Raw genomic sequence first — 68,655 nt, 5'->3', positions numbered from 1 at the left:
GTCCTGGGTGGCAGGTGGTCAGACCCCCTGGCACGGGCAAGGTGCTTGCTCAGCGGGACTGCTGGAGGCATGGCGCCCCCGTGGAGGAGAAGCAAGCCAGAGAGTGGAGGGAGGACGGGGACGGAAGGAGAGAGGGAGGAGGAGAGGGGAGGAGGGAGGGAGGGGGAGAGACGGGGGAGGAGGGCAGGTCACCACGGCAGCAGGGGGGACTGAGCCCCTCTCCTCAGCAGCTGGACCCTGCCCTGGGCAGTTCCCGCTGCTGGAACAGAGGTGAGGTGGTGCGGGCGGGCAAGGTGCGGGCGGGCTGGGGCCGTCCCCAGAGAGCACGGAGAGCGGGGCGTCCAGCGACCTGTGAGAGCAGCGGCTAGCCACGGTGGCTGCCTCTGCCGCGTGAACTCACCCCGGCAACCTCCTGACCCCCCACCCATAAGTACCCGCTTTAGAGACGAGGTAGCAGGTGAGTGAGGCCAGAAAACATGCCCAGGGTCACCCGTGTCTGCAAGGGGGCGCCCTGGGCCCCTGCTCTGGTCTCCAGACCCCTCAGCGCCCAGAGCTCCTGCAGCAGGGACAGAGGTGGGGCAGGTATGCTCAGGCGGGGGTGGGAGAGGTGAGGGGGGTTGGCCTCCACAGGTGGGCCTGGCCAGGGGGGTAGGTGGATGTGGATTGGGGTTTGAGGGTGAGGGGGACTAGCTGACACCCCAAGACTGGAAGCCACCGCAGTCTGCAGCTCGAGAGCGAGAGCTGCCACCAGCAGTGCCAGGGGCTGATGTGAGGGGGCAGCTGTCACTAGTGTCCCGGGGGTGGGCAGACAGGAGCCCACCAATAGAAGGTGGTTGAACATGGGCCAGATGCTCGGGCCAGGGGAGGGAGCAGAGGCAGAAGACCATCCGACCCTTGGCCACCCCTCTCGTGGCAAGAGCATTCGCTCAGCTACAAGGACAGATCAAGCCACCCGCTGGCCTTGGGCAAACAGCCGCCTGGATTCACCAGAATCCAGGGCTGGGTCCCTGCCGGCCACTCCAGAGGGTCACCTGCTCAGCCAGCATCTCAGGGCCCTGGGCTGCTCCCCAGCTCACAGGCAGCAGCTGCCCAGGCCCCGTCCTGAGAAGGGAAGCCGCCGGCCCAGGGTCCGGGTCCCCAGCCTTCCAGGGGGGACGCGGCAGGGGAGACGGTGCTGGCGGAGTGCTGCCCCCCACCCCACCAGAGGCACAAGCACGGTCCCCGCGTCCTGGAACCCGGGAGCCGGCAGCTGCCCCGCCCGGCCTGTCCCCCATCTGTGGCGTTCCTCGCCCTGGGCTTGTGGGGACCTGCCTGGCTCCGCGGGCGCCTGCCTCCTCCTGGACCCTGGCCAGCTCCAGCTGTTTTCGGTTGTTTTGGAGCCTGTGTGACCAGGCTGGACACAGAGCCGTGGCCCCCAGCTGCAGAGGGGCGCGGGGCCCTCATACCCAGAATACGGGCAAGAAAGGGAGTCTGGTAAAAATAAAATATGTTAGAAATTTTAAAAGGCAGCTGCTTCTGATAATGGTTATTTTGCTTAGTTCCAGACTCTCCCTGGACCAGCTCCCCGGATGCGACCCCGACCCGGCCGGGGGCCTCCGTGCAAGCTTCTCGCGGCGCCTGCTCCCCAGCGCATGGACAGAGCGCGGCTCGCCTCCCCGCCCTTATGCGTCCTCTCCCACTACATAAAATACCTTTTGTTTTATTCTCTGGGGTCCCCCGAAAGAACGAAAAGGCCTAAGAGTGACTGGCTACCGGGGGCCTTGGGGACCAGAACCAGGCCTGGGGCCTCAAGTGCCAGCCCGGGGAGGGGGGCAAGACGCCCCGCTATGTCTCAGCTTGGCGGGTTCCTGCCAGTACCAAGGACCCTGCCCCTCTGTGCCTCGGTTTCCCCATCTGACCGGTGGGGCTGCCATGCGGGAGATAGTTTGCAGATATAACCGCCGTCTCCCTTCTGCCTCAGTTTCCTCGTCTGTCAAGCTGAGACAGTACCAACCCCACCCCCCACCAGCAGAGGCCAGACGGTGTTTAAAGATATGCCAGCAGGTGGGGAAAGGGCCAGAGCAGCCCCCTGGGCCTGAGTCTCTTCCTCACCTTTCACCCCCACCCGCTGAGCGGGAGTAGGGACCCCAGCCCAGTTCCGGGACCTGACCTCCCCGTGGGAGGCTGCCCTGGCTTCCCCAGGTCAAACAACTCCCAGGCCCCCAGGGCTGCAACCACCAGGACGAACAAAACAGGCCAAGCGAGTTCCTGGGGTGCTGCCCTCCTAGGAGCCCCAAGGGCCCAAGGGGGAGAAAGAGGCGCAGAGAGGAGGGAGCCCCAGCTGCCCAGGACAGCCAGGAGGCCGGTGGGGTGGAGGGTCCCGCCCTGGCCCTCTCCCACGTCACCTGCCCACCTGCACCCTGCCCAGAAGGGTCCGGGGAGTCAGGCCCCTCCCAGCATCCGGCCGGCGTCCACTCTCCAAGCCCTGCCGGCACCCACGACCCACATGGACACCCTGGGCGGCAAAGGCCCTTCCTTCTGGCCTGGCTGCTTGTATCTATGGTGGCGGCTCCAGCCTGTGCCTGTGCCCGGCCCCTTCCCCGTCCCAGGGCAGCTGGAGAACTCTCTGGAACACGGGAAGCCCCCGCAGACTGGATCAGAACCACCAGCATCATCGTCATGCCCACACGCTCTGCCCCCCAACCCCCGCAACCCCGGAGCCTGTGCAAACCCCAACGCCTGCTCCTGGGGGGCGTCCGGGCTTGGCCCTGGCCACTTCCTACCACCCCGTGTGGTGTCTGCAGCTGACCCCGTGCGGAGCCCCGACTGCACCCCCGCTCTCTGGAGACGAGGCCTCCCGAACCTGCACCCACCTCAGGCCAGCAGGGCCCCGGGGTCGGCGGCTGCGCCAGGCTGCAAGGGAAATGGCCTGGCCCGACCGCCTGGGCCCAGGCTGCAGCCTCACCCGCGAGCTGGGGCAAGTTCCCGTGCCCCTGCCAGGCTCTGATTCCTTATCTGCAAAATGGGTCTCCCCTCTGACTCAGAGATTAAGGGGAGCAGGACGGGCACACCCAGGAGATGAGAACCAGAATCTGCTTCCCAGAGCGAGAAAAACAAAGGCTGGCTGCCCATCCGTGCCCGCACGTTGCCCTCGCCCCGGCTGCCGGGAGGGAGGGGCCCACGGGCAGGTGCGGGGGTGTGCACCCCCAGACAGCTCACGGGCCCCACCAACCAGGGCTCCCCCCATCTGCTCGGGAACATTCCTTTCTGCCTGCTCCAGTCTCCCAGCAGCCTGGAACAGCCTTTGGCTGTGCCACCCCCGCGGGTCTGCACCCCGCCCCTGCGTGACCCGCCAGGACGAGCAGCCTTCTGAGCTCTGACCTCTTCTGAGGCGACGTCAGCCTCTCTCCTTCCCGTTGGGCTGGGCTGGGGTGGGAGGAGCCCTGTCCCCTCCTCCCTGGTGGTGCTCAGGCCTCTGATAGCTGTCAGGGGACAGAGGAGACCCCAGGGCCATGGAGACTGGAGAAAACCCGAAACTCCACACCACACACACCTGTCACAGGTGCCAGCCCATGCCCACCAGAGGGCTGTGGCCGTGCTTCGGGCTCCAGGACTATCCTGGGGCAGAGAACACACAGCCCGAAGACACGCACCTAACACACATGCGTGCCTGCGGGCACACACAGCACACACATGCATGCCACACATGTGCACACATACATATCACATGTGCATGTCACACACATGCACACATACATATCGCACACGTGCGTGCCGCACAGTGCACACATACATGTCGCACGCCTGCATGCCATACGTGCAAACACGCACACGTATGTATGTATCAGCGTGTGTGCACACACAAACACACATTCCTCAGCATATACACACAAGCCCGGAGAGGGGAAGACGGCCCCCCAGGCAGGAAGAGGTGAAGGGGGAGGGATGGGAGGAGGGAGGGAGGAGGGATGGGAGGAGGGCAGGAGGAGGGATGGGAGGAGGGTGGGAGGAGGGATGGGGGAGGGATGGGAGGAGGGATGGGAGGAGGGATAGGAGGAGGAATGGGAGGAGGGCAGGAGGAGGGATGGGGGAGGGATGGGAGGAGGGATGGGAGGAGGGATGGGAGGAGGGCAGGAGGAGGGATGGGGAGGGATGGGAGGAGGGATGGGAGGGGGGTGGGAGAGGCTGGGTGGGAGCCAGTGGGGAGGGGCTGGGAGGAGCCAGGCGAGACGGGGTGGGACAGGGAAAGTCGAAACGGCAGCCGGGCCACCCTGGGGGCTGCGGCGTGAGGGTGCTCGCTCCCCAGCAGACGTCACTCGTCCTGGATGCGCCAGAGGCCGGATGTGCCGAAGGAGCCTCAGGGGCCTTAGTCGCAGGCGGGAGGCTCCTCCTGCCTCTTCCAGCGCCGGGGGGTGCAGCACTCCTTGAGGGGTGGCCGCTCCCACCCCCGCCCGTCCCCTGCTCCAGAGCCCCTCCTGGGCTGTGGTCCGCCCCCTCCCTCTGAGGAGCCTCTGGGGACGGCATTCAGGCCCCCGACAGCCCAGTCTCGGGGCCCAGGACCTTCCACTTGCTCGCACCAGCAGAACCGCTGTGCTCCGCCTGAGGTCACGCTCACAGCTCCCGGGGGCTGTGCCCTCGGCTGGCCCAGGGACGGGGCCCGCGTCTGGGGGCGGACGGCTGTCAGCGCCCCGACTGCCCAATGGCCTCATCAAGCGGCCTGCTCAGTGGGCCACGCTTCCCGCGAAACCCCGTCGTGCATGTGGCCCTGCCAGGAGCCCTCGGGAAGCCCCGCCGCTCCGGGGCCAGACCCCTGCGTTGCTCCCTGCCAGGCCTCTCCAGCCATCGGGGTCAGGCCCGTCCTATCCTTCTTCCTCCCCAGGGTGCCTCCCACACGGCAACTCCTTTTGCCCCCTCATTGCCCCCACCAGCTGGCCCTGCCTCCTGCCTTGTTCAACTGCCAGGATGCCCCCACACCTCCTCCCCGGGACCCCAACTTGCCAGCAGCAGGGCATGCGCTGGCCCCTACAACTGGGCCCCCTCTGCCCCCACACACCTGCATCCGGCTGGGACTCAGGGTCGCCCACACAGGGTCTCGGCTGAGCCGGCCTTGGGACCAGGAGGGCAAGCTGCCCAGGCGGCAGAGGCGTAGCTGGGGGACGGCAGGCCGGGGCCCAGCACTTGTGGGCAGGGGGGAGGGGGCAGCTGTGTGATCGTCCTCGGTCATGGCCGTCGGGCAGCAGCTGGGCGCTGTGGAAGGCCTGTGCCCGGGCAAGGGTGCCGGGTTAGCCGTCCAGCTCCTTGTCTCTGCAATTTGCAGCTGCAGCTCATGGCAGAGAGACCTGCTCCTGCGCTCACGGACGGGTGGATTTGAGGAAACGAGCTGGTCCCGTCAGGCTTACAGCTGTGTGTCAGGAGAGCAGAGCTGGGTTTCTCTCTCTCTCTCTCTCTCTCTCTCTCTCTCTCTCACACACACACACACACACACACACACACACACACACACACACACACACACACACCCCACACTTAGGGTCAGAGGGGCTCAGAATCTGTGGGCTCAGAAGTGACAGCTCCTGGACGGCCTCCACGCCCCAGGGCCCCGGCCAGCACCGTGGGGAGGCGGCACGCTGCGGCGCAGGGCCGAGAAATGGCGTCAGTCACGTACAGTCACAGAGCCGCTGCCGTCCAAGGCCAGGCAGGCCCGCCGTGCCCTCCAGCGGGTCCGGGAAGCTTCGCTGCCCATGGGGGATGCCAGACGAAGGACAGAGGTTTTCATCTCTTCTGTGTTTGTGCACCAGCGGCAGAGGGACCCCGCGTGGATGGGCCGGCGCCCGAGGCAAAGGTCCAGGCCGTGACGTCCAGTCCAGCGAGTGGGGCCTCAGCCACAGAGCCCTGCAGCGGACGGCCAGAAAGGAAATGTGTCTTTAATTTCTTACTAGATCTTCCCCTCACCCCAGCCCAGCCCAGGCGCCCGGCAGCCCCCTCCCTTTCCCCCGAGGCCTCGCTCCAGGCATCGGCACTCCTGGCCATGACGCTGGCTGGCCAGGGGGGCCCGGACTGCCCCCTGTACCTCCAAAAAGAACCTCACTCCCACACCTTGGCTGTTGCCCCTTCACGACTCCCCCGAGACTTCTGACCCTCCAGGGGACAAGAGAAGTTTCCAGGCACCGTGTCCGTGACACCCAGGACAGCCACAGCGGCAAGCGCCGAACGCTGGGCTTTAATGGGGCGCCCGGGCCCAGGACGAGTGTGGGATCCTCTCCATCAGATGGAAACTCCCGTCCCCTGCTGACGAGGAAGCCCCAGACCAGGAAAGGGAGACGTCTCCCCTGGGGACCCTCACCTGCGTGGGTGTCAGCAGCACCTGCTGGCGTTTGGCAAGATCCTGTGTCCGTGCAGCAGAGACAGCACTGGGGGTGCTCGCAGGCCTCTCCAAAAGGGGGTGTTGCTCAAAGCAGGAGGGTGCAAGAGGGAGGTGAAGTCCATGTGAGCCCCCAAAGCCCAGCAGCAGCTGGGCGCCCCCCATCCCTTGGGTTTGGCGGCGCTGCCCTCACACCTCCAGGGAGCCAGGGACCCTGCCTGGCCTCAGGCTAGATTCCCACGCCCTGGTTTTCCATCGCCTCACACCCACCAGCTGGACGGGCTGCGCTCAGCCCTCCCGGGGGGCAGACGTGGTCCCCGTCCGCCAGGCCATTGTCCTCCTGGGCGAGGCTGCAAACCTCCCCAGAATCCGTCCTGGGCGCCCCCAGCCACGCTCCAGCAAGGGACATCGAGACCCTCCAGCCCCTTATCGCATCCTCTGCTGCAGCCAGCCAGCCCGCGCCGGGCAGGTAGCGGTTGATCTCCTGGCCCCGTGCGCCCACTGCGCCTTTGCCGGGACTGGAGGTGCCATTCCCAGACCCTGCCCTAGCCCAGAGCACTGCCTGGCCAGGGAGCACCGGGATGAGGGGCCGCCCCCCGCCCCGGATGGTGAGTAATGCCTGCTGCTCTGCCCAGACCCCCAAGGCCGAGTTGCCCCCATTCCCTTCCAGAAAGACACTCCCGAGGCCGGCACTTGCCCTGTCGTGTCGGCAACCTGGGAAACACCTGGCACAGGTAATGTGCTTGGCTCAGCTGGTCTTTGCATCCAGCTGGGAGCTCAGAGCCCACTTGAGAGAGCTCCCCACGCTCACTGCCACGTGCTCCTCTCGGCTGCCGCCCGTCCTGTCCCCGCGCCCTCGGGCACGACACCCTCCCCAGGACAGCCCATCTGCCCGCGGACCCTCTAACGCGCCAGCTGGGCGCACAGGAGGAGCAGGGCCGTCCTACGTGTCCCCACTGTCAAGAGCCCGGCAGGCTTGAAGCACCTGCTACCCCATTGCGGGACTAAATGAAAACCCCAAGTGAAGCCAAACGCTCACTCAGCTGGCCCCAGCAGGGGCTCGGCCCGGGGCAGGGGTCGTTGGAGACGCGGGAGGCAGAGGCCTGGGACGGCGCTCCTGGGGGGCGGCTGCGTGCGAGCCGGGGCTCACATCCTGTGTGCTGCTAGGGGCGAGCCCTTGGCTTTTCTGAACGAGGGCGCAAGGCGCTGGTGGGCCGCGTCCTGACACGCTGTGGATGGCTGCAGAGGCCGCGGGCGGGTGGTCACACGGTGACCGTTCCCTCCCCCGTCTCAGGCGCGGGTAGGGAGGTCTGCAAATTAAACTGACGAGCATGGTTCACGGGACAAGGTTTACTTCCTGCGCCCGTGGGACCAGCGGGAGCAGCCGCTGGCTCTCAGCACAGGACAGGCTGACCGGCCACCTTGACGGAAAACGTGCGCGGCCACGGGGGTCAGTCCCTGCCCTGCTCTCCCGCTTCTCGCTGTGCAAACACATCCCGTTGTGGTTCCACCACGTGCCTGTCCCGAGGCGTGTCCCGCGGCTGGGAGTGCGTGGGGGGGACCCAGCAGCCGGTCGCCCCCTGTCCCTGCCCTCGTTCGTGCGGCGTGACGGTCCCCCTGGGGTACCTGGAGGAGGGAGGGCTGGGGCGGCCCACCTCCTCCCGCAGACCAGCCCCGGCCAGCGTGTTGCGCCCTTGCCCTCGCTGCTGCCCCAGCACGCCCGGGCTCACAGGGCATCGAGCACCCCTCGTCCTCCCTGAATGGTTCAACGTGGTGGGTGTTGATCCACCACACTTCGCTCTTCCCCTCCCAGCCACCCCTTCTCCTCCGGGCTTGGCCCCCGGCCTGGGGGGAGCATCACGTGTCCCCTGGGCCTTCAGTCACTCCAGGTGAGCCTGTGCCCCAAGCTACAAAGAACGCGGCCAACCTGCTCCAGGGCGGCCGAGGGGCCTGGGGCTCCTGTCCAAGGCGGGTCCCCTGAGCCAGGCTTGGCCACAACCCAGGGGGTTGTCCCCGGGTGCAGCAGGTCCCACTGGGTGCTTCCAGCAGAGCGGTTCGTCCACTGCCTGCGCCCCAGGCAGCCCGGGCAGGGCCCTGCCAGAAGTGCCGGGGAATCCTCCACCCTCCGCATGCAGCGCCCGGGCCCAGGCCCAAAGCAAAGGAGGAATCTCCTGCATCTGACTTCCCGGGACAAGAGGACGAGGGCTTCAGGCAGCAGATCTGGGGCCCTCCCCGCCTCTGACCGCCTCTGTGCACGTGGGGGCGGGGGGAGGGGAGGGAATGGGCTGCAGCCCCTGCAGGGCCCTCTGGGCGCCAGGCCTGCGCTCATGGGTGCTTCCTTCTCAGCATGCCGTGTCTTTCCTTCCTCTCGCAGTTCCCAGCCTGCGCTGATTTGTCGTGTCCTCCCCGAAATATATAGCAGAGATACATTTTTTCAGCACTGGCAGGGGAGGCAGCCCCTGGGGCACAGGAGTCCTCCCCGCCGGTCCTCCCACCTCTGCTCGGCGCTCGCTCCCTGGGCCTGCCCTCCCAGGGGCCCTGCACGTGAAGGGTCCTCATCTGCAGGGAAATGTCAGCACTTCCAGTTTCCTTGCCTGGCAGGCGGCTGGCGGGAGGTTTGGAGGCACCGCGCCTGCACCCCTGCACGTGCCATGCTGCCTACGTGAGCAGCTGCCCTTGACACTTGGGGGGAGCCGGGCCCTGCTCCTCCTTTTCAGACTCAGCCCCAGACCTCGCCACCTCCCGAGCGAGGCTGGTGGGCACCCAGGGTGGGTTCACGCCCAACGCTTTCCATGGCCCCAGAGCATCACCCGCCTCTTTGGCTCTGGGACAGCCAGGAGGGACCCCGCGCCCCCTCCTCCACCCCAGAGCCAGGGCTGCTCTGTTAGGCTGCCTTAGCGGACCGCCTGCTAATAATCGCTCTTGAACTCCAGGCATGTGGCTCAGCTTGCATTTCCTGTTAAGGGAAACACTTGTTCCATGACATCTGTTGACTGAGCCGACAACAAAGTCCCACATACTTGCTCCTCCACCCACCTCCTGCCCCTCCACCCACCCTGCCCCCAGCCCTGCCGCCTTTGTTCTGGGAGCCTGGCTGCCGAGGACCACAAAGAGCTGGGGCTGGGGAAAAGCCCAGGTCAGCACTTTTCTGAGGTTGAGTCAGCCCGTGGCTGAGATGAAAGGCCGCAAGGACTCAGCTGTTGGGCTGGCCAGAGCGCAGCCGGGCGGGGCGGGGCGGGCCCCCTCCAGCGGGGGGCGCGTCTGGCACAGGCCAGCATCTGCCGTCACGTTTCCGGCTGCAGATAACGAGCACAAGCATGTGTCTCCGGGGCGCTAGGCAGCCCCAGCTCCTTCTCGCTCCTTCCAGGTCTGTCCTCAGGATGCTGGTGCCAGTCGGTCCAGGGATCGAGTCCCGTCCACGCCATGCAGTAACCTGGGGGTCCCCTGGGGGCTCACATGGGGTCACCCCACACATGGCGAGTTGCTAGTTGGTCAGCTTGGTGCAGGCGGACAGCTGCCCAGGGTGGCTTCACGCCCAAATTCATCATGGCAAACAGGACTTGCCATTTCACCGCCTCTGGCCGCTCCTGGGCGATGCTCAAGGTGGGGACCAGTCTGGCAGGTCCCAACGCTGACTGTGCTGGCCTTGGGCTGCGGGCTGGTCCGCAAGCTGCCAGCACCACGCCTGGTGCGTCAGCCTGCGCAGGCTCGCTGCCCCTTGTGTGCTTCCTGCTGCTCTACCTGCCGCCAGGCAGAGCAGGTGCCCCTGAGAGCCTGCCTGTAGAAAGCCCCCCGTGGCCCGGATCTCATGCCACCTGGGCACGGGCTGAGCACTCACTTGTCCCAGGTATTGTCATGCCCTGACTCATTTTGCTCTCACATAACCTGCAGGGTCAGAATTCACTCTGCAAGCATTGCTGTGACGGTCAGCGCGCTGCAGCCACTGGGGGCACGTCAGCCAGCCAAGCACAGCAGACGCCCTCCAGGCTTACAAGCTCGCTGGGAGACAGACGCAAGAAAGCAGGAGACACTCTACGTATAGAGCGTTCTAGAAGGAACTAAGGTGACTGTGGAGAACAGAGACTCGACAGAGGTCAGACAACAAGCCCCATTTCGCAGATGAGGAAAATGAGGCAGAGAAGGACAGAGTGACTTGTTCAAGGTCATGCGGTCCCCCGCCCAGCAAAGGCACCCTTGAATCAAGCACCCCGACCTCAGCCCCTTCTCTAACGAGGTGGCTCAGCCTTCTCCTGCCAAGGACCTGAATGAAGTAGGTAGCTCAGGCTCCCAGGCCACCTACAGGCGCCGCCTTTCTGGGATGTTTTTTTCCTACAATCATTAAAAAGTGCCCTTTAAAAATACGGCCACTGCAGTTAACCCGCGCTGCACGCTGAGAGCCGCTCGCTGTCGTCCTAACAGTCACGTCACAAGAACGTGAGTTCTCACAACTATGTGCAGACCAGACTTACTCTGGAGTTCACATCACAATATACGCAAACGTGGGGTCGTTGTCTCTCTCTCTCTCTCTCTCTCTCTCGCTCACACACACACACACACACACACAATGTAAAATCATTCCTGCCTCTGACAGCACAAAGGAGGCCGTGGACCTGACTTCCATTCTTGCTCTGAGCAAACCTAAGACTTCCCCACCCCCACCCGCACCCCCAGAGGACGGCGTCACCCCATCTATTGGGGCTCAGAAAAAGGGAGTGACTTGGCTGTGACCCCAGCCTGGCCTGTGTGGGGTGACGAGCCCAGCGCTTTTTCCGCTGCCTTTTGGCACTGCACCATGAACGTCTGCTTCACCATCAGTCTTCACGACTCCCCAGAAAATCAAGCAAGGACCTGCCGTCTGACCCCGCAACTCCACTCCTGGGTCCAGGCCCCAAGGGGCTGAGAGCAGGGACTCACGCAGACACTGACACTGCTCGAGCCGGGAGGGACCCCGGGTGTCGGCAGAGGGTGGTACATGCGTGGCGCGGGCCCCACGGTGCTGCTCACCCCAGGGAGGACGGACGCGCCGACGCAGGCCGCAGGTGAAGCTGACAGGCGCAGCACTGACGAGCAAGCCAGACACTGGTGTGCCTCGGCCAGGAAGTCCCGGGAGGAGTTGTCCACAGGGACAGGGAGCAGGTGAGACACTGGGGTGCGGGGTCAGCGTCTCCTGAGCAGCCTGTCCCGTGGGGAGCTGGGAGAGATCTGGGGTGCGTGCACGTGATGCCCGTGACTGGTCCGCGCGGGAACGCCAGGTGGTGTGTATGTCTGCAAGGCCGCCTCGCAGACGGCACCCACCGTGGCGAGTGAGCGCCCTCCAAGCGCCGCCAAAGTCAGATGAAATTATCATGCCGTGAAGCAAACCCCAAGTGGGCAAGAGAGAAAGTTCTGAGCCAACTGAGGACGCGGCCCAGAGGCCCCCGAGTCCCGGCGCCCCTGCGGTCGGGCCTGGCAGCGCAGCCCACTCCACCCCAGGAAAGAGGCCGCCACTGAGCGCAGGGACTGGCTGCTGGAGGCCTCGTCAGCCGGGGGAGGAGACAGCTCTGGGCTCGGCAAAGCCACCCCTGGGCCTCACGGCCGCTTCGCCAGAGCAAGGACCAAGTGGCTGGACTCTCTTAGCCTGCAAGCCCCTCCCCAGGCCTGGGTGTCCTCCCGCAGCTCCGAGGGCGCAGGGGCTGGGCGGGGCAGATACTCTTCAAGGAGCAAGAAGCAGAATTTCCTTTTCTGGCGCGCACCAATTCGTCTCTGGGGCAGCCGCGTGGTGGGAGGAGACGGCAGGGAAGGCTCAGCGGGGCTCCCCCACACCCCATGACCAGCCCTGGGGCCCGAGGAGGGGGAGCACCTGAGGCTGCGTGTGGCTGGCCGCCCGGCCCCCGCCTGGTCTTGCGGCTACAAGCTCTACACGCTCACTGCCCCGGCCCGGAGAAGCCCCCTGCCAGGAGGCAGTGAGGGGCGGCCGCAGCGGCCGGGCAGGGATTTCCCTGGAAGACCTCGCCGAGCCTGGCCCTCCTGAGCCCGCCGGCCGTGTCAGCCTGTTTGTCTTCGCGCTCCCGGGGAGCCACGTGGTCGCAGGCAGGGCGGCCTGGCCCCGAGGAGGCCTGCAGGAGCTGAGTCACCCAGGCGAGCCTCAGCCGCCGCCCCGGCTGGCCCTGCGCCGGGCGCCCGGAGCCCACCGCTTCCCGGACAGCCACGTCGAATGTCTCATTCTAGAAACTATTTCCTGAGCTCACATGAGGCGCCATGCGCTGCGCCTGCGTCTTCCGCTTGTGCTATCACAGTGACTTCTCAGTCACCCGCTGAGGAAGCACTGCCGCCCTCCCTTCAGCTGAGAGAGCTAAGGCTCAGAGGTCAGGTCATCTGCCAGCATCTGGCATGAGTGGGGGCCATGCCCGGTGGCCGGCATGGCCATTGGCCTCTGCCCTTTGAGGAGGCGGCGGACGTCAAGCCCAGGGAAGGGGCAACCCAGCTGGATGATTTGCGCTAAACAGCGCAGCTGAGAAGGCGACGTGGCGGCGAGGAGCGGGGCTACCTGTGTCCAGTGAAGCCGGCTCCAGAAGCAAAGCTCCCGGGGCCTCTGGGTGCTCTTTGCAGAAAGCGGAGACGTCGGATGTCGCGGGAGCTCCCAGCCTGCCCCGCCACCGGCACCGCCTTGGGAAGCTCCCGTCCATCCGCTGTGGGCCACTCGGCCACTGGGCGCGAGGTGGGCATAGTGAGGGGCAGCACGAGCAGGACTGAGCGGGAGGAGAGAGAAAGCACCCAGGAACCCTCACGCAGGCGCGGCGGGGAAGATGGTGCCGAGGGGAAGGCAGCCACAAGAAGGACTTCTTTAAGAAGTGCGGGGACAAGGGAGAGGGATGGTGACAGAGGGTAGCTTCTAGGGACAGTGCACTGAAGGGAGGGCCTGTTCAGGGCAGGGAAGGCCTCAGCAGTCATGCGCAGCCAGCCAGGAGTTGTTGAATTAAGTGCCCCCAAAGCTAGGTCCACCTCCTAAGCCTCTATTCCCATGAACGTGACCTTATTTGGAAGCAGCATCTTTGGAACAGTGACAAAGATGAGCTGTGCTGCGTTGGCTAGCCCCAAACCCAGTATGGCCAGTGTCCACACAAGAGAAAGTGGCCACAGACACAAAAAGAGGGGAGTCAGCGTGAGAGATGCAGGAGGAGGGCCCTAGGCAGACTGTGGAAAGCATCTGCAGGGCAAGGAGCCCCATGATGGCAATGCAGCCCCAGAGATGCTGGGGAGGGGCAGGGGAGGGCTCCCTGCAGCCTCCGAGGGAGCGCGGCCCGGCAGACACCTTAATTTCCAACTCTTGCCTCCAGAACTCTGCACCCAGTTTGTAGCATTTCTTGTGCAGGTCACAGGACATGGAGGCAGAGAGCAAGCTGTCCGGCCCTAGTTCCTCAGCTCAACACGAAAGCAGATGCAACCTTGTGGTGGGAGCAGGCACCAGGCCTGCCCGCACACAGCCCATCCTCTCCCCTGGGTGGAGGGGCCTGAGGAATCCCTCTGGGGCCTGGTTGCAGGAGACCCCCATCCAACACCCAAGGGAGTGGAACCGTGGCATGTCTGAGCAGGACAGAACACGAGCAGAAGCCTGGGTTTGGGGAGAGGAAGCTTCCAAGCTCCTCTCTGTCTTCAACACAAGCATTTGAGTTCCACTGGGGAAGAAAATGAAGGCTGAGAAGACCGGGAGGAGGGGACAGTAGGGCTGGGTGGGCAGTTTCGCTCACGCCGCTGTCTGTGCTGGCTTCCAACATGTCGGAACCCCTCGCTTGGTGGTTGGTGGCTGACTGCGTAGCAATAGCAGTAAATCCACCTGTACCAGCCCATAAATCTGCCCAAGACAGGAGATGGCTCTGATTTAGTCATGTCTGCATTTAGTCATGTCATGTGCTCAGATATCAGCCAGTTCAGTGGCCAGACCTTCGGAGCTTTGGGACACAGCAAGCTAGGGTGCCCGCCCTGCGCCCACGCAACCTGGCTTGGGTTTCTCAAGCCAACGCAGAATGTCCAGATGCACTTGTGCCAGTTTCCTCCTGAGAGGAGAATATCTAACCTTTATCCTATTACTACTTCCCCCTTTTATAAAGTTAACTTTTATGGCATTGCTTTAAAAGTCAAATAATGTGAAATAATGTTACAACGTTCATGGTAATAAACAGTGGCTGTCACTTCTAATTCCTGCTCCCTTCAGTGGCCGCCTTTCAAGTCTCTTAATTGTTTTTTTCTTTACCTATACATTTTAAGTGAACACGCTCACCCTATTACTTGAGGGCTTTTTTAGTCTACATATGCTATCCAGCCCCAACACACAAACTCAATCTGTCACCCTCGACACCATCTTGACGATTTTCTTACATCGCCATCTTTCACCATATCAATGTTCAGTGTTGACATTATTATGACTTCATAATTGTTGCAACTAAGCCACTTTGGGCACTAAGATGACCTTTTCTTTATTGTGCAACTTTTTGTTTTTCCTGGAGTTAACTATTGCCTCATTTTTTCATATACTTAATATTTTGTATACTACTGACTATTTCCCCAAATTACTGGGAGTCCCTGACTTAACAATGGTTTGATTCACAATTTTTCAACTTCACGATGGTGTGAAAGTGATATGCATTCATCAGAAACCGTACTTTGAATTTTGAATTATGTTTTTCACATTCAGTACAGTATTAAATAAGTCACAGGAGATACTCAATTTTGCCCAACTGGAGGCTAATGGAAGTGTTCTGAGTGTGGTTAAGATAGGTGAGGCTAAGCCATGATATTTAGTAGGTTCGGTATATTAAATGCACTTTTTTTAAAAAGATTTATTTATGTAGGTACACATGAGCTGGGGTACAGGCCAGAGATGTGGGGGGTGAGAGGATTCACCAGAGACAGAGCGGGGAACAGAACAGGCAGAATGATGAAATACACTGCTGAGGGGAACAGCGGGCAAGGCAGGAGACGTCTGCTGCGCCATGTGGGTTGCTCCTTGGCCGGCCGGAGATCGAACTCGTGCTACAGAGGCTGTGGATCACCTCGTAGTGCGGTGCTTAACCCCTTGCACCACCAGGGAGGCCCCAAATGCACTTTTGACTTATAATATTTTTAACTTAATGATGAACTTATCAGGACATAAGCCCATCATACATTAAATATCTGTACCTGATGAAGCTGAAAAACTTCTCTCAACAAAATCATGGACATGAGGTGATCATTGATTTTTTTTTTTTTTTTTTTTTTTTTGTCTCATTATAGACCCTGGAGTTCTTTGTCTTCCTTTGTACCTGGACCAGTCGACGTCTTTGCCTGTGATAACACTCCTCCCAAGAGCGCCTTCTCCTCTGGTGAGGTGAGAATCTCTCTCTTTTTTTTTTTTTTCCTGCTACATTAAGCATATCCTGTGTCCATGCTGGCTCCATCTTTACAGCTGCTGCTGACTTCCTGTCTGTCTTCCAGTAACTTCCTAATAAAGGATGCACATGCGATTCAATTTTTAAACTTTCCATATCTTCCATTTGGTTGTTAGTTTGTATAGATAAAGAATTTCAGGTAAATGATGGTGTAGGAGGTTGAGCGCAGCGCTGTGAAGCTGTCTGCAGCCTCTGCAGCACGAGTTCAATCCCTGCCAGCCGGCGAGAATCCCACATGGCGCAGCAGACCTCTCCTGTCTAGCCCACTGCTCCCCTCAGCAGTGTATTTCAGTCAGTCTGCCTGTTCTGGTCCCCTCTCTGTCTCTGGTGAATCCTCTCACCCTCCCGCATATCTGGCCTGTACCCTGGTTCTAGTATGCATGAATAAATAAATCTTTAAAAAAAAAAGAATTTCAGGTAAAACCTTTTTTTAGGGTTTTGAAGGCATTGCTCCATTATCTTCATTCTGGGTTTTATTCTTTGTCTTTGTGCATTGCTATGAAAGAAAGAGAGCCATCTGCTGCAGCCAAGGGTGAGCTCCCATCTCAACAGTGCTATTAACTGAGAAAACCCAGGCAAGTCACATAACCTCTTTGGCCCTGAAACTCCTCTGCATCTTTAAAACAGAGGGATAAAGGAAGCATTTCCCATGAAATATTCCAGGAAAAAGTAATTGTCAAAAGATTAATGGACGGCAAAAAAAACCCAGCAAAGATGCTCTATCATTAATCATTACAGGAATGCAAATTAAAAACAACGCGGTTCCTCTACACGCCCATGAAATGGCAGCGTCATTGCCGTCACGTCATGACCACTGTTGCTCTTCCTCCTCCTTTCTCCTCCTCACCGTCTTGCGTTATCCAGTGCTGGTGAGGACGGAACACAAAGGAGGTGAAAATCACAGACAAAATGTAACGTGGTGCTTTGGGAAACAGCTTGGCTGTGTCTCATGAAATTAAACAAACACTTACCAAATTACCCAGTAATTCCAATCCCAGGTATTGAGAACAGGTTGTAAAATGTTCTGGAAATCCTGGCAAGAAGAAAAAAACAGGTAGCAGCGATGCAAAATCTACTATCTGCAGGTAAACCAGCCTTTTTAACCCTCTCACTAATGACCAAGGAGCCAGGCAAGGAAAATGTAAGCAACAGGTCCCAGCCTTAGCCCGTACCCCACATTCTTTATAACCGAGGAGATGAAGCCCCAGTGTTGCCTCCTCTGCACACAGAGGACAGCCACACATCTTTAGGTCAAAACCACTTAGAACCACAAGCCCCTTGTTGACAATTAATACATTTCTCACGCCCGTGGCTCACTGCTCTGAACTCTATAAACTACGCCCAAACTTGTGACCGCTGGAACAGTTCTCACAGAGCACAGCCTGTCAACTGCCGCCTGGATTTACGTCGAGTATATCTGGTCAACGCTTTGTTTGTCATTAAGACTGTTATTCTAGCTAACAGTATTTACCCACGAACTGAAAACTAACATGCATCCAAGATTTATACACAGATGTCTGTATTGGCTTTATTCATCGTCTCCCCAAACCAGAGACAGCCCAGATGTCCGTCACTGGGTGGATGGACAAACACTATGGTATGTCAACGGGAAGTTTTCATTGAATGGGAACAAAAAGGATTCAAATTAAAACATTTCTGAGAGTTCTTTACCCAGCAAAGTGTTTCTTATGTTCGTATGTGAAGAGACCAGACAATTCCAAAAATGAGAGTAATTAAGACAGACTTGTCCTATGACAAACTCTAAACCTACTATAATAGTGAGTGAAGAACTGAAACAGGCATATAAATATGGGACAAAATAGGATGTTCTGATATAAGGGAGAAAACTCTGCCATCCCTTGTCTTTTTGGCAAGAGGATTATTTCATGGAAGGGGCTCTGGAGGCTGGTGGAAGCTGCTTTTGATATTTGTATGCAATAAATGTAAAGTGAAGCCCCCTCCCAGCGAGACCTAACCGCCTTACCTCTTTTTAGGGAAGAAGGTAACATCCTCTGCCTGCCTTTTGTTGGCTGTGCCTTCCCCGGTGAACCCCCTGACGCCCTTCCTTCCTCGCCCAAGCCTCCCTTCTCTTAGCTAAGCTGTCCACGGGATGTCTGGCGCCACGGGGGTGAGCTACCCTCCGGGTTCTCTCCTGCGTCTACCGGAGGCAGATGTTTTACTCTTCCCCATATTGTTGGCTTTTTGTCTCATCAATCTCTCCGGTGCTTGTTCGATTATTTGTCAGCCTAGAAGGACCCAGAGGGTCTGGGATGGTTTCCTTTCTGCCCTGACATCACAATGACAAGAGTGAGCTTCTGGTTCATGAAGCAACGTGGACGACACTCCAGAGCACTGTGCTCAGTGAAAGAAGCCAGACAGAGAAAGCTGCACACCGAACGACACCGGGTGGCATCTGGACAGGGCAAAACTGTGGCCACGGGAACCTGTCAGTGGCTGCCGGTCTGGAGCTGGGAGGAGACTGACAGCAAAGGGGAATGGGGGGCATTTGTGGGTGACAGGAAAATTCTGGGTCTTGGTGATAGCAATAGTTACTTAACTGAGTGCATGAGTTAAAACTTCAAGAACTGTCCTGTGAGGCAATGAGGCTCGCTGTCTGCCAATCAGATCCAATAGACGTGATTTTAAAAAAACAGGTTGAGCCAAGTGTCCTCAGGAGACCCCACACCTACCAACTGATCCCTTGAGCGCTGAGTGTCGTCAAGGCCCTGAGAAGTCCTGCAGCCCAAGAGGAGTCACCCTCCAAATCCTGTTCCAGTCGATGCACTATGACAACCGTCAAGCGAGGTGAGCTGGGGCCCCTCAGCACAGAGCCCCTGCGTTCTTTAGGGGCTGGGGCCAACGTCCTCCCTAAGGGGACTCTGGGACATGGCCGTGGAGGTTGGGTTTTGGGTTTCTCTGTGGAGGGCCAGTTTCACTTTCAAGCACTGACTGTCCCAGGAACCCATGGAGGAGGAGGAGGGTCAGACTTGGGGAAAAGCAGCTCCCACAAAGGGGCAGACACTGAGACCCAGGCCTGGGGACAGTACTGGCCCACCCTCGGAGCTCGATGCCAGCGGGGGGCCCCAGCCCCTCACCCCTGGCCTGCGGGCCGCCCACAGTCAGCCCCAGGGCCACGGGACAGAGTGGGAGTCCCGAATTCTGAGCCCCGCCCGCTCTTGGGATCAGCGGGGCAGGGTCACATCCGTGGGGGCGCCCCTGGCCATGGGGGATGACCCGGATGGCCCAGGGGAACCTTCACCCACATTCAGCTGGAAAGGAAGGTGCCGGGCACAGCATGGACGCTTTCTCCCGGGGTTCCCAGACAGCCCCGCCCTCCCACACCACATGGAGGCCGTCCAGGCCGCTGGCTTATCCAGGTGCTAAAAATAGTCCCGACCTGCTGCCAGAGTCAAGACGGTCACATTTCCCACCGGCCACGGCCGACAATGGAGCTCATTGTCATTCACGCCGAGGCCGCAGGGCCTTCCCGTTGGCAGAGGGCAGGGTTCCAAGCCAGGCCGGTGGGCTGGAACTCGCAGCCGCCCAGCACTGTCCAGGGCAGTGGGCGGTGGGGAGCGGCAGCTGACCCGCGGCCCCTCCCGGGAGCCAGCCCGCGGCCGGGGGAGAGTGTCCGCCGGGGCTGCCCGGGGAGTCTTCATTTCACAAGACTAGTTCTTAGTGAAACATCTTGAGTCCTGAAAATATACTGGTTTTCAAAACTTGCCCGAATATGCAATTATTTCAAAAACCAGGGCTGATCTCGCCGCCAGCGGCTCAGCGGGCCGGCTCCACGGCTGACGCAGCCACGCGCTCAGGCTTCCGGGCAGTGAAGTGGGCCGCGTCCCCTCCAGCCCCGGAGGGTCCCTCCTGCTCCTCCCGCTCCGGGCATTGGCCCACCGGCCGGCCGTGGTGCCCCGTCTCCTGGGTCTGCAGCCCTTCTTGCGCCCGAATCCGCCTCCTCCCAAGGACACAGTCACGCTGCACCAGCCCCCACCCCTGTGACCTCGCTTCGACGCCACAACCTGTGAGAAGCCTGGGGGCATGTTCTCATGTCCTGGGGTGGTCCAAACCCCAGCGTGTCTGTTTGGGGGCACAGAGCTACCAGGCGCTGCCGTTCCCCAGCAGAGGAGGTGGGGGGAGGGGCGCGGAGGGGCGGCGCCCAGGCTTCCAGGCTGCCTGCTGCATGTTTGTGGTTTGTAGCAATAAAACCCGCCCCGCTGGGCAGGCATTACCGTGCAAAGCTGGCAGCAGCTGGCGACAGTGCCAGCACCGGGTGGTAGGAATGTCACCTTTTCCTGACTTTCTAGAAAGGATTCAGGTCTAACCTCGGTCCAGCCGCTGTCCAGATCAAGCCCTACAGAGGCAGCAAGGGGGGCACCTTGGAAGAACCAGGCCACCCCGCTGAGCACGCAGCCCTCAGCCTCGGTGCTGACACGCCACCCTCGCCCGGCAGCTCCATGCCAGTACAACCTCGCGCGGCCAAGCCCTGAGCCAGCCAGGGCCCGGGGCCCGACGGATCTGCAGGCAGAGGAAGGGGAGCCGTCTACATTCACTTACGTCATAGTCATGGTCACAGAAACGAGGATGTGACCTTCAGCTCCATTTCCCCTGCAGCCCCCCACCCCCTTCAGGCTCGTGGGTGTGGGGGAGGGGGGGTGCTTGGCGCTGGTCCCTGCCATACCTGCACACCCCCTGGTCGCTCCTACACAGTGGGGGGGGCACTCTCCTGGGGTCCCCAGCTAGGGTTTGGGAAACCCTTAATCTGGGATTTAGGGAAAAACAGATTTAGGAAAAGCAGATTTGGGAAAAGCAACAAACAACAAGCAGGAAACCCTGCTAGACTTTCTTTTCCTTTGAATTTGCCAACTGGATTTCTCTCCAACGTCACGTCTGCTGGATTTTCATTTCCAACAGGGGAACTAGGAGGTTGAACTCGAGTGTCGGATAAACAGTGACGGGATGTACTTATGACAGAAAGGGCTGGCCGGCCCCTCCTGGCTGCACCTCTCCGCTCTCCCAGCGCCGGGCCCCATGTCAGGCGGCTCGTGGGGCATCGAGGGCCGCCCCATCTCCCCGCGCCCCTGGCTGAGCCGCGCTCAGGAGAGAAGGAGAAGCCTGTGCAGAGGGAGACCCAGCAGGCCGCAGGCAGCGGGCTGCGAAGGGTCTCTCCATCCTGTGTAAACCTTCCTGAGTTTTCCGTCTTTCACAGCCCACACGTGTCTCCCAGAAGGCGTCGGGTGACAGTAAACACGGCGCCCTCCGCCCGCACCCGAGTTCGCAAGGGCAAGTGGAGGCGGGAGAGGACTTTGGCAGCCTGGCCCTGGCGCCCATCAATCATTAACCTGCGCGGGGCACCCTCACAGCCGGGGCGTCCTGAGTCCCGGTGGCAGTGCTCCAGCGGGGTGGCCCCACCTGTCTGCTTCCCAGTCCTGCACACCAGCTGGGCACCCCAGGGGCATCCCCCCACACACACCCCCAGGGCGATTCCCCATCATCGGAGAGCTCAGGATCACCCAGGACAGATGAAACCTGGCGCCTGACCCTTGCCGTCCCCAGAGGGGCCCACAAACACCACAACAGCTGGGGTCGGGGGATGCCTGCCAGGATCTTCCGCAGCAAAGCAGCCAGTGCCAGGTTCCTCGAGGGCACTGGAGCCCTCAGATAAGGCCTCCAGCCACTGCCAGGTGCCAACAGATAGGGGCAGAGGTGCCCCCGCGGGACTGAGCCCCCTGCCCTCAGCTCCCGGCCTCAGACAGGGATGGGGGGCCGTGTGTTCCACATGGGGCCGCTCAGGGAGTACCAGGTCCCCCGGCAGCTGGCCCTGGCTCCCAACCCGAGCGGCCCCGTGACGCTGGCCCATGCCCCCAGGCCCCGCGCGGGAGTCGCTCAGAAGGTGCAGGGGTCTCTGGGCAGAGGCTCCCACAGGGGCGACCTTCTCAGTGACAAGTGCTCCCTGCCCCTGGGGACGTCCTGCTCTCCCTGTCCCCAGGCTCGGCTGCCCCAGGGCCTCGGGCTGGTGGGTAGGAAGGTGTCCCCAGGCCTGCCTGGGGGCACGCCCCAAGGCCCTCGGAGGAAACTGAGGCACAGAGCAATGGAGCCACTTCCCGGGGTCAGAACGCAGAGTTAACACAGGTCTCCACTCCCCCTGCAACCCTCCCTCGCCCCGCCTCCTCCCTGCAGCCTCCCCTTCCCTCTGCCCCTGCCCTCCCCCAGCCGTCCCCCACCCTGTCCTCCCTCGCCCTCCCTGCCCACACTCTCCCCCTCCCCCCCACAGTGACCCCTGTCCCAGGGCAGAGACCACGACAGTGTCCTCGCTCAGGCCTGGACTGCAGGCAGAGGGCAGGCTGAGCTGGTGCCTAGGACACATCTGGACCAAGGGCACGTGTGCCTGGGCATGGAGGGAAGGGACAGGCTGTCCAGTGCAGAGCCCACACTCCAAGAGGTCCCCTGTCCCCTTCTGCCTTTTCTTAAATGGCTTAAATGGGGCCTCCCTGGTGGCACAGGGGTTAAGCACAGCACTGTCAAGCTGTCCGCAGCCTCTGCAGGATGAGTTTGATCCCCCGCCAGGGAGCAGCCCACGTGGCGCAGCAGACCTCGCCTGTCTCCCCGCTGCTCCCCTCAGCAGTGGATTTCAGTCAGTCTGCCTGTTCTGCTCCCCACTCTGTCCCTGGTGAGTCCTCTCACCCCCTGCATCTCTGGCCTGTACCCCAGCTCTTGTATGCATAAATAAATAAATCTTAAAAAAAATACACATAGAGTTTCAATGTCCGAAGTGGCCGACGAGCGGTAAGAAGTCACCGAGGGCCCGGACAGGGTTGCGTGATGAAGGAGCTACAAGAAGAGACGCCCCGGCACTGCCCCTGCCCCCTGCCTTGGCTGTTCTCCTGAGGACGTGGAGCCTGAGGCCTGCGGCCACTTGCCCCACAGGCAGCCAGGAAACCTCTTCCTCTCAGAGCCCTTCCAGATATCACCAGGCCATTGACAGTGTCATTTCCCCCCACACACCCCCAAACTGGCAAATCTGTTTTTATGACCCAAAGCATCATACCGTGGCCAGATAAGCAAGGCTCTCACGCAGACGTGCAAAGGTCCAGCACACTGTCCGTGCTTACTCACCAGGCCTTTGGCTGTGAGGCTTGGCCTGACACCTTCACACCATAACGAGGAGCCATAAATGAAGACTTTGCTCCTGATATTTCCTCACCTCCCATCCCACAGGGTCACAGCCTCCCATCTATGATGATTCCGGTTGCCGTGGAGACAGGACACCTGCAGGAGGTGGTGCTTCCATAGGGTCCAAGGCCTGTTCCGGGGACAGGGAGTAGAGGTGCAGCCAGGGCCGAGTCCCTAAGAGCCTAATTATCACTGCTCACACACATTTATCTAGTCCCTAACTCTTTCCCCAAGGGCAGGGGACAAGCCTGCCCAGGGTCACCCTCCTGGCCTTGCTGACACTGCACCTCAGCCAGGAAGGCCTCCAGGCAAAGCCACCTGGCCATGCATCCCCTCCCCGGGCACAGGAGGGCACCGACTCAGCACCCAGGAGCACAGGCAGCCTTCCGGGAGAGGAGGGAGCCGCACCCAAGCTCACCTCTCTGTGTGCTCAGGCCAGGGGGCACCTGGGGGTCACAAGCTCCTCTTCTAGAACTCCCCACACCAGCCTCCAGGCAGTGAGTCGGCAGGCAGAAGCCCACAAGCACCCGTGGAACGCTCTGTCCATTGTCCCCCGAAGCCCCTGGGCCACCCAGGACCCCACAAGGTGCTGCAGTCCCATCTCCTGGGCTGACACTCCGCTTTGCAGGGAGCAAAAGTCTGCCACCCTAAATCGTGTCTCTTTGGCAAAGGATGACTTCACAGGAGGTGCTCAAAGGCCGGGTGGAGGTTGCTTTGGAAAAGACATTTCTCTGCAAGGGCGTCTCCCTCGCCCTCGCTGTGCCGGGAAGGCCTAATCTCCTGATCTCTTTTCGGCAGAGAAGCAGGACTTAATCTGCACCCACTGTCTGCTGTGCCTCCCGCCGCCCGCCTAGCCAACCCCTCCCCGTCCTCTGTCTCACTCAGCTGCTTCGATGGCGTCTGCAGACTCGCCTGGGCCCATATTTTATCACAAAATTTTTCCTGCATTTTCTCTTCTCAGTGTCCAACGCGTGTTTGATTGCCACAGCCTGGAAGGAGCCAGGGAGGCCCAGGTGGTTTCCTCTGCTCCCAGCAGCTTCCTCCTCTGACTCTCTCACCTGAAACGTTTATCCAGCAGCTCATCTTCGTGCTTCGATTAGAGAACGGGAGGGAGGGAAACTGAGGCACGGGCAAGCAGGGACCTTGGCCAGGCTGGCAAAGGCTCCGCTCCCGGGCCCCTCCTGGCTGGCTGGGCAGTCCGGAGCCTCCTGGTGAGCAAATCAGGTCAGCGCCCAACCTGCCAGGGCGCAGGAGGGTAGAGGCCACGGCCCAGGCCCGGTGCTAAGTGAGCTCTGTAGGTGGCTGCCCTTGTCCACTATCACGGCGCCCATGGGGCTTAGAGGACCCAGCACTGGAAACCCTGGGCCTGCATTTCCAGCAACTGCTCAGGTTGCTGCCGGGAGGCCCCGCATCCCGGCCAGCAGCTGACTTAGCCGCACAAAAGCCAGCACGTCCATCCACTTACCTCTCAGCCCGGCCAGCAGAGCAGCAGGCCGGGTCTCAGGCAGGCTGTGGACACACATCCCAGGCTGCTGACCGCCTCCGAGGGCCTGTCTGGCCCTGTCCGCCTGTCTGCCCGCTGGCTGCATGCTCCCGTCAGCAGGGCCGCCACCTCCAGGGCCCCAGACCCAGCTTCCCCGGCCTGTGGGTCCTTGTCACACAGACCCAGATCCTTTGCCCTGACCGGACTCAGCGGTCAAGCCCGCCGGGACCATCTCATCCTGGTCCGCGGGCAGACCTGGGTCTGAATGACAGCTCAGACGACTCCTGCACCTCGGTGAGCTGGTGCGGGTGTCGGGAGAAGGTGTGTCGCAGGCAGAGATCTGGGGCACCCCTCCATGCACCCTGTTCTGTGGACCCCTGTGACGTGCACCAGGCAAAGCCGGGCTCCAGAAGGGCCCACGCTGTGGGAGCTGGAGCTGCCCTCCCCCGGCACGCAGGCCCAGCTAGACCAACACGGCCGCAGCCGACCAGTCCCGGCTCGCAGCTTCGGCACCGCGTGCTCATGCTCACGTGGACGGCCCTCCCCGCCCTTCCTTCTCACTTCCGTGAACATCAAGTCCTCCATCCGAATGCCCACCCGCAGCCGCCAGGGCAAACCCCTGCCCGCCGCCCGCCCCTCCTCTGCACCCCACCCTGCACCGCCACTCAGGATGCCCCTGCTGGCACCACCAGAAAGACGAGTCCTCTCTGCACAGGGAGGGCCGTCTGTGAGGCAGGTCTTCACGGCTCTGGGGGGCTGGGGCGGGGGGGTTGCTGCGTCCTCTGGGTCCCGAGCTGCAGACAACAGGAAAGTGGGCCGGTGGCTCAGCGCCTCCCATGGGCAGGCAGGGACAGCCACACCCGGCACGGGCAGGGAGGCTTCTGGAGAAAGTCACCGCAAGTGGGGCAGGGAGTTGCAGGGCGAGCGTGCAGGCCGGCAGGGCATCCTGCAGAGGGCCTAGGACCAGGCAGGGGCTGACAGGCCTGAGGCCGGCTCCAGGGAGGCTGGCAGCCAGTGGCGGGGTCACATCCTCAGAGCCTGCTGGCTGCGGGGGCAGCCTCCTGCCCGGAGTGCCGGAGCCTGCGCCCAGAATTCACCCCTGAGAGCTCTCTGGTAATGGGGGAAGAGGCCAAAGCTGCTGGTGCAGGGAACAGACACCCCTGACGGGCAGCACCCAGGGAGCCCATGTTTCCCCCACTCCCCACCAGAACCTCGGGGAAACCTGCCGACACCCCGTGGCCTGCCCCACCCTGGCTCCCTCCCTCCGGGGGCGAGCCACCAGCAAGACGGGCTAGGGGGAGCCCATCAGCCCTGTGGCCCGGCTTTTCCGCCCAGGGCCTTCGCCACATGACCCCGGCCCCTGTGGGACAGGGAGCTAGCAGCCTCTCAGGCGGGCCCCCAGGTTCTTCAGATTCCGACACCCCCAAGTCCTCAGCCAGCGCCCACCAGAGATACGCTGGCTGCCACTTGGAGGGGGTCCCTGCTGCCCTTGCGTGGAGCCTGCAGCGCAGCCCCCTCTGCAGGAGAGCGGGGGCGCCCGTGGCTGCAGCGACCCCCCAGAGGAAACCAGGAGGACTCCAAGCTCTGGCGCGTCGAAAAGCAGAGTTTTATGCTTTTCAACACCAACCAGCTTTGCTAGGAAGATGGCGTAAAAGTCAGGCCCTGGAGGGACACAGCTTGCCCAGCGCGGTGCGCGTCACAGAGCAGCCAGGCCGCCCGCCAGAAGAGACGGCTGGACAACAAATAATAAAATCTCCCGTGATTCACGCGCGGCCGCGAGTCCCACGCAGCACCCCGGATATATTTATGCTAAAAAGTTACAAATAATTTTTTTTGATAAAAAGTTCAAATGTTAGCAAAATTTGAGAAATTCAAATGTTAATTAAAGATCGATAAACTGGGTGACAGTAGCCCGGCTCCTCGTGCAGTATTTGGGACCCGCTCTGGCAACGCGTCCTTCATCTGAAAACCAGATGTCACTGTCCCTTAGTTCGAGTCACGAGTCTGGCAAGCGGCTCCCTCAGAGTTCATCCCCCTCTGCTTGGCGGCTGCCGTGTCCCCAGGGGTGCCCAGTGCTGGGACTAAAGGAGGGTGGGGGCAGGCAGCCCCCAGGGAGGCCCCGCCCCAACCCGGAAGGCCCTCCCTCTTAGCACCTCCAAAGAGGGGTCTCCTGGAGCCCCCAGTGCTGGCACCCCCACCTCATCCAGCTTTCTCGCAGTGTAGACTGCTCAGGGGCTATTCTGATGGAGGCGGTTGCACCCCTGGGCAAGGTCAAGCTGCGCACCCCAGGGGAGCGCCCAGACTGAGCTGGGGAGTCAGGGCGCCCCCAGCCTGTGTGGCCTCTTTCTCTGAGCAGACCACCGCTGCCGTGGCTGAGGCCCTCGGAGACTTCTACCCAGCCTTTCTAACCTTCCCCTTGGTGGGGGTGGCTCCCGGCCACACAGCTCCCGGTCCCTGCGCCCCAGGCTTCCCGGTGGCGGGGAGCCCCTCAGTGCCCGTCTCAGGGTCAGGACAGCCTGATGCTGTCAGGGGAGTCCAGACCACCGTCCAAAATGGCTGCCCGTGTTCACTCCCACCAGGAATGGGAGCGGGTTTCCCCCCCATAGCCTCCCGGCACTCGTTGGCAGCGGGCGGGCGGGCTGTAGTACTCGCAGCTGGCCGCGCCAAGGGGCCCTGCGTGCCAGCCGTTGCTCGGGACTGTCCCAGAGCAGCCAGCTCCGGCCAGGCCCCCTCCTCAGCCCCGGGAGCCGCAGCGCTGGCCTCAGTCGAAGAAAGCAGGTCAGGGCAGACTGGCAGGCCCGGCAGCCCTCCAGGGGACAGTGAGGTCCTTCCCCAGGGCTGCAGGTGGAGGGGGTGGGCAGCGAGGCAGCCGGGGGAAGCCGGGGCCCAGGAGCTGGCAGGGAAGCCCGTGGTGACTTCCTGTGGCAGGTCGCAGCAGGCCGCGGCTGGCTTTGATGAATGAAGAAAAAATGTACCCGGAGAAGTAGAAGCGGTTCCTGGTGACTTGGCAGCCTCAGAGCTGTGTGGGTGTCTGCGTTAACCCTTCCCTCCCCAGCTTCCTCCAGCAGGGGGATCATCCCAGACCACCCCACGTCCCCAGGACAGCCCCGCAGACCCCGAGCTCACCTGGACACCAAGACAGTGAAGCCCACGCAGCTGAGAGGGGCTCGCGGGAGTCTGGCTGCAGTGACCAGCCCCCTGTGCGGCCCTCGGTGCCTGCCACTGGGAGGCTCAGCAGGCGTGATGGCTCATTCCACAGGTCAGCTTGGCGGGGCCACGACACCCACAGTGAGTCAAATATCCGGCTGTCACTAGGTTTGGGATACGATGAACCCTTTAGTCTGGGGGCTTTGAGCCAAGCAGATTGCCCTCCCTAACTGGTGGGCCTCACCTGGTCAGTTGAAGGACCTTAGAACAAAGCGGTGAGCGGCCCCGAGCAAGAAGGGACACAGCCTGCAGACCGGCTTTAGGCTCGAACTGCAGCCTGGGCCCCCGGCCTGCCCGTCTACCCTGCAGATTTTGAACTTGCCGATCTCTAAAATCACGAGTCCATCCCTTTCTCGCTGCCCTACAAATACATCCCGGTGCTGTTTCTCTGGAGACTCGGGTGCAGGCAGGGGGCACTGGTTGAGCTGGTCTCTTCCCCTGTGGCGGGAAGGAGGCAAGCCCATGATGGGTGTGCTGGTGACAGGCACCGACATCCGACTTCCGGGCCTGTCGGGGCTGACAGAGCCTGCTGAGGGGTCAGACTTGGGCCCAATAACCCAGCAGGCCCCGCAGAGACCCACCCGCCTGCATACGCCAGCCCCGCCTCAGCCTTGACAGGGCCAGTCAGGGAGTGGTGGTCAGGAGTGGATTGCATGGCTAATGATCTCCGGGAAACTCTGCCAACCCTTGGACCACATGGCGCTCACCCTGCCCAGGTGATATGCGCCTCTCCAGTCTGTGCACACCTGCCGAGCACTGTGCTCACCTCCCAGGTGCTGTGCGCGTCAGAGCTCCTCCATCTTCTTGGGGAGCTGCGGTTTCCAAGGCCTACCCCCTCCCCCGCCCCATCCACGAGGAGAGCCTCATCGTTCAGGGGTCCCCACCACGTGGGCTTCCTGGGGGTCGCCTTGTCTGCAAGAGGGCATGGTGGCGGGAGGGCTGTGTTGCCAAGGAAGCCTGGCCTTGGAGCTGGTCCCCCTGTGGGGAAGAGGCCCTCTTTTGAGCCTTGTCATGTAAGAGGGCCACTTGAAGGACAGGTGCGTGCCCCTGGCCATCTGATGCAATGAGGGTCCAGAATCCACTCTAAGTGCGACCCCTGCGCTCTCCTGCCTCACCCCCACTCCCAGCCAGCACCTGTGCCCCTGCACAGCCCTGGGGGCCTGTTCTGCCCTCACCACACCAGCTTCCTGTTGACCCTGGCTCTCAGGACCCTTGCTAGTGGCCGCACGAGGACTGACCTCTCTCTGGGGGGCCCTCCATCACATGAAGTCCTTCAGCAGGTGCACAGAGGGACGGGCCAGAGGACAGGAAGTGACCACGGTGGCTGATGGGAGGGGCTGATCGAGCTGACCAGCTGCCTGCGGGTTTGGGGGCAGCCTGTCCCCCAGGTGTGACTTCCACGTGATTGGATCCAGTGACTGCTGGACGGACGGATGGGCAGATGCTTTCCTTGGTTTCTTCCTTTCATAGCCGTGTGCTGTGACTTTCACACACCCCTAAAAGCAACTGAAAAAAATCATAAAACAAGGGAAAAAATCAGTGTAGAATGGGGACAGCTGGAGTCATCCATCACCGCCTCCTTGGCGGGACTGGGAGGGTAGCGTGGACAGGCGCTGTCTGCTGGTCATGTGCGTTCCGCTGCCGAGGCCGCCCTGTTTTGAGTCTATTGACCCTTTTAAAGTGAACAATTTGGGCCTCCCCGGTGGCGCAGCGGTTGAGCTCTGGGTTGCGAAGCTGCCCGCAGCCTCTGCAGCGCTGGTTCGATCCCCGGCTGCTCCCCGGCCACCGGAGGAGGGTCCCACGTGGCGCGCAGACCTCTCCTGCCGCCCGCTGCTCCCCTCGGCAGTGTCCTTCGGTCCCTCTGCCCGCTCTGCTCCCCGCTCTGGCTCTGGTGAATTCTCTCACCCTCCCGCGCTTCTGACTGTACCCAGTGCTTGTATAAATAAATAAAAATAAATCTTTAAAAAATTAAAATAAAATAAAGTAAAACCTCCTTAAAAAAAATAAAATAAAGTGAACAATTGGTGCACTTAGTCCGTTCACAGAGCTGTGCATCCTCCTCCTGCCCACTGCACCCTCTCTGTCCCTTCAGTGTGAGCCCCCACACCTGCTATACTGCCCCACCCAGTCCTAGCACCCACCGGCCTGCCTTGCGGATCTGCGTGTTCTGCGCAGTTATGCACAGGCGTCACTTGCTGCGTGACCTTTCTCTTAGTGGTGCCCCAACCTTGGCTGCACAGAGGTTGCTCCCTGCTGCAGCCCTGTTCTCCTTTTGACGACTGAGTGCTATTCCCCGTGGGGACAGGCCATGGTCCCGAGGGTGGTTCCCCCGCTGGGCTGCTGTGAAGAACGCTGCTGTGAGCCTGAGTGTACAGGCACCTACTTGAGTGCCGCAGTGTGGTTGTCTGGGGTGTATGCCACCAGCAACTTTCACAGTCCACAAAACCTTGGACATCAGTTTTCAGACATCACAACTTGACAAAGGCAGGGGCCCAAGCAGCAGGGCCAAGGCTGATGTCAGGAGATCCCTCCCACAAGCCGCTGGCCACCGTGCCCACAGGGGCCCTAAGGACGGAAGCAGACGGTGGACCCACTGGCTTCCGTAGGCTGGACAACGCCCAGCCAGGATGCAGGCGGTGCTGTCAGAGATGGCGCCCCATTCCATCCACTGCCCACCACGGTCGGGCGAAGTGGCCAGGTTAGCCGGGCAGCTGGAGGTCACTGGTAGGGCCTCAGCAAGCTTGAGGCCCACCTTCTAGTCAGAGGCGCAGCCTGGACCCGCCTGGGAAGCTAAGTCAGAGGGTGAGCGAAGGGAGGTGGGCAGGAGGAACGAGTTCATTAGGGAAGCCACACCCCGTTACTCAGCACCGAGTAAACAGGATTAGTCCCACTCAGGACTATGAAGAAGGAAAGTTTCCAGGTAAATCCACCTTCCCAAGAAGCCACCGTGAGCCTTTGTGGGTTTATTTGCATGGAAAGTCAGTGTGGATTAATTATGAAGCCAGTCGGTCAGTCCTAAGTCAAGCAGGCCGTTGGGATCTGCGGGTCCCACATCACCTTGGGCATCTTCCTGTCCTCCCTCATGGAAGCCATAAAATGCTCAACCCCCCGCCTAGTCGCTGGCACTGGGGAGATGCTGAAGAATGCTCGGGGGCTGGAGCGCGAGGCAGCCATCCTAAAAGTGAAAGCAGGTCTTGATTCCTACAATTCAGGTCCCTGGGACCAAAGCCTCCTCCATTGCTTCCTTCCACTCCAGACTTTCCCAGCCCCATGGAGCCCTCCCATCCGCAAACAAGTTTAGGCAGCATTTTCGGGGCCTTTCAGGTTAATTTTCTCTGTTTTGTTTTTTTTTTTTTTAATCAGGTCAGTCAAAATACACAATGTGAACAGTCAAAAACTCTAAAGAACTCTGCCAGCCCCACCCACTGCCTCCCACTCCCTGCCCAGCGCTTTCTTCGAACTCACCACCGCACGCTTGTTTGTGCGCTGTTTGTGGCTAATATGGTAGGTGTTCATTTCCAACTGTGAAAGATGAAAATTTAGCTTTCGCAACTGCCACACCCACAGCCAGTCACCCACTGTGTTATGTCATCACTCACAATGAAATCACATTCATTGTGGACACAGCACGGTGACTAGGTCCGCGCTGCGAGGCACGCCCCTGGCCTGCTAGTTTGGCTGAATATTGAATTCTAGATTGGATGACACTTTCTTTTTTGGCAACTGTATGGGCTAAAGATGAAAATTTCCTACTGTACAGCTAGAAATGTTGCTTTTAAATAACACGAGTCCTTTTAAATAACTCACTAAGTGCGCCAGGAAGAGAGGGAAGGACATCTCCGAGGGCTGGAAGAGACACGGTGGCCAGCCTGGTGAGTACAAAACTCTCAGCTGTGAGGCTCCAGCAGGCTCACACCAGGGAGCTCGAGTTGAAAATCCCAGGGACAGGAGATAAGGTGAGGGGGCAACTATTATAAGGGACACCCTGAAAGCCTACCCCTGTGGGTATCCACGTACCCACAGAAAAGAGAAGCCCCCAAAGCTTTCCTGTCTCAGCCCTTGTCATGCGTGGAGAACAATCCCCCTGAGAACTTGCAATGACATGCCTGTCCTGTCTGGGTTCAGGATTCACATAGACGCACGGTCCTTGTAGTCCAGGACCATGGTGTGACTGAGGCAAACGGAGGCTACATTGGCGTCAGACCCCAGAGCACAAGGGAGAGCCTTCCTCTACAGACACTACAGAGCCTGGAGAGCTAGTGCTGAGTGGAGCCCCAAGGCTGGCTGGAGACACAAATACAGAGGAGGGGTCACCAAGGAGCACCCCCAACAGAAGTTCAGAAATCCAGTTTTCTGAAGACTCCTCGAACTTCTCCATGTATGAACTGCCCTGTCACTGGCCAAAGAACTTCAGTCCTGCCTACACTTTACCCTTCACCCCACCCCCAGGCAATAAATGTAGCTCCTTCGTTCTCACCCCCGTACCCAAAACCTCTAGAATCTCATTCCCTTTTCTAACTAGGGAGGTAGATTTGAGTTTATCTTGTCTCCCTGCCCTTCTTTTTTCAAAATTCTGACATCCTATCTGGTCTATGCACATCAGATAATATCTGGTCTATGCACATCGGGTACTGAGCCCTGTTGCAGGGTAACAGCTGGACCCTGGAGTGAGCAGAAAAGTGATCACAGGCTGGCAACACAGCTGGGAGTCTCGCGAAAGCAAAGCCGAGTGTCAGCTCCTCAGCATCAGCCCAGGCACAGGATTCCCACAGGCAGAGCCCCGCCGAAAATGAGCTCGCAATCCACAATGATCGAGCATAGGGAAACAACCCACCTGCGGATTCAATGAACAGAAAGGCGACCCCTAAGCAGTTCCGGCGATGGGACCATCAGAGCATGGCTGTACACAGACGTCTTTCCGCCGAGTAGAGCTGTAAACCAAGGAACCGAACACAAGACACCGTGGGAGCAGGTTCTGAAGGAATGAAGAGAACGTTTAGAAATAAAGAATAGTGAAAAGAAAAATCTCAGTGACCAGGTTAGCCCGGGATGAGCCAGGGTGAGCCCAAAATCAGGGCCGCTCAGCAACTAGAAGCCCGGCCCGGGCACTGAACAGACGGGACAAGGAGCAGGAAGTTGAGACTTGAAGAAGATTGTAAGGACTTCTAGAGTGAACGCTTTCTTCAGAATTTTGGCAGCATTGTTCTCGTCTTCTTGCTTCTCCTTGCGTTGTCTACGAGTCTGAAGACACCGATTTAGAACACACACACGCATGCACACACACATGCATGCACACATGCACACACACAGCTCCCAGGGACGCCTCTCCACCCCTGCCCACGGTCCAGGCCGCTGTGCTCGGGAGGGAAGCGGCCCAGCCACGCTCTGCCTATGCAGTGGACCTTCTGAGACTCGCGTGCTTGATTTTGGGAATGTTTCTCCTTCCTCTGGAACTCCTATTACTGGGATGTTGAGCCCCTGAAATGCTTCTCACTGTCGGAGGCGCAGGGAGCCCACTCCCTCGCGGGGATGGAAGCAGCGGCATACAGGTGCAGGAGGAGGGCCCAACACCCCTGCCCCCCTGCCCCCACCTCCTGGAAATAGATGCCAAGTGGAAAGAGCTGGAACAAAGCTGGGGGCGGGACGCAGGAAGGCAGGGCGGCAGGTGCAGAGAAACTCACACACCCTTCCCCAAACCTCCTGGCCGGGGGGCGAGGAGCACCAGCGCTGTGGCAGTGCACCGCTCAACCTCACACCAGACCCTGCTTCTAAACATTTTTTTTTCTTTTAAAGATTTATTTATTTATGCACACAAGAACTGGGGAACAGGCCAGAGGTGGGGGGGATCCACCAGAGTGGGGAGCAGAACAGGCAGATGACTGAAACACACTGCTGAGGGGAGCAGCGGGGAGACAGGAGAGGTCTGCCGCGCCATGTGGGTAGCTCCCTGGCCGGGGCTGGAACTCGTGCTGCAGTGGCTGCAGGTGGCCTCATAGGTTGCACCCTAACCCCGTGTGCCACCAGGGAGGCCTTAAATACTTTTCTATGATTTGAAGTTTTTTCAAAACATGTAGTTAAGAAAGGAAAGTACGAATTATGGACATTGAGGAGACAGAGCTGTGCTGCCGGGAGCTTCTTCCAGAGATTCGTCATTCCTCTCCCGGCTTTTCACAGGGAGAAGGGCCCCCAGCTTCAGCGCACCCACCAAAGGGCATTCCATACCACACATAAGTGCCTCCAACCTTTGGTTTTCAGAAACCAGATTGGAGCTCATGTCTAAGAAAAAGTAATCTCGCTGACTTCGAAAGAGTAAAAGAGTATTACACTTTATTGACAGAGAGACGTGGGCATCCACACGCCCTATACACAGTAACACGACAGTACAAGCACAGGCGTATTAAAACATAGCCAGTTCTAACAGCCAGGTATTTCCTATCACGGAAAACAGGTCTCCTGCCGCAGATTCACATTCACATGCCCACCAGAGTAACACAGACCCTGCACACAGGCCACAGGGCGTGTCTGCACACAGGGTCACGCCCTGCGGCAAACCTTTTCCAGCCACAGTGTCCAGGGGCACGCGTGACAATAAAGGACTGGGAACAGGTGCAGGCATCCCTTATTTTTGGATGTCTGGGGACACTATCACCATCACTTCGTATGGACTTTTTTTTTGAGTGTTCCTAGACCCCCAGAGGAATCTCCCAAGTCATACTGAGCAGGGCACCCTACTCTCGGAGAACGGGGGCAATCTGTAATCCAATCCTTCTACCTGAGATGGTGCAGTGTTCTCCAAGGGCTGCCTTGGTGGTGACACCCCAAAAGCTGAGGCTCCTGCAGGCAGCACCTGTCTGTAAAGCACCCCCAGCACTCCAAGGCAGTGCACTCACCACAATCACTTCATCTAAAACCAGAGTGAGAAAGAAACCGACGACGCGGCGGCCCGTCTGACCAGGTGAGACCACCTCCGGTCCCACGCGGAAGCCGGGCGGCGACCTCCTGCTGACGTGGGCACCACAGGCAGTGGGCAAGAAGAGCAGGGAGCAGTGGCGGGGAGGGGGGCATGATGACCGGTCAAGGACAAGCAGATGTAAAAGAGCTGATAAGATTTGTGTTCTAGAAACCCTGGTACCTTCCACTCACTCCTCGCAGACGAGACTGTCAGCCATAGCACACATAAGAGCCTCAGGCCAAGCTCACACCGTGCCCAGCGGCTGCAGAGTCCACACAGAGTCCCACTGCGACTCTCCGGGCAGGCATCTCCGCCCACAGCTCCTGCGCACCCGGCGCCCACAGGGTGGCGGCTGCCTCCCCGCCTCAGCTGGTCACGAGGGCTGGGTCAGAGCCAGGGGCACGACGGGCTGGTGACCCCATCCTTCTTGACGCCGGGCACACGAGAGGTGGCCGGGCCAGGTGCGCCCTGGCCCCTGCGTCCAGATGCCTGGCAGGTCACGGCCAGGAGTCAGCAGGCTCCTGGCGGCCGCTCAGTCCAGAGTCGGTCAAGTCTCCACTGGCCACCGGCAGGAAGCAGGGGGCAGACCGGCACCATTGCGCCCGCGGCGGAACGCAACAACGGGACAGGACCATGCGCGCCGGTCTCCGCGCCAGGCTAGGTCTTGCTTCTCCGCAGGACCGGGCCAGCAGGCCCCTGGCTGCCCTGGAACTTGAGGCTCTGCATGTTGACATGGGCGCCATGTCTGATCAGCGTCTCCACTGCCTTGGTGTGCCGGCCCTGGGCGGCCAGGTTCAGCGCGCTGAGCCCCTGCGCATCCGCCAGGTCCAGCACGTCAGCGCTGGCCAGCTCCTCCACCACCTCCGCGTGCCCGCTGGCGGCAGCCAGGTGCAGTGCCGTCTGGTTCTGGGGCCCGCGGGCCAGCACGTCAGCCTTCTCCTCCACCAGCAGCTTGACGGTGGCCAGGTGTCCATTCCGGGACGCGAGGTGCAGGGCGGTGCAGCCCTCCGCGGTAATGGCCTCCTGGCGGGCGCCCCGGTGCAGCAGCAGCCGCGCGGTGCTGGTGTGGCCCGTCTCAGCGGCCACATGCAGGGGCGTCTGCGCCCGCTGGTTGCACAGGTTGACATCTGCTCGCAGGTCGATGAGCACACGGGCCACGCGGTAGTGGCCCCGCTGTGCGGCCAGGTGCAGGGGCGTCCTCCCATCCTGCGTCTGGGCGTTCACGCTCACCCCCGGCTGCTTGGCCAGCAGCTTCACGATGGCCAGGTGGCCCTGCCAGGCAGCGTAGTGCAGCGGCAGCCAGGCATCCTTGCCCGGCAGGCCCACGTCCGCGCCACGCCGCAGCAGCAGCCGCACGACGCCCTCCTGCCCATGCTGGCAGGCCACGTGCAGAGGCGTGCGGCCCTCGGAGTCGGCCTCGTGCACGGAGGCGCTCCTGTCCAGCAGCAGGCGTGTGCTGCTCTCGTCCCCGTTCTGCGCGGCAAAGTGCAGCGCCGTCCAGCGGTCCTCATCCGCAGCGTTGACGCTGATCCTGCGGGCCAGCAGCAGCTCCACCAGGCTGCGCGCGCGCTTCCCCACGGCCAGGTGCAGCGGGGTGGAGCCCCTCCGGTTGGTCCGGTTGGGGTCGGCGTTGTTGAGCAGCAGCCACTTGACGCACTCCTCCTGGCGTGCCTCCACCGCCAGGTGCAGCAGGCTGCCGCCGCCCTCCAGCACCAGGTCCGCGTCCTGCGGCTGCAGGATCTTCATGAGCCGGCTGGTGTCCCCGCTCACCACCGCCTCCACCAGCTTCTTCTTCTGCACGTCGGTGGTGCCCAGGTCTGTGGGGAGAGCGGGTGCGGCTCAGACGCTGCTGCCCCCCACCTTTGCACAGGCCTCCCCGGGCCCAGCCGGTCCCGGTGCGGCCGGGATGCCCACCGCCCCCGGGCGGCTGCTCCCCTGCGACTGCAGAAGGGTCAGCCAAGCGGCCTCGTCTGCGCTCACGTCTAGAGGACACGGGCAGGCCATGAGGACTCCCTGTGCTCTGTTGTCACTGGGCAAAATAAAAGCCATTCTGGGCACCCGCAGGGCTGTGGCAGTGACTGCGGGTTCTTCAGAGCGAGGAGGGTTCTTCAGAGCGGGAGGGAGACATAAGGAAAACGCAGCAGGGGCGGGACAAGGAGAGAAGAGTAGAAAGAGAAGGAGAAGGGGAAGAGAGGGCGGGCGCAGGGCCGGCGTCCACAGGACACAGCTCAGCACAGAGGGGGACCCTGCGACGGGCTGGTGGGCAGCGCCCCTACATGCCCGGCCCCCAGGCGCACCCAGGCACTGAGCGGCGGCACCAGAGCCAGCTGGTTCAGGGCAGAGCAACGGTCCTTCTCGGCTCAAGCCCGGGCACCTGGTCTTTGTCTGCTCCTCCAGGACCCACACGCCGCCCGCCCGCCCGCAACCAAGGGCCGGGGCCGCTTACCACTTGTCGGAGGCTCCCGCTCGAAGGACAAGGACAGGGACCCCCGGGAGGAGAAGGCGGAGTCCACGGAGGACACCCCGGAGAGCCTCTTGCCGCTGCTGGCAGCCGGGAGCTTGGACTCGGAGGCGCAGCGGCTGAGCTCCTCGGGGCCCTCGAGCGTCTGCGAGATGCCCGAGTCCAGCTGGGACAGCAGCTCGGACAGGCTGTAGTCGTTGTCGAAGGTGGGTGCGGAGGCCCGCTTGAGCGGCGTGGACACGGGTGCCTGCGGGGACGGGGGTGATCTAAGACGCGCAGCAGGGGCCGGGCGAGCGCAGGACACTGGGGCTGTGGGCGCCACGCGGGCGCACCCTACTCCTGGCAGCCAGCGCCGGGAAGGACCGACCACCAACCCAGGAAGGCCAGCGTGCCACTGCCCTCTGGGGTGGCTGTGCGGGGAGTGAGCTCCAAGGCGGGGAGCTGGGGTGCCGGGGCGTGTCCACAGTCAGCACTGGCCAAAGTGAAGGATGAGCTGGGGCTGGGGCTCCCCAGCTTTGCCAAGCCCGCGGGCTCACCTTCGTGCTGCCCAGGCCTGGCTCTGAATGCAGACGGGCGCGGGATCCAGCCACAGGGACAGGACACGAGGCCACCACCAGCATGTGAGGGGCTCCAAGTGACCCCCCGGGGGCCGGTGCTGAGTCACGCCCCCTGCTGGGTGCCTAATCAGGGTCCCGGCCGCTGGCCCCAGGCCCCTCTGCTCCCGGGCCGAGCATACACGCCTCCTTATGGTCGGCAGGCACGGCTCACACCTGCAGGCCTCCCAGGCCCTCGCCGAGGCTGGGCCCGGCTGCCAAACCAGGCGTCGGCCTCCAAGCTCAGTCCAGGCTCCTCCAGCCACAGACGGGAGGCAGCCGGGACGCCGCCTGGGGGCTGCTGGCAGCCGCAGGGCCGCGGGGGAGCAGTCGGGTTGGGGGCCCCAGAGTCCAGGTAGGGAGGCCCCACTACCTCGCTCCTGGGCTCCGGCGGGCTCCTGGCGTCTGGCTCCTGGGCCTCCCTCACCTCCTCATCCGGCTTCTCGCACAGGTCCTCCGTCTCAGAAGTGATTTCTTTGGGGAAGAAAACAAGAGCGCGGTGAGCCTCGAGGGGACGCCTGTGTGTGGCTACAGATGGCTGAGCAGGCTGCGGGGCGCTCCGCTCTCAGCGACCCCCTGGCGCCAGGCACAGCGCTTCTGACGGGAGAGGCGGGTTTGGTCAGCTTTGACTGTATTCACGCTAACGCCTCCCCGGATAAGTATCACAAATAAAAACAGAGAACGCGGCCTCTGCATAAACTCCAGTGGACATCCCGCCCTGGATGGGAGCAGGGCACCCCAAAGTGTCTTTGTCTTAGGGGCCTCGGTCAGGACTGGGGCTCCTGTGCTGCTCCCCCAACCCCAGGGCTGGACCCATTTGCAGGGAGGAGCAAATGGGTCCAGTTTCCTAAAGGAAGCCTTCCTGGGGTGGGGCCCCCATGTTTTCAACACCACGGTCAAGTTCAATCTCAAGTCCCTTTCCCGAGCATGTGGCCCATGTGTCATGGGGACCCGGCGGCCTCAGGCCAGCGCCACAGCAGCCTCGCGGGAGATGCTGTCCCTGCGCCGGGGCAGGCGCAGGGGCGGGCGAGGTGGTCCCGGCTGGTGGAGAGGGCACAGGCACCCTGGCATGCCTACCTGCCCGCTCACTCACCGCCCCCCGGACAGCAGCAGAGCACGGCGGCTCACCTTGGAAGGTGGGGCGCTCGCGAGGGTCCCCGTGCCAGCACCGCTGCATGAGGCGCAGGAGCAGGGCGCAGGCCCGTGGCCGGGCTCTGCACACGGGCGGCAGCTCCGGCCGGTGCCCCTTCACCACTTTCACCATGATGTGCAGGATGTTCTTCTCGTCTGCGAAGGGAGAGCCAGGTGAGGGGCTGTGCAGGCCGGGCCGGGCCATCCGCCGGGGAGGGCTGTCTGTGCGCGGGGGACGGGGCTGCCCATAGGGGAAGGCCACGGGGAGCCCTGGCCCGGGTGCACCAGCCCGTCTGCCACCCTCGCCCGGGGACCACACGCTGTCTGTCGAGGCCCCGAGCTCCTAATCTCAGCCTGGCAGGCTCGGTCTCTGGCTCGGGCTGTGGCCCCATCACCTCCCCGGGAAGCCAGGCCCCTATCAAAGCGCAGATCTTTCTGGGCATCACACTCAAAGGAAAACGGGTTCAAAGGAGCAGTTTCTGACGAGACACGTCCCAGGTGGAGGGGAGCCAAAGGGAGACAGCGCTTCCACCACCCCGGGGCGCAGCGCAATGCTCCCAGGAGACGGAAGGGCCCCCCGAGTTCCACTCCTAGCTCCAAGCGCAGGCCCAGGGCGGGCTTCAGGGATGGAGGCCCGTCCTCCCGCCCCACCCTCCTCCTCCTTCCCCCTCACTCTCTTCTCCTCAGACTGGGGGGCCCAAAGTGACTCTTGGGGGCCATTTTCTCCCTGCACAGCCTAAGCCAAGCTGCACCCCAAACTTCCTGTTCCCTGCAGGCCCCTTGGCCCAGCCCCACGTGCCCACGCCCAGGAACCGGCGAGGCGGCAGCCGGCTCACGAGGCCCCGACAGCGGCCGGCGTTCTGTGATGTTTGCGCCTCCTTCCCGTTAAAGCTGGAGCAGCGAGTGCTGCTGGCACCCACAGCTTGTTTCTAGACGGCCCAGGCGTCCCGAGTCCACCCCGTCCTCTGAACAAAACACACCTGCACGCTTGCCACGGCCAAACGCAGGCGGACAAGCTCCGCGACGCCTCGAGCGCCACACCCCGGCCCTCCTGCCCAGCAGCGACCTTCAGCCTCGCGCCAGACAGGGACCTGCGTCCATGACCTTGGCTGCCTCGCTGGAAAGCACTCAGACCAGGGACCCCCGGAGGACCAGGGGACCAGGCCACACTGGCTGCACCAACAACAGCGACTCCCCTGACCCACTGATTGTGAAACCCCAAAATGGCACGAGTCGCCCCGACAGGCTGGAGAGCAAAGGGGATCTTCCTCCAACAACGTGCGCGCGTACCGGCGCCCACCACACACAGACAGCACACGCGGACCCCCGAGCTGGGCCGCGCCCACCCAAGAGCCCCCATCCCATCCAGAAGAGCTGCAGGGAGTGGGCCGCGGGGGTCTGGGGCTACGGGCAGACCTGCTGGGTGGACAGCACAGCCCCTGCCCAGGGCAGCCCCCCGCAACCCCCACCACGGAGCCGGCTTGAACCGCGCGGACACAGCCAGGGGACACATCCAGACACGCCACTCACCTGCAAACGGCTTCTTCTGGGTCAGCACACCCCAGATGACGATGGCGAAGCTGAGATGGAGAGAGGGCAGTTAGGGTCAGGAGCCAGACCCGGGCCTGGTCAGCAGCTCCCACGGCCATGGGCTTGTAGGAGGCCCGAGGCTGGACAGATGCCATTTCCCCGGGGAACACGTCCATGGGCAGCCCCAATGGACACCGCCGACCTAACCCTAACTGAGCACGGGGGACGCCCGAAAACAGGCCACCTGCTCTGGGGGAGGCAGCGCACACCCGCTGGGCCTCCGCCTCCCGCAGGCACTGGACTGGGGCTGAGGTCTGGCCTGTGAGCACAACCCGCGTGAGATGTCGTCCGAGGCTTGTCGGCGAGGACGCTGAGGACACAGGCTGGGCGTGCAGACCCACGCAGAAGTGACAGACGCCAACAAGGGCTAATAATAAAAAGTCCTGGCACCAAAAAAAGCTCAAGCTGATCGTTCACTAAAGCAGACCCAGGAGCCCGGCTCGGAGACCCCGCCTGCGTGGACGGGGCTGGTGAGACGCAAAATGCTCCTTGGGCCGTGAATGGGAGCCTTGCTGCAAGTTCAAAAGTTGAACCTCTCGGCTCTAAAATAAATACGCGTACTCTCCCCCAGCACTGCAAGCTGGGGCCTGCACCCCGCGCCAGCCGCCAGCAGGCGCAGCTCGGGCCAGCTCAGCCAGCAAGGCGGGGGCACGGCGCCCTCCACCAGGACGCCAGCCGGGCTGGGGGGCCACGGGTGCTGAGAGCCCGCGCGGCCTCCTGCCCGCTCCTCCTCCTCCTCGCTGGGTCAGGTGACTCCCGCCTTCACCTCCTGGAAAGGGCGGTGCCCAGCACGGGGAACCAGGCTGGGGTAGGAGCCACCATGTCTGTGCCCCTCTGTCCAGGGAAAGTGACACCAGAAGTCCAGCAAGGCCAGAGGGCCACATGTGGGCAGGCCAGAGCGCACGCCAGGTGGACACAGCCCCTCAGCAGCAGGTTTCTCCAGTGGGTGAGCTGTAAGCGCTTTCGTCAGAACACGAGGCCTCACCAGCCACTGATGTAACTGGCACAGCCGGCAACACTGTCCAGTGCAGCCTCACTCTCACCGGGCACAGCTGCCCCTGGACCCGCCGGCGACACCTGCCCACGCATCGGGAGGGCCCCGGGTGCTGGGCACGGGATACACACACCTGTACACATCGTGCTTGGTGTCAAAGAGGCGGCTCTTCTCGCGGATGCGCTCGGGAGGGAGGTAGGCCACCGTGCCGAACAGCCCGTCCACGCTGAGCTCGTGTGAGTGGGACAGCCCGTGGCACTTGGCCAGGCCGAAGTCGGAGATCTGCAAGGACAACGACAGAACGGGCTCAGGGGTGGCTCAGGGCTCCCGAGCCAATGCCTGCAAAGGCACATCCCCACCCCCACACGCCCCTTGAGCCCCAGCAGCCCTGCTCCCCAGACAGGTGCATGCGGCCAGGGAGAAGGAGCTCTCTGGTGGGGAGCACACTCTAGGGGAGGGAGACAGCCCTGGGAGAGGAGCACACTCCTGGAAGGGAGCACACGCCAGGGAGGGAGCACAGTCAGGGAGGAGCTCCCTGGCAGGAGAAGGAAGAGAGTGGTCACTCTGTTCCTGGAGGCAGGGGGCCTGCCACGGTGGCCAGCCCAGGTCGACATGCAGGGAGGACGTGAGAATGTGAAACGCGAGGCCAAGGGATCCAGCTGTGTAGCCTCCCAGCTGGGGAGCCGGCAAGTGGCAGCACGTCCCTCCCAGGGAAACACCTAGAGAAGCCCTTTAAAGTCAGCAGAGCACGCGGCTCCCGTCTCCACCTGCACCACTGCTGTGGTCATGGCTGCTGGCCGAGGCGCACTTGGATCTTAGGGTCCAAGCAGGGTCCCCCCTTACACACGGGCCCCGACCCAGCCACTCAGGCCCGCTCCTCTGCCTCCTGTCTCCGTGGGCAAAGGCCCTGAAGGCTCCTGGAAACCCACGCCCACACAGGGAGCGTGGGGTCTGTGAGGCCAGGCCCCGGCCGCCCCACGTCCCGGTGCCCACTGGGAGCTGGTGAAGTGGTGTGCACGGCCAGGCCACTCAGAGGCGCGGAGCGGCCCAGGAGCCCTGTGCAAACAGCCCCTTCAGAGCCTTTGGCATCAACCACCAGCTCCACCCCCAACACACCTGTGGGTGATGCTGTGGCTGAGTCAGGCCTGCGTCCTGGGCTCGCCGTGCCCCAAGGGGAGCCCGGCCCGGGTCACCACCGCAGAGGCAGGGAGGGCCAGAGAGGCCTGCCCGGCTCCCCGGCCTGCAGGCTCTGCCCTGCAGCACTCACAGTCAGTCCCCAAGCAAACCCGCGCCGAGCTGCAGACCAAAGGCCAGGGCGGAAGTGCAAGAGCCCCGGACAAGCGGGGGACGGCACGGAGCCCCTTCAGCAGTGGGGCCGCCACACTCAGAAATGAAACCGCTGGTCGCCAGGATCCGGCCTTGGCCCGGCCACGGCTCCCCTAGCTGGCAGCTTTTTATTTCTGCCATTTTCAGACATAGCCAGCCGCTTCAAAATGTACTTGGTGGCGGGGAAAGCAGCGTGAATTCTGGGCACAAGCGCCGGCATTTCAGGCAGACTCAGACGACGGCTCTGAAGACCGCAGCCCTCTGCCCACGGGACTTCCCGCCGCCTGCCCAGGGCCCGCCTGTCCCCTGCTCCTCTGACAAGCTGTCACCGCACGCGACACGGTCTACACTCCATCTGCAGATCTATACTGTAGGGCCAAGATCTACACTCCAACGTGCATGTGCAGCGTCCGCTAGGAGCCAGAACCTCGGGCCTCCACCCTCGGGCCCGGCTGGACAAGACCAGGGAAGGGAGGTCAGGCCGTTTCCAGACCCAGGACAGGCCCTGCGGCCCTCTGAGCAGGGCCTGGTCTGGGCGACTGGCCCGGAGGCAGAGCCCAGATTTTCAATGACCTCATCGTGGACCCAAAACAGGTTTACATGGAGACCCTGGCATGGACACTCAACACCGAGTGCACCACGTGCTGTGTGAGCCCTTACGACTGCGCACAGCCTGGCTGCGTGGCTCCCCGTTCTCGCTTCCCAGGGGCATGCCAAGTTGACTGAGGGGCATGGGGGGGGGTGGCCCCCCAACTTCTGATCTGACCTCAGGCTCCCATATTAAGGTATTATTGTTCCAAATAATGGCCACCTGAGAGCCCCTGCCAGGCTCGGCTGTGCCCCCCAGCAGCTGTCTGGGGCCCAAGGGCACGGTGGACACAGAGCTGGTCTGTCTAGAATGTGGAGGGGGGGGTGACCGACTTGCTGGAGTAACAGGGAGTCAGAAGCACCCACTGGGACAGGCCCTGGAACGGTGGGGCTCCCCCCACCCCCCACAGCTCCCTGGGCTGGAGGAGGGGCAGCGTCACTCCATTTGCTGTCATCAGAGGCATCGCCCAAGTGGGGGTCGGGGGCTGCTCCCGAGAGGACACCAGGCAGGGCACTGTCCCCGCAGCCTCTGAGGGACACACTGGCCAGCTGGCAGAGTGGCCGGGACAGGCAGGGGGCGTGAGCTGGGTGGGCCTGAGCCTGAGGGACGCGGCTGCAGACACACGGGCGCAGCTCACACGCCCCTATGAGAGCTCCTGCGAGCACCTCCCTCCCAGGCCTCTCCAGCCGCCCTCACAGTGGAGGGGCCTTCATGCACTGCCACCCGAGAAGCCCAGAATGTTCCAAGATTGCTTGGGTTGTTTCCTCCACCAAAAGACTCTCCTGCCTGTGCCCCACCCCCCAGCAGGAAAGCCTGACGCTCATGATGAGCCCTCCCACCTGGTAACACCCCACCCAGGGTGGCCTGGGCCACCCCAGCACCCACTCCCCGCTTGGCCTCCCACACCGCACACGTGAACACCACATGCAGGCAGCAGGCAGGCAAGGCAGGGGCACTGGCCAATGCACACAGCAGGCCACAGGCCTGGATTCACCCTGAGCCCCGAATTGGCAGGAGCCAAAGGCCAAGTCCTCTGGGCACCTGACTCTGATGATGGAGCAGCCCCTGCAGGGGGCCCTGGCAGGCACACAGGTGCACACTCAGGTGCACACACACGCAGGTGCACACACACGCAGGTGCACGCAGGCAGCAGGGCCCTGCATCAGCTCTTCTTCCTTCCTTTACAAGACGAAGTTCTACATCAAAGGCTTCATCTCGCTCGGGGCCCGAGGGACTGTGTGCCCCGTGAGGACTGATGTCAGCTGGGCAGAGGGTCTGCATGTGAAGTCAGCCACCAGCTGGAGGGTGACCCCAGGAACCTCAGGAGCCCCAGAGCCACAGGAAGGTCTATCCACCCGCGGCCACCTGGCTCTTGCCAACCTGAGGCACATCAGCCCGCGCACGTGGCCTTTTCCGGCAACATCCACCTGAGGGACCACTCACTATAGTGAGTGGAAAACCCACTCCCCGGTGGCCTCGGCTGGCTCGATGGCTCACAGAGCCTGCTGCAAAGTGGGACGCAGGAAGCGGCTGTGTGCACGAGCCTCCTTTTACGGGTGAGGAAACCGAGGCCCAGGGAGAGCCCAGCAAGAGTGCAGCGCGCACAGGCCAGACCCCTCAGCCCTGCCCCCACGAGCCAGGGGGGTTTTAGCCCGTGGCCCTGGGGTCCCCGCCTGCCCAGAGGCCGATTCCCATCCTGCCCTGTGTGTGGGAACCCCCGGAGTGTGCTCCCCAGTATGGACGTCAAGAGAGCCCCGGACAGAAGCCAGACAACCAGCTCCAGGGACTGTTCCCGATTTCCAGCAAAGGACCCCACACTGTCCTGTTCTATGACCTCATCCTCGAAACAAGAGCGGAATTCACGGCCCCTCGGCATGAGAACAGGATGTCCCCCACCCTTAAGCCTCTCTCCACAACAAGGCAGCCCCTCTTTCAGAGCATGCCACCGCCCCCCGCCCCTGCCGAGGGGATCCTGCCACCCAGCTCAGGGGCTGCCGCCTGAGGCTGCCTCTCCCCGACATCCTGACCCCCCTAAGGGGAGCACCGCATGCACCATCTTTCCCAGGCTGCCCAGAATGGGGAGCCAAGCTCCAGGACTAGGGGGCGACCCGTGTTCTTATGGGTCCATTCCCCAGCTCTAGGGGGTTGACAGCAACCACGACAAGACAGGGGCGGCTGGAGTTCTGTGCAGGGTGGCCCAGGTTCTAGCGCCGGCCCCGGAGCCGTGTCCTCCCCTAGTCCTGCTGCCAGGCCCCGGCCCGGACGCCCTGCCCAGGCGGCCCCGGCGCGGCCCACCTTGACGTGGTAGTGGGCGTCCAGCAGGATGTTGGCGGGCTTGAGGTCCAGGTGCAGGAGCGGCGGGGACATGCAGTGCAGGAAGTTCATGCCCACGGCCGTCTCGTGCACGATGCGCACGCGCAGGTCCCAGGGCAGCGGCTCCGAGGCCAGCAGCTTCTCCAGCGAGCCGGTCTCCATGAACTCCATGACCAGGCCCACGGGGTCCTGGCAGATGCCGTAGACTGGCAGCACGTACCGGAACTTGGCCATCTCCATCTTCTTGGCTTCCTCCAACAGCTCCATGCGCTCCCTGGAAGACAGCAGGGTGTGGGGTGAGCGCGAGGGGCCTGACGCCAGCACAGAGCCCCCACGGAGCCGCAGCCCGCACTGCAGAGACGACTGACACGCGTGCTGCCGCCGTGCACACCAGAGCCCAGGCCCAGCGAGCGGGTCACGGTGCCGTGCAGGCCCTGCGGGCAGGGAGGCTGGGGGGCGGCTGCTGAGCCTGCTTTTGCGGTGTCCCTGAGGGGCCGATGCTCGCTCCCTGTCTGCAGACGAGGAGGCGTTCAAGGCCTATTAAAAGCAGCCCGGATATCCCGCTGAAGAGCCGACCCACCGCCCAGCACGCCCCAATCCAAGCCCGCTGGGAACGGGACGGGCCCCAGGATCGGGGGCTGCAGGCTCTGCCCAGCGCCCCGGCCGGCCACCTGGAACGTGCACTGCAGTGGACGTGACTGTGATAGGGGCCACCCTCGCGCTGCCCAGCATGGGCGTCAGCAGCACCGCCACGGGGCGGTGTCCCCCACCGTCTCCACCCACAAACCCTGTACCCGCCCCCGGACCTCAGTCCAGTAGCCCGACACAAGCCCCTCCCACCAGGGGGTCCACGCTGGTCCCGCGAGACCGGCTTCCTCCACACCACGCAGTCTGCAGAGCCCTCCCGGGCAGCGGCCGCCAGCAACGCTGCCCCTCTCCAGGGGAGTCGGAGGCCACGGTTTGAAGGGATAACGTTTCGCGATCCGCGCGTCCATCAATGGACACGGGGCTGTGCCCACCCTCTGGCTGTGGGAACACCGGTTCCCACACAGGCACCTGCCGCAGCCCCCACTTTCAGCCCTCAAGGATCCCACGCCCAGGGTGGGCTGTGGGCTGGGTGGCAGCTCTGCTTAACCTCGTGGGAAGCTGCAGACCAGCTGCGGCCTAGGCCGCTGTCTATAATTGTGGGCCGTGGGAGGTCTCACGGCTTGTGGACACACTGGTCAGGGCTGCTCTCTCCGCAGGGCAGACACCAGCAGCTGCGACCCAGGCCCCACGGAGCCCACACATACGCTCTCTGGCCCTCGCAGAAAGTGTGCCAGCCCTAGCCAGGGGCACCTCCTGTGCAGCCCGTGCACAGGGACCACGTTTCTCCATGAACCAGACAAGGACCCCAGAGCCCGGTCTGTGCCAATCTCATGAGACAAACTCCCAGTGAGCTGGGGAGGAAGGACCAGGACAGGCTTGGCCACACGAGCCTCGGGGAGCCGCTCTCCCACACAGACACGGGGCCAGCTGACACGCAGACCCCCAGGCTTTACTCTGGAAGATGGGTGCCAGGCAATCTAACAAGCTCCTAAAGGAAGCTTCCAGAACCACAGGCCCAGACCGATCAGAGCTGGCACCAGGCAGCCTCCGCAGCGGCACACAGCTGTGCAGGCAGCAGGGCGGGCGGCCCAGGGCCTCCTGCCACCAGCACCTGCCTGCCCGGTGCCCGGACGACACCCACTTCCCTGCAGGATCTGAAATGGAGCCAGGGACAGGCCCCTGGCGTCCTGGACCCCACCTGCTTGCTTGTGGCCTCTGCGCAGCTAGAACATGCCTCCCAGAGACCAAGGCGGCTGGCCAGGAGGCCCCGGCACTGTCACCAAAGTTCAGACCCTGGGCCACCCTGCTCCTGGGGAAGCATCTGCAGGCTCCAGGCTCGAGGGGGCCACGGCCTCGCGCTGTCTCGCCCTGCAGCTGGCGCCAGCCTGCTCTGCAGCAGTAAAGGCCCCGTCAGATGGAGCAAATGCTTTTCAACCAGATGCAAGAGAAGCTACTAGGCTGGGACAGCTGGTGTCCGTACTCCTCAGTCACTTTCATTTTAATTCATTTCTAGTTAAAGTCCCCTTCCTGACCAGCACCCCGAGCGGCTTCCACACACAACAGGGGCGATAGGAGCCCCGTCCCTGCCTTCACAAGATCGTGCAATCACACCAAAGGGAAGTGCAGCCGAACCCCAAGTGCTGTACAGGGAAGGGTGGGGCCCTAAGGAGAGTGGGGAGCAGGCCACAGCGGGTGCACAGGAGCCTGAGGGAGGACAGCAGGCCCCAGGCCGCATCTGGAGGGGAATCAAAGGACTGAGTGACCCACCCCGAGTCTCCACAGGCCCAGGACACCTGCCCGCTCGCCCGCTCGAGTCTCAGGCGGGCCCCCCATGAAGCAGGTGCTTCGGAGCCCTTCGGGAGACGGACACCCATGCTCGCGGGGGGCTGTGGGGCCCCTGGGCCCTCCGTTGGGGAGGCTCCATGAGGCACATTTGGTCCCTGGCCCTGGATCACAGGGAGGCAGACCCCAGGGGGCGCCCCAGCCTGCACTGGCCTCAAGGCATGTGAAGAAGAGGGACGGGCTGGAGGCCAAGGTCAAGCACCCCTTAAAATCAAGCTGGTGATGGAAGCAGGAAGCAAAAGCCACCGGGTTCGTCTCCCTCCTCCTCCTGGACAGCCGTGTGAGTCCTCAGTGCAGCTGTCTGCGCCCCTCATGCCCGAGCCTCAGGGGCTGCGGCCAGCTGCCCGGCCGTCCCAGCGTGCTAAGACCCAGGTTTGTCTGCTCCTGGGCTTCTAGCTCCTTTACAGTGGCCGCTCGCCAGCCCTCCTCAACGGGCTCGTGCACACAGGGTGGTGGGCGTCCGAGACGCAGAGACCCAGGGCCGGCCTGCAAGGGCAGCAGCGCACCCCACCCTCCCCCACCCCGCCTGGGCTGGCCAAGGCCTGGGGGCTCTTCCCCTCCCAGAGACATTCCGCAGGGAGATCCGCTGCCGTCCGGAGAACAGTCAGCCACCTGGAGGAGCCCGGGGATCTGGAAAAGTGGAAGATGTGGCCACTCGGCAGGCGCTTGCCTCCGTGTGCCCAGAGGGCTTCACACATCAAACCTGCTGCCAGGTGTCCAGGTCATGAGCGGCTCCCACCAGCCACTGCGCTGTCCCTCCTCCGTCCCTGTCACCCCCACCTCGGGTTCAGCCAGCCAGTGTGCTGCACCCCCCATCACGGGCCTTTGTGCAAACAGGCCCCGGGGTCCGAGTCAAAGCCACGGCCGGTGAGCCCACCCAGGCCAGGCGGAGCCGCACAGATGACCACATCCCACCACACCTCAGGGCTGCGTGCAGAGCCAGCTCTCCAGGAAGGTAAGTCCCTGCTTCCCGGGACAGAGCGGCCTCGGGCGCTGCGGGCAGGAGCCCGCCCACCCCCGCCCCTCCCTGGGGATGGCCCAGGCCCAGGGAACGGGGTGGTGGGGCCCCAGCTTGCCAGCCTTCTGGTCTGAAGAGGCAACACAAACACCCTCAACTCTGGGGTTATCCAGTCACCCCCAAGCTTGATTCCAAGTGACCCCCACCAGACTCGGCCTCCACCTGCAGTAGACACTGTGGCCAGGCAGTTCAAGCACTTTCCTCTCGTTTCCGAGATGGCGCCTGCAATTCAAGGAGGCTGGCGGGGCCCTGGGGAGGGCGCTGAGGAGAAGCGCCCCCGAGGGCCAGGCTGGCAGCGCCTGGCTCGTGTCTGGTCTCATGTCCCCGACGTTTTTGGTTAAACGCCTTCCTGGGAGCAGCATGTGTGGTCTGTGGGCGCGGTGGGGGGCACCCGCAGGCCTGTTCCTATAGGGCTTGCCACGGGGGCTGCGAGCCGAGTGAGGTCACAGGAACCCCGCAAACAGGAGCGAGGGTCCGGTCAATGCCAGACTCCCCAAAGGCCCCGAGGGTGAGCTTTCTGGAAGCATCTGCCTTGGAAAGGGGGCGCGCAGGGGTGGGGCTGGAAGGCACTCAGCTGCAGGAGGGGTGGGGCGCGGCGGTAACAGGGCCTCACAGGAGGCTGGAAGCACCTCTGGGAAAAGCAGTAGGAAGATGTTTAATCATTGGTGAGCCGAAGCCTCTCGCCGCCAATCCCGAGCCGTTCCCAGGCCTCGGAGGGTTCCCACACTGCTAGTTTTAAAACCAACAAGAATCGGGCTTGTCCGAGTGTCAGCGCCGTCGCTGCAAACCCGGGGTGTGCTCAGGCTCGCCCTGACTAGCTGCTGCCACGCTGGCATCTGCACTGGGCCCGGCGCCCGCCGCTCTGTTCACAGCTATTCCCCGGTGGGGGCTGGAGGGGCGGTGCCTCTGGGGTCACTTTGTTCTCACCTGAAGGGTAACAAGGGTCAGCCAGGGAGGCCATGAGACAAGCCGCTGGAGGTGGAAAAGGCAGCTTGTGGGCACCACTGGGCACTGCCCAGGCGCCTCCGAAGTCCCCTTGCTGGACTCTCAAGGTCCCTCAACGGGCCATTGGGGCCGAGCGGCCCCCCACCAGCACAGAAGCCGCAGACACATGGCCTGGAGCTGCCTGCTGCCCCTGGAGCCCAGGGTGGGTGCTGGGGCCCAGGCCTGCTGGGGTCGGGAGACCCTGGCCAGACTTTGAAGGACAAGCAGCTTGGGTAAAGCAGCCCGCCCTGTGCACAGGAGGGGCCACAAAGGAGGTCGATGGCCCTGGGAAGGCAAGACTCAGCCCCCACACCACTGGGGCAAGAGGAGGAGTCCCCTAAACCGATGAGTGGACACTCGGAGGGGTAACGGGAGCCCCAGCGAAGGCCTAGTCCCCACTAAAGGCAGCACTTTGTAAAGGGAGGTGGGGACTGGAGGCAGCTCATCCAAGAGTGCTGGGCCCGACCTGCCCAAGTCGGCAGGACGGTGTCCCAGCCACGAGCCCAGGGTCGAGGAGACGCAGCGGGTGGCAGCCCTGCAAGGCAGTAGCGCACCGCGGCTGCCGGCCAGTTCCCACCAGGCCTGAGCCCAGGGTCAATAATTAACCCGCAGGAGTTCTCCCACGGAGCAGGTCAGGAGCAGGGCTGACCGCGTCCGTCAGACCCCTTCTCACGTGGAGCAGGGCTGACCGCTTCCGACAGGCCCCCTGTGCAGACCGCCAGGCCGCCCCCCGCCGCTCCAGGGCAGGAGGCGAGGAGCTTCCGGCTGGGCGATGCTGGCCTCGACCGCGCCGCCCGGGACATGCCACCACCTGCCTGGCGCGGGCAGGGCCGGAAAGGCTTCCAGTTAGAGGACAAAACACTTTTCAACCAGGCGATGCCGGATCCTAAGTGACCCGCCTGGAGTGGAGAAACCACCTCCAACTGGGTCATCCCAGACACGAGGGACCGGTCGCCGTAAATAACAGATTCCGAGCACGCAGGCCGTGAGTCAGCCGGGGAGCGTGTTTACTCTGCTCTGCCAAGACGAGAAACTGGAGCAAAACCTCCGCCAGGGAACATGCTCCTTTCAACCAGAAGCCGCCACCAGACAGAGTCCAACGGGCATAACAGTCGCCCCCACCCCGGGTCTGGCCTTGAGGATGGAAGCAAGGGCTGCGCCCGGAGGTCTGCGTGTCAGCAAAATAACCACAGCGCCCCTCGCGGCCAGGGACGCTCCCGGGCCCAGCCAGGGAGGGGGCAGGATCCCGGCCTCCCCTCGGAGTCAGTGGCCTCTCCAGCGGCACCTCCAGCGAAAAGCCACCAGGGCTTGCCCCACAGCAAGATCTCCCAGGCCTCGCGGCTACTGCAGGCGGCAGCACACGCTGCGTCCAGGTGCCGGCAGGGGACACTGGCCACGGCGTCCACCAGGGGACACTGAACTGGGCTTAGGAGCCAAAAAGCGGAGCCAGCAAGGCCGGGTGGGGTTAAAGGCGCCCTGTCCCGCTGGGGGTGTGTCCAGTGTCCAGCACCCAGGCTGGGGAGGCGGCCACACAGCACAGCCGCCTCCGCAGAGGCCCAAGTCCACTAGAGGAGTCCAACGTGCTCCCTGAGGCTTAAAACCCAGCCATGAAAGGCGGAGGGGGGAGAGCTGCGGCTCCCCATCCGCTCCCCACCCCACGCCGGCCACACCCCAGGCCCCGAGGTCCAGGAGCCTGCGCTGCGCTGCTCCGGAGGCGCAGCAGGATTCCTGCGGCTTAGACCGGACAGTGGGGCGCAGAGGCCCGCCGGCACGACCACCCCGCGGAACGCGGCGAGGCTCCTCCCAGAGGCCCGGCCTAGACATGAGGTCACCGGAGCGAGGCCGGGAGGAAGCGCCGGGCACACGGGCCCGCCGGGGACCCGCCTGGGGGCCCGCCGGGGACCCGCCTGGGGACCCGCTGGGGACCCGCTGGGGACCCGCAGCGCGGACGCGCCAACGTCGGCGCAAGGCGAGCCGGGCCGGGCCGGGCCGGGCCGGTGCTTCCGACCGAAATAATTACCGTCTTACAGCAATTTGTGCCTCGCCGTAAATTACTAAGTAACCCGAAGGGAGCCTCCCCGCTCACAAAGCCGGGATCCGGGCCTGGCAATCTCCCCAAGCCGCGCAGACCGCAGCGCGCAGGTGGGGCCCGGCGCCGGGCGCACCCCCGGGTCCCCCCGCCTCGCGGGCCCCGCGACGCCGCCGGCCTCTCCCCCCCCCCGCGCCCCGCGCCCCGCGCCCCGCCAGCGCCCTCGGAGCCGGAGCCCGGCCCCGGCCCCGGCCTCGCCGGCCCCCGCGCCCCGCCCGCGGGGCTCGCGGCCCGCCCGGCGTCCGCCCCCCGCGCTCCCGGGGCGCCGCTGGGGGACGGGGCGAACCCCACGACCGCGGACCCCCGCCCGGGCCCGCCCGCCGCTCACCTGTCGTCGACGTGCAGGCTGGGCGAGCACTTGATGGCGAGCCAGGTCTTCCAGTGGACGTGGCGCACCTTGTACACCTGCCCGAAGCCGCCCGAGCCCACCTTCTCCCAGCCCGCGAACTCGGCCGCGTCGAAGGTGCGCAGCAGCCCCAGCGCCCACGGGCTCCCGCTCGCGCCCGCCATCGCGCCGCCGCCGCCCCGCGCCCCGCGCCCCGCGCCCGCGCCCGCCCCGCGCCAGGTGCCCAGGTGCGCGCCCCGCCCGCCGACGTCACGTCCGCCCGGCGCCCCGCCCCGGCCCGCCCCGCCCCGGCGCCGGACCCCGGGACGCCGGCCCCGCCGCGGGGCGCCCCCCCCCGCGGCCCCGCGCGCCCCCCGCGGCCCGAGCGCCCCGGCCCCCCGCGGGACGGCCGCGCCCCGGAGGGCGCCGGGGGCGCACAACCACCCGCCCTGCCCGGCCCCCCGCGACCGGCCTCGCTCGCCCGCGACTGCCGGGCTGCCCCGACGCCGTCGCCCCCAGGCAGGCGGAGGAGACCCGCGCCCCCAGGCCCCGGGGGGCTCCCGCGCCCCCGCGCCCCGCGCCCACAGTGCGGCGTTGGTAAGCGCGGGGCGCGCTCGGGACCCGCGGGGGCCGCCCCTCTCCCCCGGCCCCGACCCCGGAGTCGCCTCTTCACACCCAAGTTTCCTCTTAGAAAGTAACTTTTTCTAAAAATCACCCCAAGGACAGTCAAGTGTGTTCCGAAGACGCGCGCCCGGCCCCTCCCCCAGAGCACCTTTTCCCACAGAGGGCTTGAAAGGGGAGATGTTTCTCCACCTTTAGGGGAAAAAAATTCCCCGTGAGCCCCGATGAGCTCATCTCCTGGAAGGAGATCCGGGCAGAGGTCAGTGTGATTTGCAAACTTCCACCCCTGAACCACGCTCACCCGCGCCCCGAGCTGCAGGGGCGCAGGCCTTTCCTTGGCCGAGTGAGGTGAATGCGGGACAGGCTGGGGGAGAGAAAGGGCTTTTTAACGATGTTAACTGTGTTTTTGTCTTAGTCCCCCCAAAAGGAGAGGCTGACCCCTGCCCGGTTATGGGAGCCTCGGACTGAGCTGCCCTGGCGCTTCCTTCCCCTGGCACCCCATCATCTCCGGGACAGCCAGCACCTGAGAGAGCTTCCACCTTGTCTCCCACCTGCCTCCCCTCCCGCCCGGGGTTGTTCTTGGGGAACACCCCAAGGGACCCTGCTGGTCTCCTGCTGCCCCCGAGCAGCCCAGGCAGCCATATCCTCCCCCACATTACCTGGACATGAGAAGCGGCCTCCTGAGCTGCCCGGAGACGGTGTGCCAAGCGCATTTGCAGCGAATGAAGCTAACTTTTAAACTTGGGTTCTAGCAATAACCAGGAGGGGAAAGGGGTCCTCCAAAGGGGGGAGCCGGGGTGAGAGCCGAGAGGAAGCACAAGAGGCAGGTGCCGCGTTAACCCGTGTAGGCTGTGCCAGGGAGGAACAGGTGCACGAGGTGTGAAGACTTTAAGCAGAGGCTGAAAGCGGAGTCCGGTGGGGGCGGCCCCTCCAGGCCCAAGGACCTGGGGTTTGCTGGGCGGGGAGGGTGGCGGGCACAGCAGGCACAGCTGGGCCAAGGAGGCCGGGAGAGCCTCTCAGTAGAATAACGTTCACGGAGCACCCATTAAAAATAATTGGGGTTCGAATGTATGAAGATAACTTGAAAGTAAACATAATTATTATGGGGGAAAAAACCGAATTGACTCAAAAAAATGAGTCATTCGTGCTGTTTCCGGGATTTACCTTTCTCTGGATTCCCTGCAGAAGCTCCCATCTCACCTGTGTGGAGCCGGCAGCCATAGGTGACTAACAGCCACACCAGGCTAGCAATAAAACACATCAATTTCATTTATTTAATCATCAGCTTGTTTCACTCAACAAATATTTATAGAGTGTCTGTTGCAGACTCAGCCCACAGAGGCCAGTCCCCAACAGCGAGGGACGAGGACAGAGATGGTGGCCAGGGCTGGGGACCGACTGGCCCTCCTCTGCCACGGCTGCATCCGCTCAGCCCACGCCAGGCCCAGTTTGTAACGTGTCCAAGCAAACAAAGTCCCTTGTAGGAATTGTGGATGCGGCTGGACCCGCGCTCTGGCCCAGAGCAGAGCCCGGCTCACGGCCCGGCAGGCCAGGCGGGGCAGCGCCCACGGACAGAGCAGCCCGCCGCCTCGACCGCCCGAAGGTGACTTAGCCTCCTTGCTTCTGTCACGCGAGGGGAGAGGCCTTCGTGGCTGTTCCATAACCACCTGAGAAAGGCAGAGGCAATTCAGATGTGAAAGACACCTGGCTGGTTTTGAGAGAGAAAACTTGCTGTTACCTTGAGATACGGCACTAAAGTATCTGAAGAGACAGACTCAGGTTGCTATGAAAATATTTAACACAAAGGTAACAGCAAATCGTGTGACACAGATTCCGAACGACACAGCGGCCGAGGCACAAAGTATGGCGTATGGCGAGCTCTCATCTTTTTTTTTTTTAAATCATTGACTTGCACACTTTATTTTTTTTTATTTAAACACTTTTTATTTTTTTAAAGATTTGTTTATTTATTTACACAAGCACTGGGAACAGTCAGAAGCGCGGGAGGGTGAGAGAACTCACCAGGGCCAGAGCGGGGAGCAGAGCAGGCAGAAGGACTGAAGTACACTGCTGAGGGGAGCAGCGGGTGGCAGGAGAGGTCTGCGCGCCATGTGGGACCCTCCTCCGGTGGCTGGGGAGCAGCCGGGGATCAAACCGGCGCCGCAGAGGCCGCGGGCAGCTTCACAACCCAGCGCTCAACCGCTGGCCACTGGGGAGGCCCCTTGAGCTCTCATCTTTGAACTGTGGATGTTTCATCCATTGTACGTTTTAAATAATTTAACTCCTCACACGCTACTTCCGTGTGCAATTACAAATAGGACACGTTTAAAACTTTTATGTGAGTTTTAAAACACAGTCAATCCTACTAAACATTAAATAAGACCGAATGCAGAGTAAATTGCATTTTCCATCTTAATGAACTGAAGCAACATTTTTCATAAACCGAAAGCTTATCTATAATTCTATAAACATTCCTATGCTGTGCAGTGATCAAACCCAATAGTCCATACGCGTGAACACCTTTAACCGCGGGAAAGAGTCACTTGAAACACATTTTGGTAAACATTAAAGTGGACCCATTTAAGGAAAAATACAGCTGCTCCATCTAAACCATATTGCTGCAGGAACACCACTTTCTCCGCTGAGATCCTGCCTTTATTCATTCAGGAAAAGTGACTTGGGAGCACAGGGCGCCAGATCGATTCCCCGCAAGGAGCTCTCCAGCCACCCCAGGGGTCGGGGCCGGAGGAGCTGGGCAGGCTGCCTCCCAATTTCCAGCTTTTGTCCAGCAAGTCATTTCTTTGCACACCAATCTGCCTGTCCAGAGACCTCCGCCTGGAGCCCCAGCAGGCCCCTCTGTCTCCCTGTAAGGCCAGGGCCCTCACCTGGGGACACACCTGCGGGGGCTCCGGGTCTGAGCCAGGACTGGGCCGACACACCAGCGACAGCGCTACCTGCTCCGCTCCCCGCTGCCCCTCGGCCCGGCCTGTAAGCATGAGGGTCCTCCAGGCCCTGACCCAGGGCCCCTGGCCCTCCAAGTGGTCTCAGCCAGGCCACCACCTCAGTTCCGGCCTCAACCCAGAGTCCCCCAGCCGGGCCTCTCCTCGGAGTGCCAGACTCCGGATTCGACGTGGCGCCGGAGCCGCTGCAGGAGCGAGGGGAGCCCGTGATTTTCTTTCTTTCTTTCTTTCTTTCTTTCTTTCTTTCTTTTAAAAAAAGATTTATTTACATGTACAAGAACTGGGGTACAGGCCAGAGGTGCAGGGGGTGAGAGGATTCCCCCCAAACAGAGCGGGGAATAGAACAAGAGGATTGACTGAAATCCACTGCTGAGGGGAGCAGCGGGGAGTCAGGAGAGGTCTGCTGCGCCCTGTGGGGAGCTCCCTGGCCGGGGATCCAACTTGTGCTGCAGAGGCTGCGGACAGCTTCATAGGTTGCATCTAACCCCTTGCACCACCAGGGAGGCCCAGGGAGCCTGTGGTTTTCACCGGAGAAGGCTCAGAGGTACGTGGTGCCTGGGCATCCTCCATCCTGGAAGACCAGTCCCTCAATGCCGAGCCCCCTGGACAAGAGCCCACCCGGCCCTCGCCACAAAGGGCCCAGCCTGGCCTCACTGGGGCGGCCGTGTCTGCACAGGCCCAGGAGTGCCCACCCCGCTGGAGCCAGCTCTAGGGGCTGGGGTGCCCTCTAGCCTCTGCGGAGCCCCTCCTTCAGGGGTGACCCACTGCTGGTGTGAGCACCCCAGGCCTAGTGGGGGCGCTGTTTGCAGGGCCCTGAGTGGAGCTGGTGGGGCTGGGAGATCCCCCCAAAGCTGAGGTGGAGAGAAGGTTCGGATCTGAAAGCCCAGCAGGTGAGATGCCCGGCAGGGGCCGCCCGCTGAGCTGACACCTACTCGCTGGATTTAGAACTTCAGTAGCTCAGACCCGTGGCTGCGTGGCCTCAGCGTGAGGCTTCTGGCCCAGGAAATCAGCGCAGTCCAACCCCGCCCCGCCCGCCCCCCACATGAGCTCTCGCTCCCTAAACCTCTTGCTGGAACTCCCGCTCCCACGCCAGACCGACCGAGGTCACCACCGCTTCCCACCTGCCTCACCGCAGCCCCTCCGTCCACTCCCCAGGCCGCAGCCCCACCTGCCGGCAAGCGGGGCCACCTCCCCAGGCCAGAAATGGGCGCTTCCCGCCGCCGTGGCCCCCCGGCTTTCCACCCCCACCCCGTTCCAGGCCAGCCCAGGCACCGCAGGGCCTTTGCACAAGCTGCCAGGTCTGTGTGGACGCTCAGCCGCTGATGCCAGCCGTGCTCCCACTCGCGGCGCGAGCGTCTCCCTCCACCCGCCGCCCAGACTCGGTCACATTCCTCCGCAAGGGCTCACGGGCGTGTGGCTCGATGTGTCACCGTGTTTATTGGGGGGCTGCTGATGAACACCTGGCTTCCCCCAGCTCTGGGCCCCGGGCCAGGGAGGCCTCGGCCTCTGCCCTGGAGGAGACACTGTAAGCCCCTGCCCCTGCCCATCCAAGTCATCACTGACGCCGCCCTGCACCCCCCCCACACCTCACCTCCCACACTGGCCCTCTGGCTCCCCCCGTACCCAGCGCCTGCCTCCTCCACACTCGCCTCCTGGAGATGCTCCGCCCAATCCCTGGTGGCCTCAGGCCTTCTGTTCAAGGTCACTCCTCAGTGGGGGCCTCCGCTGTGGCCGCCTCAGGCAGCACCATCCGCCCAAAGTCCACTCTGTGCCCCTGTGGAGCCCTGGCCCTGGCCCTGCAGACACGCACCCGCCCTGGCGCGGCGCCCCCTCCAGAGCGCCCCCGGTGGCGCCCCGCGGCACAGCAGGGCTGGCCTGGCCCCTCCATCTGTCCAGGGTCCCGGCCCCAGCTCCGGCTCTCCCGAGCAGGCGCCCGCACCCTGGAGGCCTGTGGGGAGTGTCTGCAAAGGCTCGGCATGGGATGACCGTAGAATCCTGCAATTTCAGCCCCAGGTGTGGGTCTAAAAGAAAGGAAAATGGGAATTAAAACCGAAATCTGTGATAAACGTTCCCAGCGGCACAATTCACAGTAGCAAAAAGCTTAAGCAGCGCAAGGCCCTCCGTGGGCGGTCAGGTGGTGAGCAGGCCAGGCCCTGCCACGGGTGAGCATAAGGCGCCTCCTGGCAGGGCCAAGACACTGGACACCAGCCACCGCCCTGCTCTGCGGTGGGCAGGGCCATCCTCACCCACTGCCCGGCTCTGCAGTGGGCAGCGCTGTCCAGGCTCGACCAGCTGGGGAACACGTAAGCACACGTTTCTCAGGACATAGCCCTGTCGCTCAGTGACCCCTGCCTGCACACACTGGATTACGCACCCTTAAAAAGGACTGAAGTACTGGCGCCCCTAAGGAGTGGCTGAACCCTGGATACATTCTGCCTCGCGCCCAGCAAGCACGTCATGTGCCAGGCGAGTCCACTGGGAGGAGAATCAGAGAGGGAAACGCAGAGGGTGAAGTCGGGTTCGTGGTCCCCAGGGGCTTGGGAAGGGGAGGTGTGGCTACGCAGCCTCACAGGGAGAGGGTTTCTTTTGGGTGATGACACATTCTGGAACTAGCTAGTGGCGGGTACAACACTGTCGAGGGACTAAAAGCCACTGGATGGGATACTTGAAAATGGCTCACAGTTTATATTATGCGTATTTTACCACAATAAAAGGGTTAATTTCATGTGATGTGAATTTCACTTCAATTTTCAAAGAAGGTATCTATGTCCTAACAATTCAGTATCTGGACTTTGTTTGTTTGTTTGAATGACCCGGGTGCATTGAAGATTAAAGTTTTAAACACAGCTTCTCAAACCCGGGAATCAGGTTGGGGTGCCCCCGCAGCCCCTGCCTCGCTGGCATCTCCAGGAGGAGGGGACGGGGCCTAGGGTGGAAGGTGTGAATTTCCTGGGGTTGGCGGTTCACATGGCTTCTGATAGATTTTGCTGGGTCCCTACACACTTTAAAATGCCCCGCAGCACCCCTGGGGTTTCTGGGTGCTGCCCCCAGGGGCTGCGGCACACACCGGGCACCGAGGCCACCTGGATATGCTGAGTCAGAATCACTGTAATGCTTGGACGCGCGCTCGCCCCCAGGACGCGTGTCCATTTCTCTTCAGATTATTGGGGCTTCGGCGTTAGGTGCACCTGGGAGGTGGCCCTAAATCATGCTAGGGTTATAAATCCAAGTTCTCCTAATTCAAAAAGGATAGTTCTCTCCCTCAGCGGATGACTGGATCACATCTTCCATGTGGTCCAGCCACACCGTGGACTGTGACAGCCGAATCCAGCCATTTCAACCAGGTGGAGGGAATTTGAAAAAAGCGTCTGCAGCAAAGCAAGTCAGGGTGGTAAAACCGAACGCTGAACATTCACGCAACAGACGCCTGGGCGGCGGGAAGCACTTTAGAAAGCTGCTGGACCTCAGCAAGCGTCCAGAGCCCCAGGGTCAGCCAGGGGGAAAGGGAGGGACCAGCCACGCTTATCTGGACAGGCCAGGCGTCCTGCCAGGAGAAGCCCCGGGGCACACAAGTTCCCTCAGGAACGGAGCTGGAGGACCAAGTCAGCAGAGCTGCTTCTCCTGCTTCTCCTTCAGGTCATACGTGAGTTCATAGAAAAAAGGACAATTTTGGGGGGGCTTCCTGGTGGCGCAGGGGTTAAAGCTCAGCGCTATCAAGCTATTGCCAGCCACTGCAGCACGAGTTTGATCCCCACCAGGGAGTTGACCCACAGGGCACAGCAGACCCTCCTGTCTCCCCGCTGCTCCCCTCAGCAGTGGATTTTCAGTTAATCCGCCTGTTCTGCTCCCCACGCTGTCTCTGGTGAGTCCTCTCACCCCCACACCTCTGCCCTGCACTCCGGTTCTTCATGCAATAAATAAATAAAATTTTTTTTCAAATTATACTTTAAAAAAAAGATATATATATATTTTTTTTTTAAAAAAAAAAACACATCCGTGTGGAGTGCCAGGGGAGCCCAGGTGCCTTCTGACGCCACTGCTGCCTGTGTGGACGGAAGAGGGAAACAAAATTTCTACTTAAAATAATGATGTTTTGAAATAATGGCGAGGGCTTGGCCTCTGACAGTCAGCTCTGCCGTGAGATGTGTCCCCCTGCACCCCAAAGAGACACTGCAGCCCTTACCAGTCCCGCACGCTCAACTTTATTTGGAAAAGGGTCTGTGTAGGACCGAGTTAGGGTGAGCTCACCGGACACCCCAGCCCCACAGTGACTGGCTTCCTTGTGGAAGGGGAAATTTGCAGAGGCGCGGAGGGAGGCACTGGGCAGACCCGAGGCTGGCGGCCAGACGCGGGAGCCAGAAGGCCAGGGAGGCCCCCAGAGACCCCAGAGCACCCTGGCTGTGGACTTCTGCACTCCCAACTGCAATGGATAGTTTGTTGTTTTGAGTTCCCGAGTTTGCGGTCCTAGAAAATGAATATAACCACCGACATCAGTGTCTTGGTCTTATTTTGTCTTCTTGGTCCCAAGACAAGAAACACCGAAGTCCTGGGCCCACGCTGGCCTATTCACCAGCTGTCCACAGCCCGCCAGCACGCGGAGCTGGGGACCGTGACATGAATGTCAGCTTGACTGAGCTGCAGGTCCCCAAGTATTTGGCCAAATATTCTGGGTGCTCTGGAAGGGTGTCCTGCGTGAGTAAAGTTTTCATTGGAGACTGGGGAAAGCTGGCTGCCTGCTTCTGTGGTGGGCCTGGTCAAATCAGCTGAAGGCCTGAAAGGCAGTAAGAGCTAATTCTTCCTACCCGAGGGCCTTTGCCCTGGGACATTGGCTCTTCCTGGGTCTCGAGTCCACCAGTCTCGGGGCTAGAGCTGAAGCGGTGGCTGTCTGGGGTCTTCAGCCTGCCAGTTCACCCAGGAGATCTTGGCACCTGCCCACCTGCATGATCACGTGAGCCAATCTCCTATAGTAAATCCACAAAGATGCAGATACACACAGAGAGAGACAGACACACCACATCACTCACACATCCCACTGGTTGTGTCTCTGGAAGAACCTGGAATAACCCAGAAACTGAAATGACCGCGGCCTGTGTTGTTCCACATTTCCTTTTGTTCTTTAAAATGGGTATTTCAAAAAATAATTAACAATGAAATTTAAAAGGCCTTTCAGGGCCTCCCTGGTGGTGCAAGGGGTTAAGCACCGCACTATGGAGCAATCCGCAGCCTCTGCAGCATGAGCGCGATCCCTGGCCAGGGAGCTACCCACAGGGCGCAGCAGACCTCTCCTGTCTCCCCGCTGCTCCCCTCAGCAGTGCATTTCAGTCAGTCTGCCTGTTCTGTTCCTCACTCTGTCTCTGGTGAATCGTCTCACCCCACACCTTTTGCATGCATAAATAAATAAACCTTTAAAAAAAAAAAGCCTTTCTGGGCCTCCCCGGTGGCGCAGCGGTTGAGCGCTGGGTTGCGAAGCTGCCCGCAGCCTCTGCAGCGCCGGTTCAATCCCCGGCTGCTCCCCGGCCACCGGAGGAGGGTCCCACGTGGCGCGCAGACCTCTCCTGCCGCCCGCTGCTCCCCTCAGCAGTGTACTTTGGTCCTTCTGCCTGCTCTGCTCCCCGCTCTGGCTCTGGTGAATTCTCTCACCCTCCCGCGCTTCTGACTATACCCAGTGCTTGTATAAAATAAATAAATAAATCTTTAAAAAAAAAAAAAAGCCTTTCAGGTCACTCCGATGAAGCCGTGGGCCTGCTTGAGGTCAGGGTGGCGCCCACAGGGCCGGGGCTCAGTGTCTGCACGGCCCCCCAGGAGGTGGCAGAGGAGGGGGCTCCCACTTTCTGCAGCTATGTCAAAAAATAAAAAACAAATAGGATTATAAAGGTCCATATACTCTACCCCCTACCCCCCAAATAAAGGCAATGAACTTGCACGTGAAAGAGGGACAGACCAAGGAAGCAGAACAGAGAAGCAGCTGGGTCAAGGTGCCAGGGCACCTGAAGTAAACAAACGGGGCTTGGGGGGGGGGCCCTGAGTGAGAGGGTTCAGCTTCTCCTGCCCCTGCTCCCTCCCTCCCTCCCAGCCCCCAGGTGGGCGCCCCCCACCATGAGTCACAGCAGCCCCAGGCCAGCCAGGCCTCCTATCTCCGCTGGGATCAGACCTGCCAGCCAAGACTTCTCTCTCCGAGGTGTCTGTTTGGAAAGGAATTCTCCCAGGTTCTGTTTCTCACACACACCCTGAAGGCTTTGCCAAGTTCTCCAGGGCGGTTTCCCAGGTGGCCACCTGCCCCCTGGGGGCCGAGCTGGGAACTGCAGCCGCCGCCTGGGAATCTGGCCAAGGCCCAGAAGATGCAAAAGGCCAGCAGCCTCCGGACCCAACGGTAGATCAGTCATTCACTCAACAAACCCTAGGGCGCACTGGCTCTGTGCCAGGAACAGCTGGGGACCACGGCCTGAGCACTGGCCTCCTGGGTCTCTCAGGGGAGGTCTCCACCAAATGAGGGAACACTTGGAGAAAAGGCAACTTGGGGTGCGGATGGGACTGCCCCACCTCCAGCAGGTGATCGGCCCCTGGCCTCAGCTTCTCCCTCTGTATAACGAGGAAGACAAAACTCAGGGTGCCCACTTGACAGGACTGTGGGGTTCAGTGAGTGACGGGTCCGCAGAGCAGGTCTGCACATCTTGCACCCTGGGGGCCCTGTTGGGCGACTCCCCATCAGTGTCCCTGTGATACATAATATCACGTCACAGTCACACCACATCGCCGCGAACCACATTAGCCACAGTGGGCCCCAAACTCCAGCGGCTCGGGGGTGTCACAGAGCACTCTGCAGCTACTGATGAGAAGTCATGCGTGCCCCAGGAGGTCCCTGGATTGCTGGGGCAGCAAGATGGAGAAGTGAGGAGAATAGCACACACCCCGTGACACTCAGACAGCAATGAAATTCCTAAGGATGCATGTTTCACATCATATCCCCAGCAGTGACATGTGCCCATATATTCAACCAAAAAGTTACAAGTATTTCTGTTAAAATATTATACAATCTGTATGGAAGCCACCTGAATCCGCACCACCGGGGCACTGGTTGACTTACCATCACTTATCTGTACGGAGGAGTGCTATACAGCCCTGAAAAGGAGGAGCCAATTCCTGCCCGTGGCTCTGGGGAGCCCACAGAGCTCTCTATGTGAGCAGAGCAAGGTGGCAGGTGGTAGGGAGGAGTCTGCCCGCTCTGTATCTGCGAGAGAATGGAAGTTAAGCTCTTAAACTTACAAGGGAAATATTGGCACCGAATAATCAGCAAAATTAATAAAAATGGATGATGCAAAAATGGGAGTGGTTATACAACAAAATGTTCACACACGCATCCTCCGCCTCTGCGCCTCTGGGACTGTGTGTAGAACACGGGGCTGCTGCCTCTGGCGCAGTGAGCCCTGAGGAAGGTGTGCTGGGGAAAAAGCGAAACACGTTTGGAAGTTTACTGACAATTTCTTAAAACGCCACCCCCTCCGGCCGTCAGCTACTTCTATCCACAAGCAAAGGTGAGATGCTCTTGATTTTCTCCCTTTTTTTTTTTTAAGATTTATTTATTTATTTATACAAGCACTGGGTACAGTCAGAAGCGCGGGAGGGTGAGAGAATTCACCAGAGCCAGAGCGGGGAGCAGAGCAGGCAGAGGGACCGAGGCACACTGCTGAGGGGAGCAGCGGGCGGCAGGAGAGGTCTGCGCGCCATGTGGGACCCTCCTCCGGTGGCCGGGGAGCAGCCAGGGATCAAACCGGCGCTGCAGAGGCTGCGGGCAGCTTCCCAACCCAGCTCTCAACCGCTGCACCCCCAGGGAGGCCCAATTTTCTCCCTTTTTTATCATGAATCGCGGGGGTTGGCAAAACATGCTCACTTTCAGAAGGCATGAAACAATAGTAGGTCCAAGCTCTATGGGCAACTAAGTAAAAATAAGCCCTGGAGAGAGAAAACAGGGTTTTCATGCCCCGTCAGTGACTCCCTCCTCTCTGCCCACCCAGGTCCCAAAGGTGCCGCTTGCCTGCAGGGGGCCGCCCTCCGGGCCTTAAAGCTGGCAGAAATGCAGATGAAAGCAACTTTAATTAATATAATCTTTAGGGACCTCCCTTGTAAGGGGTTAGCAAGGGTTAAGCGTCAGCACTGTGAAGCCATCCACTGTTATAGGGCAGCCCCGATATTGAAGGGGTTCCTGGCTAGGGGTCCTCACCCGCGCGCTTACAAGGGACTTATGAATACTCCACGGCAGGACACACAAAAGGTTCATGAAAGGTTTATTGACAAGGGAAAAGGAAAGAAGGGAAATGGACAACTCAGGGAGAAAATAGGGAAAGAAAGTCTTTCATGCGTCCTACCCGATCCGCCCACCTGGAAACCCAAAGTCACTCTCCGAGCTGGCCAGAGGTGGCGAGCTGGCGGGGAGCCAAAATGGGGGACCCCCCCCAAAGCCCACGTGTCTGCCTTTATATCCACCTGGCTGCTGAACCCCACCCTCAGTTCCCAGCCACCTTCCCTTGGGTGGGGATGGGATGTGGAGTTCCCAGTGTCTTTGGCTTTGGCCTGGGGTGGGGGTGGAGTCCACAAAGCCTGTGTGGAATGAGCTTTAGGACAGCCTTTTCCCCCTAACAACACCACTGCAGCCTGAGCTAGATCCCCAGCCAGGAGCAGACCCCCAGGGCGCAGCAGACCTCTCCTGTCTGTTCTGCTCCCCACTCTGTCTCTGGTGAACTCTGTCACCCCCCACACCTCTAGCCTGTACCCTGGTTCCTGTATAAACAAATAAATCTTTAAAAAAATAAAATTTAAACAAACAATGCATTATTTAAATGCTTGTTTTCAATTTGTTGAGAGAAAGGTCAATATCTGTTATTAAAGAAGGCTCAAAAACCCTCCCCACGGGGCGGGGCAGGCTGGGCCAGAGGCGGCCATGGCCAGAGTGAGAGGAGCAGGGGAGAAAGGCTCCAGCTGCGGGGGCCTGAGGGCCCTCCGGGCAGGAAGGGACTCAGTGACCTGGAGCCTCAGCGGGCGCTGCCCCACCTGCTCTCTGCAAGAACAAAACCCCCTGCCCCATAGGGCCCCTGGCCTCGACCAGACCTGAGGGGCTGTGGGACTTTGAGCAATGGCTGTGGTGGAGGACAAGAATAGAAAGACTGCGAAGGAGGTGCCCCAACACTCCAAAAACCTCATCAGCTGCATTCAGGTTCCCCCACCCCTAGGTTAATTTTTTTTTAATTACTGGGGCCTCCCTGGTGGGGCGGGGGTTAAGTCTCAGCACTATGAAGCTATCGGCAGCCCTGGCCTGAGTTCGATCCCCAGCCAGGGAGCTCCCCACAGGGCGCAGCAGACCTCTCCTGTCTCCCCGCTGCTCCCCTCAGCAGTGTACTTCAGTCAGTCTGCCTGTTGTGCTCCCCACTCTGTCTCTGGGGAATCTTCTCACCCCCCGCAACTCTGGCCTGTACCCCAGCTCTTGTGTGCATAAATAAAAATTAATTCATTCATTTCCATGAAAGCTGAAAAACTGATCATCCAAGATACTAAGTTCAAAATTTATCTGGAGCAACGTGCCTGGATGGAGGATGAAACCGCAGTATCTAAAGACGGTTTTGCACACGAGATGGAGGCCGTGAGATGAGCAGCTCTCCCCGCGCCTCCCCAAGCGCCCACGCCTGGGCCCTGCAGCCTGGCGCTCCTGGTCTTGTTAGGGGGAAGTGATGTCCTGAGCTAATCCCATGCAGGCTTTGTGGACTCCACCCCCACTCCAGACTAAAGCCATCAAGACTCTGGGAAAGACAAATCCCGTCACCACCAAGGGAGGGTGGCTGGGACCTGAGGGTGGAGTTGGGCAGCCAGGTTGGATATAAAAACCAAACACATGGGCCTTGGGCTCTCTGGCTCGCGATCGCTCGCCTCCTGGCTTCACCGCTCCTGGCTGCGGCCAACTCTGAGAGCGCCATTTTGGGATTCCTGGTCGGCGGATCGGGTAGGACTCATTGAAATCTTTGTCTCCCACTTTTCTCCCTGAGCTGTCCATTTCCTCATTTCCCCTTCCCTTGTACATAAACCTTTTATGAACCTTTCTCGCGCGCGCCTGCAGTGGAGCATGGATAAGTCCTTTTAAGCGTGCGGGTGAGGACCCACAGTCAGGCACCCCGTTTTGTATCGGGGTTGCTCTACAACAGTCTCAGGCCCCCAGCGGCCCCCTGCGATCTGGCCCCCTGGGGAGGGTGCACACCACTTCCAGGAAAATGAGTTTTAAAGGTGGCGCCTGGGAACCTCATCATAGGCAGAGCGGCAGCCGTGCACCCCGAGACCCGGCTGCTCTCTCTCCGCGATTCCAGTCTCTGAGCCGCTGGAGTTGGGGCCCACGTTGGCTCCTCAGGAAGAGCGGTAGCTGCCGCGCTGTCGTCCTGGGGGTTTCCAGCCGCTGGCCCGAGGCGCGAGGGGCATGGGAGAGCGGGAGCGCGTCTGGGGGGACACGAAAGGGCGGGGGTGCCGGGGTCGGGACACAGACGGGTTAGGGGGCAGGACGCTCTGATGAAGCGGCCCCGGCTCCAGACTCCCATGCAGGAGGAACCCCGCAGGAGCCAGCGGGGTGAGGGGGGAGGGAGCTGTGCTGCGGGAGAGGACACTGGCGGCGGGTGGCCACGGAGCAGAACGGCCTGGGGCTCAAGGCCTCGGAGATAAAACACTTAGATGGAGGGGCCGGGCTGGGAGGGGATCCTGGAGGGCTGCTGACAACTTTTGCTTAATAAAAGGGGCAGGAATTTACTGCTGGGAGAGTAGGTTGGGGCCATTTGTTAAACAAAAGGGACAGGAATTCACGGGGAGGGCTGGTAAGATTCGGCCCGGCCCGCTGTTCAGCAGGAACCCCGGGGCTAACCCCCGGGTGAGACCCGAGGGGCTGCAGCCAGTGCAGCGGGAGGTCAGCGGGCTGGGTTCTGGAATGCCCGCAGCTCTTCTCCAGAGCCCCCTGGTGCCTGAGTGGACGTGGTCGCGGCCGCCTGCTAACCTCCTGCCCCCGCTGGCGCCGTGGCGGGCGCCCTCACCCGCCCCTTGACAGAACGGGCCGCGTCTGCGCTCGTCGCCCAGCCTGGAGATGCCGCCGCCGCCGAGTGGCCTGGAAGGGCTGGCGGTCTTGATTTCCTCCCGAGTGGGGGAAGACCCCCTCAGCTCGGCGGGGTCACAGGGTCGAGCGGCCCATCGAGGCGAAGTTCGTGTCTCATTCGCGTGGCCGGGATTGGGGAGGGAGGGCCTGGCGAGGCTGTGAGTGCCAACGGGAGTGCGGGCATGTCCACCGCGTGGCCAGCAGGTGAGGTTGGAACCCGGCGGGTGGCTCGTGGTGAACAGGTGGTGCGAAGCCCACGGCCAGCCGAAAAGGGGGAATAACGTAAAGAAAAACAGGGAAGCCCTGTCTGGAGGCTCCTGGGGTCTGCTCTCCGCGCAGCCGCTAAGGACACCCGCTTTCCGTGGGGCCGGTGCTCACGGACTGCTGGGCTGAGCGGGGTCTTGCAGCTTCTCCCAAAGTGCCGGCTCCGCCGTACATGCGGCGGGACAGATGCCTAAGACCACCCGTGGGAAGCCCGGGCCCCGCAGGCTGTCCCCGGCCTGAGCCTGCCCAGGGCTCCCGGGCTGTCAGCGCAGACGGCTCCCTCGGCCTCAGGCTCCTAGTTTGCTGCAGGCTGCCAGCCCACCTGTGGGCTCACCTCCTGTCGGCTTCCTTCCCAGAGCCCCCCCCCCCTCCGTCCCCGAGCCAGAGCCCCGAGTGTCACCGTTCATGCCGCTTGTCCGAGTCTCAGCTGTGTGCGTCGGAAGGGAAGCCTCGGGGCCCCGTGGCCGGTCAGAGCAGGGGGATTCAGGTCAGAGAACTAACTGCCAGCGTGGGGCCTCCAGAGATTTCTCCCCTCTGGCAGGACGACCCCCCATGCGAGATGGGGTGATTCTGAGTGACTCAATGTCACAGCGTGAGCAGACACCCTTGTTGTTGAAGCCGCTGAGCGGCTCCTAGGGTTGTCCCCGCACCGAGCAGGCCGGCGCCGCGTGGAGCGCTTGAGTGCTGAGCGGACGGTCCGTGACGGCAACCCTCAGTCACCCCTGGCCAGGTGACCGTCGCTGGAGTGTCTGGGTGTGTCCAGAGGCACCTGAACCCGCTGCAGGATGTCGGGGTCGGTGGCCCTTGGCCAGGCCCTCGCAGTCAAGGGGCAGAGAACAGACCCTGGCTCTTCGGGGGTTGCCAGCGGAAACAAAGGGGGAGCATCATGGGGATGGACAGCTCCGAGGCCCACGGCGAGCGCTCGGGCACTCAGGCAGACGGTGTGCGCTGGCCGCTGTTTGTGGGAGAGGCTGCCCCGACACAGCCCGGGGGGCCTCAGGGCCCACCTCCAGACAGGGCCCCCCCCCCCCCCCCCCCCCCCCTGCTGCTGGTGTCCCACGGCCCGAGGGGGTCCCCCTGGGCCACCCACTCGGGGCAGCGCCAGGCCCAAGCTCCCCGCTATTCCTGGCCCTTTCTGGGTCCCTTCTCTGGCCTGGCTTTGCAGACAGCGCTGACTCGCCCTCCCGGCCGCCTTGTTGAACCTCTGCGACAGCTGCTGGAGCCTCACTGTCGCGGGACCGGCAGCTGGGACCGGCTCTCCGGACACCCCGGGCAGGGCCTGGGACAGGCAGCCG

The 68,655-nt window shown here is 61.8% G+C and overlaps 1 protein-coding gene and 2 long non-coding RNA genes across 4 annotated transcripts; all 3 read right to left on the bottom strand.

Annotated features, from left to right (window-relative positions):
• Positions 1–16,264: 16,264 nt before the first annotated feature.
• On the bottom strand, positions 16,265–23,359 carry LOC129146809 (uncharacterized). Of its 2 annotated transcripts, none has more exons than XR_008554069.1 (4): positions 23,336–23,359; positions 22,861–23,047; positions 16,716–16,777; positions 16,265–16,610 (listed from the first exon to the last, which is right to left on the bottom strand). It is a non-coding gene; the product is annotated as an uncharacterized LOC129146809 (long non-coding RNA). The 2 variants fall into 2 exon arrangements; XR_008554070.1 differs by having other exon boundaries at positions 22,949–23,047.
• Positions 23,360–27,599: 4,240 nt separating this feature from the next.
• Positions 27,600–31,142, bottom strand: LOC129146810 (uncharacterized). Its single transcript, XR_008554071.1, has 3 exons — positions 31,073–31,142; positions 28,846–29,113; positions 27,600–27,711 (listed from the first exon to the last, which is right to left on the bottom strand). It is a non-coding gene; the product is annotated as an uncharacterized LOC129146810 (long non-coding RNA).
• Positions 31,143–33,913: 2,771 nt separating this feature from the next.
• On the bottom strand, positions 33,914–52,587 carry RIPK4 (receptor interacting serine/threonine kinase 4). The gene is made up of 8 exons (XM_037524916.1): positions 52,406–52,587; positions 45,539–45,830; positions 41,462–41,610; positions 40,275–40,324; positions 38,742–38,900; positions 37,987–38,087; positions 37,006–37,267; positions 33,914–36,376 (listed from the first exon to the last, which is right to left on the bottom strand). The coding sequence occupies exons 1-8, from the start codon at positions 52,585–52,587 to the stop codon at positions 35,217–35,219; spliced, it is 2,355 nt and encodes a 784-aa protein (XP_037380813.1). The 3' UTR covers positions 33,914–35,216.
• Positions 52,588–68,655: the final 16,068 nt, after the last annotated feature.

Source organism: Talpa occidentalis, unplaced genomic scaffold (genome assembly GCF_014898055.3).
Source record: "Talpa occidentalis isolate TD23 unplaced genomic scaffold, MPIMG_talOcc4v2.1 talOcc4.4, whole genome shotgun sequence".
NCBI classification, from domain to species: domain Eukaryota; kingdom Metazoa; phylum Chordata; class Mammalia; order Eulipotyphla; family Talpidae; genus Talpa; species Talpa occidentalis.
This window is presented reverse-complemented; position numbering and strand designations above follow the sequence as displayed.

What these genes read in the sequence shown, in the direction of transcription:
- RIPK4 (XM_037524916.1), bottom strand. Translation starts at nt 52,587, where the DNA reads ATGGCGGGCGCGAGCGGGAGCCCGTGGGCGCTGGGGCTGCTGCGCACC. An exon ending in CGCCGGAGCCCAGGAGCGAG is followed by an intron (nt 37,268 to 37,986) that starts GTAGTGGGGCCT and finishes CCGTCCCCGCAG; the next exon opens with GCACCCGTGTCCACGCCGCT. An exon ending in GCGGGAGCCTCCGACAAGTG is followed by an intron (nt 36,377 to 37,005) that starts GTAAGCGGCCCC and finishes CTCTCCCCACAG; the next exon opens with ACCTGGGCACCACCGACGTG.